The 52,015-nt window shown below is 47.7% G+C and overlaps 1 protein-coding gene across 2 annotated transcripts; it reads left to right on the forward strand.

The window, feature by feature from the left end:
* Nucleotides 1-1,695: 1,695 nt before the first annotated feature.
* Nucleotides 1,696-46,071, forward strand: Slc6a2 (solute carrier family 6 member 2). Of its 2 annotated transcripts, XM_069992320.1 has the most exons (15): nt 1,696-1,797; nt 2,283-2,608; nt 13,892-14,023; nt 16,253-16,490; nt 24,054-24,192; nt 30,995-31,129; nt 33,215-33,318; nt 34,074-34,198; nt 35,675-35,787; nt 36,847-36,975; nt 37,437-37,536; nt 38,635-38,735; nt 39,235-39,402; nt 41,197-41,268; nt 42,026-46,071. In XM_069992320.1, the coding sequence occupies exons 2-15, from the start codon at nt 2,335-2,337 to the stop codon at nt 42,047-42,049; spliced, it is 1,854 nt and encodes a 617-aa protein (XP_069848421.1). In that variant the 5' UTR covers nt 1,696-1,797; nt 2,283-2,334; the 3' UTR covers nt 42,050-46,071. The 2 variants fall into 2 exon arrangements, with proteins under 2 accessions (XP_069848421.1, XP_069848422.1); XM_069992321.1 differs by lacking the exon at nt 39,235-39,402.
* Nucleotides 46,072-52,015: the final 5,944 nt, after the last annotated feature.

Raw genomic sequence — 52,015 nt, forward strand, 5'->3', positions numbered from 1 at the left:
ATCTTCGATGGATGGGGACTACAGTTTCTAGCTCCTGTCCCAGGACCTTTGCTCTACTCGTTCCCTGATCTCCGGCCTCCTGTCATCAGTCCCCAGAGGTCAGGACAGACATACCACCCTCTAGGCTTCCTTCTTCTCTTCTCTGAATCTTGCCTGGAGGACATTTGAAATATTGGCCCCACTGGTTAAAAAATACCTAAACAATTCATTCATTAATTCCACATACTAATTGGTGCCTGGTATGTTTTCAGGGGACGAGGAGGCTGCAGTGTGTGGGCAGACCAGGTCTCTCCTCTCATGAAGCTTGTTGAAGAGTTGAAAATTTTTGATTGTACACATGGTTCAATGGAGTGGTGTGACAGTGAAATGTTTAGGTTTTGACTTTAGATTCAGGTCTCTGGCCTAAACCCTGAATAACCCAGGCAGAGGAAACAGCAAATGTAAAGGTTCTGGTGTAGGTTTGAGGCTGAAATGTTGAAAACATGGTAAGATCAGTGTTGCTAGGCTTTAGTCAAATTCCTATGAATCCCACTTAGGCATCCTCAGCTTTCTGAAGTCTCCTGGGACTCCTACCACACCCCTTACTTGTCGACTTAGTGTCTATGGAACTTGCATAATCCTGTGGTCACCATCAGATAATCTGACACTGTAGCAGACCTCACACCCTGGTGTGGGGCTCCCTGATGGGTGGTGGTGACTGTCCATCTCCTTGCCTAGCCAGCTGTGTGGAAGCATGCACTAGGCCATCAGCCTCTGTCTGGCAGACAAAAATCCAATCCCTGCCTAAGTGAGGGAATGACTATCTGGTCCAAGTGGCTCAAGTTTTCACATGTCATCTCTGCTATTCAAACTACAATCACACTGGCATTCCCTTCCCGTGATTTACACCCCCCAGCAGCACGCATCACCTTCCCATCCACCATCCCTGTTTCTTACGTTTCCTGTTTCCTGTCTTCCCAGATGGAATGTAAACTCCATGTATGGCATTGGGAATTGTTGAATGTTTTGTGCACTAATGGAAGGAGTAAAAGGGTGAATGATTGCATGAGCAAAATATATGACTACCTATCTTTGGCCTCTCACATCAAGGGTTCACAAATGTCCTTCTAGTCTGCTGCTGACAAGAGAGGTACATTAAAATACTGAGCTGTGACCTTTCCTCCTGCAGATCCAGCCAGACAAAACCATCTCATTGCCTCTGGGCCACCATGGCACCGTTTGCTGCCCTGGCAGGAGTAGAGAGCACACATTTGTTGATGGAGAACCTCTGACCAGGTGGTTTAAGTGGGCAGAGGTGGTCAACAACTCTGGTACCACAGAGGTGGGGGTTGTTACTCCCCACAGTCTTGTCCGGGGACTCAGATTCCAGTTCTGGTAGTCTGTTGCTGTCATTCCCTGGTCAGAGGTCAGAGCGCCTGATGTCCTTGGGAAGAAAAGAGAAGAATTTGAACTCAAGCCTCCAGGCTCCCTCAGCCCCGCAGCCCCCGCCCTGCCCATCCCTGGCCACACTGTCAGTCTCCATTAGCGCTAACAGGCTCCAGACAGAGCGGGCTGGGCGCTGGGTTAATGCAATCGGCGCGTTACCTGGGGCGCAGGCTACATTACCAGCCCGCCCCCCACCCCCCCCCCCACGAAGTGGCCAGAATCAGCCAGCCCGTGTCCAGCCGGCCGCCCTGCGTTTCCAGAGCTCCTCTGCCTGCGCCTAAGTGCCACACGGCGGAGCCCTGTCCCGCGCCCCGAGGCTGGCAGAGCGCAGGAACCGCGCCCCGCTCCTGGGATCCCCTTGCTGCCTGACACGTGAGTGCGCCCTGCGCGCGGGACCCGGCTGGGGCGCTGGAGGTCCCCGACTGCGCTTCCCCAACTAAAGCCCATGAAGGCTGCTGGGGTTGATGGAAGTGGCCAGGACCCCATCTGGGAAGAAGGCGACAAACTGTCCCCAGGCCTTGTCCTGTTCCCTGGGAAACTTCAGTCTCCATGTACCCAAATTGCGCTGTTTAGGGGTGGGGAGATGGGCAGCGGGTGGGCTTCCACCGAGACACCTCAAAGAACCCCAGGAGGTCTCCACTGCCGAGTTCCGTCCCAGTCCCGCGCAGCACAATGTCATGCCAATTACCCCCGCCCCACCCCCAACAAAACGCGGCGTTCCCTTTTCCGGAAACCCAAAGTCCCCTTTGGCGTGCGGATCCTAATGGCCCTGGTGCGCGGTGCCCCCAGCTGGGGCCTGGGTTGGGGCGGGGAGGGCGGATCTCCGGTGATCGCCTCTTTTCCCTTCTTATAAGTAGAGCTCCGGCGTGTTCCCCAGTACCACCGAAGTTCTTCTGTTCAGCCGCACCCATGCTTCTGGCACGGATGAATCCGCAGGTGCAGCCCGAGAACAGCGGGGCGGACTCGGACCCCGAGCAGCCCCTACGGGCGTGCAAAACGGCCGAGCTGCTGCTGGTGAAGCAGCGCAACGGCGTCCAGTGCCTCCTGGCGTCCCAGGGCGGTGACGCGCAGCCCCGAGAGACCTGGGGCAAGAAGATCGACTTCCTGCTGTCGGTGGTGGGCTTCGCGGTGGACCTGGCCAATGTGTGGCGCTTCCCTTACCTCTGCTACAAGAATGGTGGCGGTGAGCACGTTGGTGGGGGGACGAGGGGAGTGTGCTGAGCCTTTGGAAGAGGGAGGGCTACCTGTTCCCCAAAGGTGGCTAGGAGCAGGAATAGAAATACACTCGGGAGGAGAAGGAGACGACTCCTGGGCAAGTCTGGGGAGCAGAAAGAGACGTTGCCATGCTCACTGAGAATGGAGGATTGTAATCCCCGGCAGAAGAGGGAAATCAAGGCAGGACCTTGGACAGTGATAGGCATATGAGTAGGCATAAAGACAAAATCTAGAGCACCTGGTTGGGTGAGCAACTTCCATCCTTTGCTGGTCTGCAGGAAGGAAGGTAGAGATACAGAGGGCTCTTGAACGTTTGGGATGTGACAGACAGATGCAAGGTGACCCTACATCCAGTACTCTGGGTTATGGGGCAGGGACCCAGGAAGGAACAGAGGACTTAGATTTCCTAAGGCCAGCTACCCAGGCCCCCTGCCTCTTGAGGACAGAGATTCTGGATCAGTGACATAGAGAAGCCGTTGCTGGAGAGAACTCCCCTGTCCTGTGGGGGGTTGTTTGCCGCAGTGGTCAGTGCCTATAGCCTTTCTGGGATCTGGTTCTAAGTGCCAAGATCTGGTCTGGGCCTTGAGGTAGGAGGCCTCAACCACTGGCCGGAGACTTCCAGATGCACAGATCCTGAATGACAGGGTAGAATGGGCAAGAGAGGCCAGGAGAGGACAGGGAGCCACCCAGCTCTCTTTCCTTCTTCCTACTGGGCAGCCAGATTACCCACCTGGCCTAGAAGGAGAGGCTCCAGATAACATAGAGCCTCTGGGAAGAAGCCCATCAGGAGTCAGGATGCAGCACTCCAAGGTCTTAGCTTCTTCTTCAGAGGCTTTGCTACTGGGATGCCCAAACCATCCCAGTTCTATCACCCTTGTTGGGATGAGTTTAGGGATATCGGCCCAGCTCTGGAAACCTCTATATCTACTGGGATACCCTGCCATGCACTGGCTCTGGCTTGGGACTTGAGGGAGGTCAGTGGAAAGCAGGGTGACAGTTTAGAGTGGGGTGAGGAAAGCTCAGGACCTTCTCTGGCTGGAGTTCACAGCTCTGTTTCATATAGACATTTGAATGATGCTCCAGGTTTACATAGGGTGGTCATCATACAAAGCAGGTGGTGCTGAGCTCTTCCATATACAGAGGCTGCCAGGGAAGGAAGCATTTTTCTTTGTCACTAAGAAAGTTAGCCAAGTTGGAGCTGACAGAGGAGGCTTTGGGGTCCATGGTCTCCTCTAGGCACCTTGTGAGACAAGTCTGTCACTGTCAGATGCTCCAAGACAGCTAGGATAGCAGACCCGGGCTTCAAGAGAGACTGTGTAAAAACTCTTCACCTGGGGTCCTTGCTACCTTGTGGGCCCATCACTATGTCTAGCTCTAGGATGGTGGTGGGCAGAGAGAGGAAGGGGAGGAAGGGGAAGAAGTATAATCCAGAGGTGAACTATTTCCACATTAGGAAGCTGCACCTTTGCAAGTGATTCTGGGGAGGGTTGAGCAACCTGGCACGGAAGCCCAAGAAGGGCGAAGAATGTATTTTCCAGCAGGCAAGGAGATGATGCACAGAAGACAGATTGGGAGACTTAGCACATACCATCCAACATCCACCATGTCCTCAGTGACCGTCTGAGGAACTGCTTGTCCTTAGACACTGTCCCTAGAGAGTGAGAGCTCTATCATTAATCCCTAATATCTATCCAGATCCTCTCAGTGTAAGGCATAGTGCTTGGCTCAGTGGGGTCACCTACCTGTGTGAATTACCACTTCCACCTGCCAGGAGCTCTAATTACCCCCCAAGTCCTCATTGTCATGCTGTTACCAGTCCTTTCCATTGTTCTATGCGTTTGGTTGAATCTAAAAGCATCCCAATATGGCCAATTTGACATGTGTTCTAGAGCTACCACTGGCCCTGTTCACTTGGCCATTGCCACCCATGCTCGCAGCGTATCTGCGATGTGCAATAATCTGGGTACCTAGGGACGAATTGAGCACATCTGTCACCAGTTCCAACTTTTAGGTGAAGTTGGCTAGAAGGGCTCTTTCCTAGGTATAGTAGTTGAGTTGGTGACCCTTCCCAAGCTTTTTTAGTAATTTATCTTTTGTGCGTCTGTCTTCTAAACACATGGAGGACAGAGACTGAATCCTTGAATGTCTAATGCCCAAGAGAAGGCCTGAGATTTAAGGATGTGGTAGAAGTACTCCACAGACTTGTACCCAACAGGTACCATTCATCACATGGCCCCAGCTCTCAGTGGTTAGCTGCTATCTCTAGGTACCCACACAGGACTACAGTGGAACTCAGGAGATGAAGCCTCTGCTGAGGGCGGGGCTGGTAACAGAGCTTAGTCTTGGCTTGAAAGTCCTGGTTCAGCCTTCTGACTGTGTGAATCTGGGCAACCCTCCCAGCCTCAGTTTTTTCATGTTAAGTGTAAATAATGGGGTTCAGCTTAAGAGGGTGGGGGGGGCTTGATATAGTGATGCCCATGGAGAACTTGGCCCTAGAATCGGGCTTTGTGAAGGGGGCTGCCATCATTTATGGACATCATTGGAGTGGGAAGGAGAGGTAACAAGGACTGGAAAGGCTTAGGGAGGGTCGGCTTAGGGAAGACTCAGGAGTGGTGGGCTGTGGCTGTTTGTTGCTCCGTGGCTCTGGATAGGAAGAGTTGTAGCATGCACCTGGGGCAGGTGTGTGTGTGTGTGTGTGTGTGTGTGTGTGTGTGTGTGTGTGTGTGTGTGTGTGTGTGTGTGTGTGTGTGTGTGTGTAATTATCTCAGGAGAGGAGTGCTGGCTGGCTGGCTGAAAGGCAAATCAGGAGAGATAAGGATGGAGAGGCAAGTTGGGGCTGGGCTATGGAGGTCTTGAATGCTAGGCTAAGGGGAGGAGATGTTATACCAGTGAATTTCCATTTCTGATTAGGATGTTCATAGTTGGCGTGGGCTAATACTGAAGTCTGTTCCCATCCCTCGCCCCTACCCCACCCCCATCTAGGAGTTATGAAGAAGCCTCTTCTCTAATTTCCCCCTCACACCTCTAGGAGATGTTAGTTTGCTCCTTTTCTCCTCCCCTTCCCCAGCCCTTCCACGCCCCCCCCCCCCCCCGCCAGTAATCTCTTCTGAGATCTCCTGACTGATCCTTCTAGCTCAACTCCCATCCAGTTATTTTGAATTCAGCTCCACAGGTGGGTGAGCAGACAAGCAGGTGGATATTTCTGCGATTGTGGAAACAGTCCAAAGACTCCAGTTCAAATCCCAGATCTACCACACACTCTGTGACCTTAGATATCACCCAGCCCTTGACACAAAGAGATGTGAACTTGGATGACCCCCAAGATTCTGATGCCCTGGTGTTTTGTTGTTGTTGTTGTTGTTGTTTTAACAGTCATGGGTCTACGTGCATTCCTAGTGCCAGTATTAACACAGAAACTCCCAAAGTCTGTCTGTTTGCACTGGCCCAGACTGGTGGTTTGAAATGATGAGGGTGCCAGCAGTGTAGGCCCTTGGCTAATATTTTCTGAATGAATTACTGAGAAATAGCAGCCTGTCTTAACATCTTCCCAGCACCAGCTGCTGAGATGATGGTAGGCTGTGGGTGGCTTTGGGAGGGGAAAGCTCCTCAGAAACATAAAAGCTTTCTTCAGAACCTTCTGGAACATTTAGTCTCAAGGAAGAGTCAGCAGTACCAGGCCACACAGCTGTTTTCCAAGTTCTAGATTTTTCCCTCTGAACCCATAACCTTGGTCTTTGTTGATCTCTTGGAAGGAGCAGGCAGCTAGATTGGGTGCTCACATCTGGCTCCTGCCAGGCAAGAGGCTGCTATGAATTACCATTCACATATGGTTGAGTCCATCTGGTACACGCCATGCTGTCTGCTTTAAACAATTACTTGTGGTGACTCTATGAGTTTTTTGTTTTGTTCTGTTTTGTCAATCTTGGAGCTTAAACTCTGGGCCTGGGCACTGTCCCTGTGCTCTTCAGCTCAAGGCAAGTGCTCTACCACTTGAGCCACAGAGTCACTTCTGGTTTTCTGGTGTTTTATTATTGGAAATTATAGTCTCACAGACTTTAATGCTTGGGCTGACTTTGAACCACGATGCTCAGATCTCAGCCTCCTGAGTAACTAGGATTACAGGCATGAGCCACCTATGCCCAGATCTATGGATTTTAGGCTTGGACAGACCTGGGCTTTAATGTTTGCTACAAATGTAACCTTGGACAGGTCACATGCCATGCTGACCTGAGCCTCATGTTCTTTGTGGTTTAAAAAAAGGGGGGGATATTTAAAATGTGTCACATGAAGCTATCATTTTGTTATTGTTCAATGCTATCGACTACATGTTGGACTCAGGTGTCCTGAAATTTAGCCTGAGAAGAGACTGATGAAGGAAATCAGGCTGGAACAAAGTCCCACTTTGACCTGCACAGCCAGAGCCCAGTACAATGAACTAGAAGTCAGAGGTTGGACTTTATTGGCCATCTTTTTTTTTAATTTCACATTTTATTAGTAGACAGATGGGCAAACAAAGAGAGACAAAAACCACTAAAGGGGAAGTCAATAGAAAATGCATCAGATAAATCTTTTCTCATAAGTTAAACTAAAGAAAAAACATCTACAATTTCATCTACGAAAACTATTAAAGTCAGGTGTATCTTGCTGGTTTCAGAATAGTTGAAAATTGCACCTGAATCTTTTTAGTTGTAAATGTAAACCTTTTTTAAAAAATCAGGATAAGAGGGTGGAGAGTTAATTTTCAGCAGAGAACTATATGCTGTCCCCTTCCAATCTTTTACTAGATACATACTCAAACGTAAAGAAACCAGCAAGTAAAGAAGCAAATATCTGACAGCCTTTATCTTACTACAGATCTCTCACTGGATGGTGAGGATTAGCATTCCTGAATGGGGTCCCAGACAAGTTGTGGCTCTTAGCCTCCAGCTGCCAACTTCCCTTCCCCCTTCAAATAAGTTCAGGGTTGCAGGTACCCATGAGCCTTTGGAAACTTACTTGGTTAGAATGTTTAGGAATCTCAAAACTAGTATGATGTGGCGGCTGGTATAGACTGCTTGGGTTTCCCTACTCAGTGTCTTCTTGTCTAGTCTGTACAGGGCTGTGTGTACCTGAAGCTTGTGGAGCTATGTGGATTGTTCTACTCAGATATGCACGGTATCAGCCAGGCAGCTGGTGTGATACTCCAGTTGTCAGGTTTGAACACCCTTTGCAGGAATCAGGCACTCACCTGGCAACTGGATCTGGGGCCACCAGCATGAGTTGGGTTGTTATTCTGAGCTGGCTAAAAGGACCAGAGAAGCTGTTCCCAACCAGATGAGAGATTTCATAGGGGAGAAATGTTACATCCTGCCCTGTGATCCTAAACCCCAAGGGCCTAAGTAACAATTAAGCCACAGGACAAGTGGAAAAAGGCCCTGGGGCTTTCATTAGCTGCATCTCCCAAGTGACTCACTGCCAAGATATGTTTCTTTCACCCAAAATCACTTACTCTGTATTCCTCTGCCAGGAATACAGAGCAAAAGACAATCCCTGCCTTTGGGAGCTCCCAGTTTATTACAGATATATCCTAAAAGTTAATGTCCTTTTAGCTTCTATAATTGAAGTTATTCTATTCCAAGTGAGGGAAATAAGGTCCTACTTTGAATGCGCTTCTGAGAATCCCAAACAGAGCTGGAAAGATGGGAAGCCAGAATCTTCAAGGACCTTTCAAGTCACAGCTTTATTAGTAAAAAATCAAATACATATGTGACAGCAGAGGAAGCATTACTACATAATGAGAACCTGCCCCCCTTCTTCTAAAAAATGAGCTGAGTTTAATCTACCCAGGAAGTGGGTGTTTTCCCCCCTGTGCCTCTGGGCTACCCTCAGGTCTCACAGAGAAGGCAAGGAAGACTTCAGGGGTATGAGTAAGTAATTTCTCCTGGGGGCCCCAGAGCCAGTTTTCATCATTCTGTGTAGAGTTTCCTACTGTAGTACCAGGAAATTGTGCAATACAAATGTCTATGTAGATGCTCCTGGCTGATCGGTGAAGTCCAAAGAAAGAAGCAAAGGGTTGTAATACCCCACTCCTATGAGCTGAGATTGAAGGGACCCCAAGATAGTAGGCAGGGTCCTCAGGGATCAGCAAAGGTCTCAAGGAGAAGGCACATCTCATGGAGGATGAGGTTGGAGTTGGCCCTATTCAGCTCAGCTGTCCTACCTCAGTAATATCACATGATGGAGCCAACCTTGAATACCCTGGGTTTGGTTTATTGTGAGAATAGAGCATTTCCTTTCAGAAAGGAACAATGGAAGCTAACTTTTTGATCGTCAAAGACTCCAAGGGGGACCCTACATCAGGTGCTAAAGGCACACAAATATTGCTTTAGGAAAGCCCCTCATTTGTTTAATTCTCTATAGACTGAAGGACCGAAAAGAGGACAGAAGAAAGACAGTAGGTAGAGACAACAGATGGGACAATTTAGGAAAGAGAGTAAGCAGCATGGGCCAGCAGAAGAGTCTGGAAGGCCAGGCCAATTTATTCAAGTCTCAGTCAACTCCACTGGCTTGCCTAAAACTGGGATGGTCCCTCAGTCTTGTCTGAAGTACTGTGACTTTTAGTTTCAGTGTGATCGGCCACTAGATGCCAGTTGCCATAAAGGACTGTGGCCTTGTGGGAGGCCACTGACTCTTGGGCAGAGATGATTACCAAAGCTGGCAACTGAAGCTTAGCTCTGTAGGTACTGGAGGAGTAGGTCCTTCATCCTGGGGAGGTGTGTAGGAGGGATGGGGGAATAAGAGTGAGATTCTCAGTAGCTGTAGGAAACCACCTTTTGGGAATGGAGTTAACCGTGGCTTGGGGTAGCCTTTGTTTTGTTTGGGGCCAGCATACACATTTGGACCCAGGATGGAGAAGCTAGGAGTCCCAACTGTCTTCAGTGGGCAAAGACACTTCTTAGCAGCCCTTGGGTTTAATGGTTGGACACCATTCCCATTTATAGAGCACCTACCAAGGGCCCAGCACTCCACTCCTGTTATCCTGAATTATCCCAGCTACCAATGATACAGGTATTACTGTCTTCATGTGTGAAGGAGGTGCATTTATGCAAAAACTCATGGCTGTGAGTAGCAGGACTGGGGGTCAGATTTATCCTTAGCTCCAGGAAGGCCAGAGACAGGAAGGCCTGCTGGCCCAGAATTCTGCCTCCCACTCACACCATGCTCTAGGTACCCAGACTCCGGATTTCCGTGGTCAGTCAGCTGATGCTCCCTTCCTATGTACAAGAGCCTCCTGCTTGATTCCTTCTTGCATAATGTTCCATGCCAGTGGCCTCTCATGCTGCTAACGAAGCCAGGGGCAGGAGAATTGATATAGAGGTCAAGGCCTGTCAGACTCCCTCTGGGCCATCAAATAGCAGCCTAGAGCTCCAAGAGCTGATCATTCAAAACTTGGTCAGACAAGGAAGAAAGAACATGTTTTCACTAACAGTTGTGGCTTGACTTGGCATTTTGAGCTATGCCCACACGAGGACCATAGATCTCTCCATATGCCCTTGCCCAACCCTGTAAGTGTTGGGCAAGCCCACTGAGAGCAGTCATGGCTCTGAGAAATATTTTACTCTCTCTTACATTCACTTTCATACACTATACCTCAGGTGTTAGAGGAGGGGCGGGGCAAGCCTGGGTATTTTAGGCATTGACTCAGGTTTTCTTGGGCTCTGGTGAAAGCCATTAGGCCGTGAGTGTTAGCTCAGAGCTAGCTCTGTATAATTTCACTCCTTAGATCTATTGGCATGTGACCAGAATTCACATCTTGAGGGATCCTGTCCTTAATAGGCCTGTCTCAGGGTACTTCCTCTTCTTCCTGTGGTCTTTCCATGACCATAGTCCCACCAGCCCTGGGCTACCCCACTAGTCCCTGAATGCTTGCCTGCCCCTTCCCTTTTCCTAAGGTCATTCCCTACTTGCCCAGGTGACCACTTTGGTGACTTTAGTGACCACTGAGACTTCCTTTCTGAGAAGTTGGCATTTGCACAAAGACTTCTAAAACCTCCCATGTGGTGAGGAGTTTAAGGGTGAGATGTCTGGCTGTATAAGGTACATGGAAAAGACAAATGCTTTTGTATTCTCACAAAATTCATTCATTCATTCATTCATTCATTCAAGGCCATTTGCCAGAATCTCTTAAAGAAGTATCTCCTTTCCTCCTGTGGCCTTTAAGGCTCTCAGGTCCAGTGTAAGCCTGCATGTGGAAGATGAAACATAACAGGGCCACCAGAATAAGGCATTTGGCAGTTGGGAGCCTTGCAGGGCAGTGACATCCAGGAGGTTTGCATTCAGCCTTAGCTTCTAAGAAGATGCTGCAGGGCTATTTCGGAAGAGGTGGTCTCAGATGGCCTCCACCACCTCCAGCTCCTTCATGACAGCTCAGCCGTCCTCTGTTTCTGCAGAGCCTGCACTGTGGTGGAAGAGTTGCTAGTGGAAAACCTTAAAACTAAGGTCTGGGTCAGGACTCTTGGTTTTATCCTTTCCCCATTCCCAGGCAGTGGCTTCTGTCTTTAGGCATGCAGAATCCTATTATTATTATTGTTGTTGTTATTGTTATTATTATTATTATTTTGGTGCCAGTCTTGGGGCTTGGGCTCAGGGCCTGGGCACTGTTCCAAGAAGTTTTTGCTCAAGGCTAGCCCTCTATTACTTGAGTCACAGCTCCACTTGTGGCTTTTTGGTGGTTAATTGGAGATAAGAGTTTCATGGACTTTCCTGCCTGGGTTGGCTTTGAACTGTGATTCTCCCATCTTAAGCTTCCTGAGTAGTTAGAGTTATAGGCGTGAGCCACCAGTGCCCAGCAGAATCTCTTGATACCTTACTTCCTGTTACTGACCCTAAGATCAACTCCAGGCTCTGTGGGAAGAAAAAGGTGTCCATGAAGCAGAGATTTAGGTTTAAAGCCAAGCTGTACACCAGCTGGATGAACAAGCATCTGGTCTTTCCAAGCCTCAGTTTCCTAACCTGTAAAATAGGATTGGTGGTCATTGTCTCTCAGGAGTTATTCCAAAGGGATACTTCTGTAAAAATCTACATGTGACTTGGCCTATACTAAGAACTTGTGATTGTTTGTTGATTTCACCTGACCCACTGCCCACCTCCATCAGCTCCATCACCAACATCCCCGTCACACATGTGGAAGGATGCAGATTTGTCTTCTATGTGATATGGTGGGGGAGAGGGAGAGATCAAGCAGGAAATGAGAGCCTGACTTGTGGCATTTACAGAATTCCAGCCTGGAGCAGGGTTTGGAGTACCCCTCTGACCAACATACCAGGTGGCTCAGCTAGTTCCAAAGCCCCAGTAAAAGGTGCCTCACCACACAGTATCCAGAGTCATTTTTCATGTTGGCTGGAATACTCTGGAATCTTTGGGTATTTGGCTACTGGTCTGGGGTTCTGGAGCCATGTAGATTTAGACTCAAACTCCACATCCAGGACTTTCTAGATGGATGAACCGGGGCAGATCACTTAGTTTTCTCCTCCTCCAAGTGAGCGTTACAGGTATTGCTTCTGCAAGCTTCCAGGAAGTATAAGTGAGTTCCCAGATGTCCAGTGCCTAAGGCTCTGTCTGGTACCTAGGGGTGCATCTCAGTCATTTCCTCTACTCCTCACCATTGGCACCATCGCAAGAAGGACCTGGGTCTTGCAGCATTGTAGATTTGTCCTTGAAAGCCATGGGCTTCCTAAGGAGAAATGTAGAAACTAAGTCCCCTGGTGAGTTTAACCCTGGGGACTATGTGCCTTCTCCTCTCTCTTTTTTTCCTATATGGAGCCTCAGTTTCCACCTCTGTAAGTTGGAGATAGAAGAGATCTTGACTCTGTAGACTCTTTAGGATGATCACATGAGACATTGTCTAAAAAGTGCTTGGACCACAGTAGAGGCTCAGCAAGTGTGAGATGCTGGCATCTGTCGTTACAATCGCTAGTGTTGCCATCTTTACCTATTTCCCTGTTTCCCTACTTCCCCAGTGTGGGTGGGTCAGAGTGTTTGGTTTCCAAGGCGACAGCATCTCAGCTAAAAGTCAGTGGCGGGGAGGAGTTTGGTTCAGCTTGGGCTGAGTCAGCAAAAGGAGTTGATCTTTGCTGTGGTTACTACACTTGGCAGCCTGGGCTAAGGTGGCATGCACTCCATGACTCACCTCATCGAAACAGAGCCCATTAACCTCACCCTAGCTGCCAGCACACAGAGAGAACTAGCTGTGCCATTCCGATCGGGTCTAATTCACCAGGGTTCTCCCAGGGACTCATGCTGCTGCCCAGTGCCTCGCCGCCCCCTTGAGGTTCTGCCACGCTGTGGTTGGATATCTTTCATGGTCAGAGGGGCAGAGCTCTTGTTCCTTTGCCCCAAAGAATGTCTTCAGTTGTCTGTAACTGGGTGAGCCACACAGATCGAAAGACCTGAATGTGAATCCTGCTTCTGTCATTTATCAACAGTGTCTGAGGAACAGTTGACTCTCTTCTTTTCCCAGCAGTGTCCTTCCCCCCCCCCCCTTATCCAGGGGACAAAATGACCATGACTGAAAAATATGCTTGTGGCTATTATGAGACCCCAGAGAGCGTGTTCAGGAAAGTCACGTGAAACCAACAATGAGGAACATTAGGAAAGCCAGTCATATGTGACTGTGGGCATGCTCTCTCCCCTTCTGGTCTTAATCTTCTTGCCTTACACAAGAAAAGATTTTTGCCCAGTGTCAGTGGCTCATGCCTGTAATCCTACCTACTCAGGAGGTTCAAGGCCAGCAAGAAAGTCCATGAGACTCTCATATCCATTTAAGCACCAAAAAGTTGGAAGCAAAGCTGTGGTTCAAGTGGTTGAGCACTAGCCTTGAGAATAACAGTTTAGAAACAATACCCAGATCCTGAGTTCAAGCCCCAGACTGGCACAAATTTTTTTTTTTTAAAGAGGAGAGTTTCTGCATTTGAATCATCTGCACCTAGGATCCTACTTGGAGAGAAGTCAGCCAGAGACAAGCTTATTAGCTTTGCTTTACTTTAACCAGGTCTTACTAATTTGGCTGTAGAACCTCATTACTATGACTATGATTGTGCTACTCCCAGAATTCCTGCTGTCACCTGGGTTAAGTATACTGGGTAACTCCATGTACCTACCACAAAACACTCTTTGGGCAAAGGCCAGTTGAGCAGATGGATGGGAATCCCTGCAGCTCTTGTGGACATGGGTCTAAGACTTTAAGGATCACATACCTGCCTGTGTTGTTCAGGAGCCTTCCTGATCCCATACACGCTGTTCCTCATCATCGCTGGGATGCCGCTGTTCTACATGGAGCTGGCTCTGGGGCAGTACAACCGGGAAGGGGCAGCCACAGTGTGGAAGATCTGCCCCATCTTCAAAGGTAAGAAAGCAAGGGAGCTGGCAGGGAGTTGAAGGGGTTTCTCAAAGCCATTCTTGATGTCCCTGGAGAATCAGATGTGAAAGTGAGGTCTGGAGTAGACCAACTCTTCGGTTCACAAGTACTGACAAGTTCAAGAAGGCCCACTACCCTAAGTTACACAGAAAGCATTTGGAGTGTCACTCACTCTAAACCTAGGTTCCCACTCAAGGTATAACAGGAATCAGAGAGAGTCTATTTTCAAGTATGGGAAATATTCAGAGATGTCAGAAGTATCCAGCACAAGTAGCTCTGTTCTCTCTCCTCTTGTTCTCTTGGCAGACATGACAAATTGATATGAGACCTTTTCAAGCTCAGATAGAAATCTGCTTCACAGTTCTTGCATACAACAGCCACAATAAAGCAATTGCAATTTGAATGTAAGATAAGCCCACCTGCACTTTCTCTTGGAACACATTTGCGAGAACTAGCCATGACAACTGCTATTCTTTGGTCCCTATACAGCTAGAAGAAAGGTACAGAGTAAGAAACAGTATCACCTAAGCCCTAGGTAGAGAGCTATGCCAATGAGGACAAATAAAATTGCATGAGGCTCTTTTCAGCTGGCAGTACTGTAACAAGAATAGGCTGGAGCAAGAATCTTGCAAGACATGTACATTCGTATCTTTTCTGTTTAATTGCCAGAATCTAACGTAAGCTCATTTTACTATCCAAGTCATTTATTGGCTTATTTACAGAAAAGTCCAGTGGCCTGATCAAATACAGCTTGATCTAGGTGCTCGAATGATGTTGTCTGGAATTTCTACTATGTGTCTTAAGTCTCTTTTCTTCTGTGGAGACATTACTTCCAGGTGAATTCTTCTACATTGCTAGCAAAGATGGCCATCAGAAAATTCTAGGATGAAATCCTACCAAGCTCATCAAAACAAACCAACAGACAAATAAACAAACTATATACATATGTACATATGCATACATATATGTATATATACACACATATACAAACGTACATTTACATATATTCATGGCTTTATTAAAAGTCTCAGACTTCATTAAAGTCTCATTGGACTTAAGTCTTTTATGACTATGTTAGCCAGTCATTGTGGCCCTGAGAAAACAGCACTGTAATTGGCCAGGCCTTCATTATATGTCAAGAAAGCAGAGCAATGCCTTCACCCTTAGCCTCATGGGCTAAGAATTACTTAAGGATAATTTCTTTGTTTTTACTTTTTTTTTTTTTTTTGTCGGTCGTAGGGCTTGAACTCTGGGCCTGGGCGCTGTCCCTCAGCTCTTCAGCTCAAAGCGAGCGCTCTACCACTTGAGCTACAGTGCCACTTCCACTTAAGGATAATTTCTTAAGCAGATTTTTTAAAACAATAAATCATCTAGGCAAAAGAAGTAACTTTGAAGGATCTGCTACAATTCAATTTCTGCTGGCAGAAACAGGTGGTTGAAATAGGACCCAAAACATACACTAGGCTGAGTTAGGGAGTCCCCCAGAAGCAGATATGAGACAAAGTCTTAAGTTTTGGGGGAAAGTGGCCCTAGGAGCATCAGTTAAAGAGGAGGTGGCAGCCCATAAAGAGTGCGTCATTGGACCAGGAAGGATAGAGAATGTGAAATGCATCTCAGTGTCCTCCTGCTGAGGGGTCAGGATGCTCACACTGCAACTCTCAGGGTGGCATTAAGGGCCTGGTGCTTTCCAGCCTGGTTGCTAATCTGGCAGAGGGGATGACAGGGGTAAGAGAGAGCCCTTGTTCAAGGATGGTTAGTGCCCATAGAATATGAATGAAAGCTAGGTGCTGGAGCCTCCTGCTTATAATCCTATCTCTTTAGAAGGCTGAGATCTAAAGATCAAAGTTTAAAAGCCAGCCAGGGAAGGAAAGTCTGTGAGACTGTTATCTCTAATTAACCATCAGAAAACCAGAAGTAGAACTGTGGCTCAGGTGGTAGAGCATCAGCCTTGAGAGAAAACACTAAGAGACAGCACCTGGGCCCTGAGTCCAAGCCCCAGTACCAACATGCACACGCGCACACATGTGCACACATGTGCACACACACACACACACACACACACACACACACACACAAACAAGAATTTAAGTGTGGCTCTCACAATCTGCTACCAAGGAAGAGAGCTGAGAAGGTGGGGGAGTAGAGTTAGAACCATCCACCCAGGGGAAGTGTCTCTAGAGTTGGGCCTGGGAAAATCTGACCCCATGTTTCCACCAGGAGTGGGCTATGCTGTGATCCTCATCGCTCTCTATGTTGGCTTCTACTACAATGTCATCATCGCCTGGTCTCTCTACTACCTCTTCGCTTCCTTCACCTTGAACCTGCCCTGGACTGAATGTGGTCATGCTTGGAACAGCCCTAACTGCACCGACCCCAAGCTCCTCAATGCCTCCGTGCTGGGCAACCACACCAAGTACTCCAAGTATAAGTTCACCCCGGCAGCAGAGTTTTATGAGTAAGTCACAGAAGCCTTATTGTGGGCACAGTGAGGCCTGGGCAGGTCTGATTCAAGCACTTACCAAACCATGAAAGAGGGGGAGCTTACGCTAGTTGGCGATTGTAATGTAGAGGCCTGCTGCTGAGCTAGAGGCTGATACAGCAGCACCTGGAGGTTCTGGAATGGGTCTGGAGAGCGGAGACAACACACTAGTAAATAAACAGGAAGCAAGAAGGTGTTAGAGCACCTGTGAGAAATAAGGGGCACTTCCGGGATGGCAGCTGCCCTTAAGGGGCTAAAACCATGTATGTGGAAGAAACTAACCATGAGATGAGACACAACATTTTTTTGGGGGGGGGAGAGGTGGGGGTGTCAGTCATGGTGCTTGAACTCTGGGTTGGGCACTGTCCCTCAGCTCTTCAGCTCAAGGCTAGCGCTCTACCACTTGAGCCACAGCGCCACTTCCTGAGATGAGAAGGAACTTTAGCTTAACAGAGGAAGCCAGGAGCAGGAAGGAAGGCTTCACTGTGGAGGTGATCTAGGACCTGATTTCCCAGCCAAGGGAACATCTGGAGTCTCAGCCAGTAGAAAGTAGAGCTGCAGTTGGAACACAGGATCAAGCCTGGACCTAAAGATGGCCCTAACCCACATGCCATGTTGGACTCCAGACTTTACAAATGGATGTCATTAATCAGACATGGTGTCATAATCATGACTCGTTGTTCTCCAAGTGAAATTGGGCCCCAGCCATTGTGTAAGTGTTTCTTTTAATCCTGAACATCACAGTCTAAAATGGTCCTTATTCTGTGAATGAGGGAATAGGCACAAAAAAAGTTGCCTGTCCCAAGTTAATCCAGTTTAGAATAGAGTTTGAACCCAGCCAGTCTGGCTCCAAAGCCTAGCAAAATCACCATAGGAGCTTTAAACCCCACTTATGCCTGGATCCTGGGCATAGAGATTCAGATCTCACTGGTTTGGGTGCAGCCAGGGTAGGCAGACTTTTAAGGAATCATTTCTTCCACAATTCTAGCATTTAGTTAACACTGAGGACCCCTAACTTAGTCATTGCAGTCCCGTCTCAACAACATGCCTGCAGTAGTCTGGGCGACAGCTCCCTGTCACCCATCATGGAAACTTGACAACCTCCTTTAACCTTCTTCTGTAGAGCATGGCCTCAGAAGATCCCTGAAATGTTGGACTGCTCATGGGTTGAGGTTTCAGGCCCTCCTGTTTTAGGAACATGGTTTGAACAAGGAGTTTGGTCAGGGATGAGGGGCAGAGGCACTGCCAATTCAAATCATTGCTTGTATGCCTTTCCCTTTATCCACTCCTGGAGGAAAAAAGCATGATTTTTCTTGAGCTCCAGCAACTCCTGTTCTCACATACATAACATATATATATATATATATATATATATATATAATGTAATAATATATATTATATATATTGGGGGGTCATGGGGCTTGAACTCTGGGCCTGGGTGCTGTCCCTCAACTCTTCAGCTCAAATCAAGCACTCTACCACTTGAGCCACAACACTACTTCCTGTTTTCCAGTGGTTTATTGGAAATAAGAGTCTCACAGACTTTCCTTCCTGGGCTGGCTTTGAACCACAATCCTCAGATCTCAGCATCTTGAGTAGCTAGAATTACAGGCATGAGCCACCAGTGCCCAACTGTATAAATTAAAGTAGAAAAGTATAGACTTGTCATCTCTAGTCTAGTTAGTATCTGATTCCTCCTCTGATGGTCAGCAAGTCTACCCTAGCAGAGGTACCCGGCTGCACCAGGCAAGACGACTTTAGAGATGCCGGCTACTTTTAGTTGGGACTTAGATTTCTTTCAGGCTCAGTTGTGAGCAGGATGTGGTGGATAACAATGTCATTCTCATGTATAACTCCCAAAATGGACTTGGGGGACCTAGAGTGAGAAGCAGAAGGAGGAGTTCATTGCAGTTGAGTTCTACCCTGCAGATATCTCTCTTCTCTCTTGATTCACTTCTCCACCCTGACCTCTGTGAGCCTTCATAGCATCCTGCACCAGATCCTGAACAGGTCTTCATAGCCAGTCCCTTTCACAAAGCCGGGGGGGGGGAGTGATTCCCATTTTACAGATTAGCAAGTAGAGGCTCAATTTTAAGTACATAGCAGAAGTGGTATCTGAGCACCAGCCATCTAACCCAAGGCCCCCAGCCCCACCCACAAGTCTTTCTCTTGTCTTTCTTTTCTGTCAAAAGAGTCTCAGGAGGTAGGGGCAGGGGGTTTATTTGGGATAGTAGTACAGGGGTCGCTGCAAGTAGATAGTAAGCCTTCTCATGCATTTCTTTCTCACCTTGGTCCTGCCCATGTGCTTTGTATAGGGTTCACATAGACAGCCTCTGGGTTTTCTGAGGTCCATGGCCATTTTAGTTAAATGTTCTGCTTTAAAACAACTCCACTTGGTCTGGGAAGCCAACAAATGGGACTTCCAGTGCCAGCTCCTGCCGAAGTTAGACAATTTTTCCTTTTCTCCCAAGCCTCCTGGCCAGTTTGGTTAGCATATTGTATTCATTTAGGCTGATGGGTTGAACACATCATTCATGGGAACATAATTGCTGTTCTCCCCAGGCTCCAGGCCTGAAGCCTAGCAGCCCCATGGCTAAAAGAAAGGCGGAGCTCTGACTTTATTCTGGGGAATGCATGCAGGTGATAGGAACTTTCTACCCCATGCTGGCCCATGATGAGGAAGAGATTTCCCCCTCCAAACCTCTGGGCTTTAAGCATCAAGAAAGAAAATGAAGCTTTTTGGCACATAGACTTTGGAACGTCTGGACAGTACCCTCACTGATGAGTCACACTCAGCGAGCTGCTCCAAAATGCTAAGGAAACCATTACTTTTACCAGCTCCCACAGCCTGGGCCTGCTGGCCAGAGGAGCCTGGATTCTCATGCTTTTTCATGAGATTGAGCTCTGGAGGTTGGTTCTTTTCACTAATGAAATCTCTAGATAAGCCCAGAGCCAGTGACATATGCCTGTCATCCAAGCTACTCAAGAGGCTGAGCTCTGAGGATCACAGTTCAAAGCTACCCCCGGCAGGAAAATCCAGGAGACTCTGATTTCCAATTAACTACCAGAAAGCCAGAAGTGATGCTTGTGGCTCAAAGTGGTAGAGTGTTAGCCTTGAGCGAAAAAAGCAATTTGGTGGTCATGAGATTTGAACTCAAAGCCTTGCACTTACTGTCTAGGTTCTCTACCACTTAAGTAGTACCTCTCTTTCTGCTTTAGTTTATTTTTTTTCAAAATGGGCCTCATGTTTTATTTAAATCTAAGACCAGCCTTGGACTGCGATCCTGTTACTTCCAAATCCTGAGTAGCTGGGCTTATAAGTATGCATCACCACACTTGGCTTTTAGAGACATGTTTACAAGGCTCAGGATAAGCATAGATGGTTTAGTGACTTTTATTCATGAGTTCGTAGTTAAATTAGTCAAAAAGCAATTAAAACCATTCAACACTAAGCCCATGAAAGCATGGAAAGAAGCAGGATTAAATGTGAAGGGACCAGGACATTCTTTACCTTTTAATGTGTTCAGTTGTATTTTTCCCTTTCCTTTCTTCCTAGCCCTTCTATCTCCTCTCCTTTTCTCTCCTCTGCTCTCCTCTTTCTCTTCTTCTTACTCCTCTTTTTTCCTTTTCTCTGTCTGTCTGTCTGTCTGTCTGTCTGTCTGTCTGTCTGTCTGTCTGTCTGTCTGTCTGTCTGTCTGGGTCTAGTTAGGGGATTCTTTCTGAGTTTAGACTGGCAGAATGAGAAGGTTTGCTAGGATGACAAGTTGGGTGGGGACATGCGTTCTAGGCTTTGGGAACAGAAGGTCTCTAGGCCAGAGCCAGGAGAGCATCCAACAACAGCAGAAAAGTGTTTTGCTGTTGCCAGAACAAAAGGCAGGGTGTGGAGAGGCAGGGATGGCCTTGCCAGGGGGTGCATTATGGGAGATTCTGAAAAGCTTACTTTGGTACCCTCTAGACCAGGATTTCACAATCCTGGCACTTTTGGTTTGGTATTGAACAATTCTTTCTTGAGAAATAGAAGTGGGTGGTCTTTATCCTGTTAACTTTTGATATCTAGCTTCTACCTAGAAGATACCAAGAGCATCCTTACTCTCACCAAGTATAACCAAAAAGATCTTATAGCATCAGGGGACGAAGTTTTCCCAGTAAGAGTCACTGTTTTAGGTAATAAAGGACCTCTTAGGACCTGGGCAAGGGATGCCAATGTTTAAATAATACTTTGGCACTGACAGGAATGTCAAGGGAGCTGGCAAGAGGCAGAAAGACCAGGGTTGGAGGAGACGAAGGAATATTTGCAATAGTTCTGTAGGAATGGAATATAAATCTGGCTTGGGAGGGGAGAACAGATGAAGAGACAGGGGATGGCCACATTTGGGGGGGGGTTGTCACTTAATTAGTTAAGAGTGAGACTCCAATAGAAGTAGATCTTTTTATGGTATAAAAGATTTTTAAAACATTTTGCTTTGACATTATTCATTTGGGGTAAATTTAATACGCAGAATCATGACACTGTTTTTGTTTGGGGCATCAAAATACTTTCATTCTCCTTACCACTTTAGAGATGGAGGTGGAAAAAGAGACTAGGGAAGAGGGGAAAGGTGAGGAAGGGAAGAAGAGGGGAGAGAGAGAAAAACATTCAGACAAAGTAGATAATCAAATGCCTGCCTATGGTAGATATGTGCCATTTTTGTTATTAATGTGGTCTCTTTTGGATTAATGCATCACACCATGGAAGGATGATATAAATCGTTGTTTGCCTGTAACACTGTAGTATGAATTTATCCATCAGCCTCGCTCTGACTGAGTCCAGGATGAAAGCAAATACCTGTAGAAGGAAAAAAGAGAGAAATTTGATTTCCATATGGGAAATATGCAGTTGCTTAGACCAGAATGAAAGAACGGGAGGAGAGAGTTGGGAAGTCATGGTAGTAAGGGGAGTGACTAAGAGAAGTGAGGAGTGAGTGAGCACTGGAGATGGGGCTTTGCTTCCCAACTCAACATGAGGTGGCCCTGGGATGCTGAGCCTTGGAGAGGTCCAGGCCTGATTAATCCACCCCCATTCCTGGGATAGCCTTGTTCATTCATCCCCTATAACTGAGCATTTAGGGATCCAACCAACCAGGGATAGCAAGGACTTAGAAAAAAATAGCCTGTGTACTGAACATGTATAAACATTCCTTTCTTGTCATTTTGTATTAGGTATTATAAACAATCCAGGGATGGTTTCAGATATGTGCAAGGATTTGTGTAGCAGATGTGCAGATACAATTTCATTATATATAAGGGATTTGAGAGAACGCAGGTTTGGGTCTTTATGGGTGGTGGCTGGCACCCATACCGCATGGTGCTGAGGGACAACTGTTTACAGTCAAGCTGGCTGTCCCAGGGGCAGACTCTGCTGGCAAATGAACCAAGAGCCACAGGAACTGAAAGGGCTAAAGATTTTTGTTTATTTATTTTTTTGTTGGTCGTGGGACTTGAACTCTGGACCTGAGCCCTGTCCCTGAGCTCTTCAGCTCAAGGCTAGTGCTCTACCACTTTGAGCCACAGTACCACTTCTGGTTTCCTGGTGATTAATTGGAAATAAGAGTCTCATGGACTTTCCTGCCTGGGCTGGCTTTGAACCGCAATCCTCAGATCTCAGCCTTCTGGATTACAGAAGTTAGGATTACAGGTGTGAGCCACCGGCACCTGGCTTTGTTTATTTTTTAGCAAGGGTGATCAGGGAGCCCTCCTAGAGGAGGTGAGATTGGAACTAGGTCTCCAAGAGTGGCAGCCAACTGCAGCCTCAGGGACTGCGGCCCTGAGCCATCCTGACACTTTGCACACTTTACTGTGATTTCAAGTTCTCCGCTACTTCGCTACTTCCTGAGTTCAACGAACTGTGCCGGCAGTTTCTTGGGTGTGTCTGAGGGCCATATGGGCAGCTGGAAGCAGATTTTCACTGAGGAACAAATGATGTGGTTGCACAGCACAGGCCACACCATTGTGTCCCAGCTCTGCTCACTTTGAGGCGTGGAATTGTTGAAGTTACCGTAAGGGGGACCCTTCTCTCTCCTGAAGCTTCTTCTACTATTTTACCTCTTGGTCTTCCTTGATCTCTCTCCTAGCAGATTCAAATTAGGTTCTAATTAGCAAGTGATCCTTTGCTTTGCAATTCTGTTTTCTGTACCTTCACTGTATCATTGTCTGAGGAACCTCCATATTCTCAAATCTCCAGAATGCTTGTTCTGTATGTTTCTTTTATTTGATTAAAAAAAAGAATCACACATATTTTTTGATGGATGGTGTTACAGAGATGTAAATATTGTCAAGGGTCCATTGAATGAAGGTCGGCCACTGAGCCCAGCTGTGTGACTGGCAGGAATCGAAGCAAGACAGGTGTCTCAGTCAGTGCCCCTCTGCCAGCCCAGCATACACCTCTGTTGACTCCTAGCCTCTTGGATCAACCACACCTGTTATGTGGAACTTTATGAGAGTACTCTTTCAGTTGGACTTCTTTTTGTTGTTGTTGTTGATCCTAGGGCTTCAACTCTGGTCCTGCTGTCCCTGAGCTCTTCAGCTCAAGGCAAGTGCTCTACCACTTGAGCACAATGCCACTTCTGGTCTTCTGGTAGTTAATTGTAGAAAAGAGTCTCACAGACTTTCCTGCCCAGTCTGACTTTGAACCATGATCCTCAGATCTCAGCCTCCTGAGTAGTTAGGATTACAGGCATGAGCCACTGGCGCCCAGCTGGACTTCTTTATTAAAACATCATATGTGGGAAATTCAGCCATGTGGAGGTCCATGCTGCATAATTAATACTCCACTTTACATAACATTATATATAATATATAATATATATAACATTATATATTATATATAACATTATTTATTCATTTATCATTGAGGATAGTTTGTAGTTTGAGGTCATTGTGAACAATGTTGCTCTGAACATTCTAGAATACATCTACTGGCGAACATACCCACCAGTTTCTTTGTGGTAAATACCTAGGGAGAGATTTGCTGGGGCACAGAATACCTGTCCCTTCCGCCTCTCTAGCTTTGGCAGATATTCTCTGATAGGAAGAAATGTTGATTCCTGTGTCTCAGTCTCAAGTCCAGCAGCGGGGGCATTTGGGGTGAGATAATTCTCCAATGATAGTCGGAAACAGTTATGGGTATCATGCCAGTAGCACTCCATTCCTTTAAGTCACATTAATGAACATCATCTTAGACATAGCCAAATATGCCATGGGGATGGGGATTAACACCTCCTGCTAGTAGGAATGCTGGCTAGCATTGAGCTCTAGAGAGGAGAGGCCCTTCCTGTCTAATCATTGTCTCCCCAGGCCAGCCTGCAGTAGGTCTTATTTCTTAGAGCCATCCTGGGTGCTGGCCGTAGCTGACCAGAGCTCATCCACATGCTTCACGGCAGTGGCTGGTGCTCTAGAGTTTGGAAGAGTAGCTGAGTCCTGTCTCCAGCGAGTTCTCAGGACTAGACTGTGGTTGTGCCCTCGCTCATCCTGACACCATGTTTCCTGGTCTCCTCCATGCAGGCGTGGCGTCCTGCACCTCCACGAGAGCAGCGGAATTCATGACATTGGCCTGCCCCAGTGGCAACTCCTGCTCTGTCTGATGGTTGTCATTATCGTCCTATATTTCAGCCTCTGGAAAGGAGTGAAGACATCAGGAAAGGTAGTGGATATTTTATTTCTCTCTCAGTTGGGAGGTTGGTCTTGGGAAGAAGTCTATGTTTTTAGCTATGACCACATGGTTGATGGAAAGGTAAGGTGGGACTAGGAGAAGCAAGCCTGAGTTGCATCTTCAGCTCTGCCACTGATGTGAAAACATGCCCTTCCCTCCCTAAGCCAGACTTTCCTCAACAGCGAGGTATAGAGGTACCAGTGCATCAAGGCGCCTCATACGTCCATTCCAATGCTTTCCTAATAGCCTAGAGACTGGACCACTTAAAGGCCTTGGGACAAAACCTAAGGATATTAAGATGCCTTTGATCTTGAATTTGGACCTAACATTTCATGCAAATGAGCCATCCTACTCTGGGTGATTTATTATCAAATCAATAAATTTCCCCCATCTGAATTTTTAAGTAAAAGAAAATGCCCAGCAAGATATCCACATGTGTATTGTGGCTTCCTATTTCTTCTGGCACAATGCTGAGAGCCCCAAGGGTACAGAGGTGCTTTGGAGAGAAGGATAGAAAGTTAGAAGCCCAGCAAGGACTGTTCCTCTGGGATCTGCATGCCAATTCTTAGCCTGAAGAACAGCAAGGGAAGGACAAACCTACTTGGGTACTTACTATAGAGACTAGAACTTGACTACATAACAAGGAAGATGTAGCTAGGAAATGTTTTCCACTATTCTTGCTAGCTCTTATTATTTGACAGACCACTCCAAAATAAACTGACAAAAACCATTTCACTGTTTTTTTGTGATTCTAGGAGTTGACTGGGCTCAGCTTCATGGTTCTTCTGCTCTGGGTTCTATTGCCTTGGTCACATATCTGGGACCTGGACTGGGCTGGAACTTTCTAGATAGTGTGTACACATTGCAAGTAGTTGGTATTGGCTAGAAGCTCTGTTGGAACTGTCAGAGCATGTTGGCTTGTCTCCACATAGCTTCTTTGTGTTGCTTAGGAATCTCACAGTATGGCTGCTGAGTTCCCAGAGCATATTCCAAGTAGACAGGTCCTGATCTGAAATAGCTCTTCTAGTCTCTGCTTGAATCATACTTTCTATTGCCCCAAAGGCCAAAACAAGTCTTGTGGTGAAGCCCAGTGCTCTTGTGGGAGGGGACCAGACTTGAGTTCGTGGGGTGGGTGTCACAGGGCAACAATCTACTGTGATCAGATAGGTGTGAGTTTGGGAGAAGCTTCACTGACTTGGGGAGCGAGGCTGCTTCGGGCTTCTTTCTGGAACCTAGAGTTCTTAGTCATGCCTTTGAGAGCAAAGATGGGGTACCAGCTAGTGGGGATAAAATCTCTTTGTTCTTTTTTTTTGGGGGGGGGTCCGGTCGTGGGCCTGAACTCTGGGCCTGGACGCTGTCCCTCAGCTCAAGGCTAGCGCTCTACCACTTGAGCCACAACACCACTTCTGGCTTTCTTCTTTTTTGCTTATGTGGTGCTGAGGAATCGAACCCAGGGCCTCATGCATGCAAGGCAAGCACTGTACCACTGAGCTACCTTCCCAGCCCTGGGGATAAAATCTCTTAAGAATTGGAGGTGGATTTTCCTGTCATCGTGTTGGGGATACAGTCTTTTCTAAGGAAAAGCTCCAACAAACTGTAGAGCAGGGCTAGAAGGAATGCGGATGCAGAGAAAAGCCAATCTAGGTCAGTTCTATCTTGGTGTTTGGATGTCACAAATCTTCAGCAAATATTTGTTGAAGGACTGAAGGATGGGTGGGTAAATAAGTGTGAGGAACATCATTTTGTGTTCTTTGAAAATCAGTTTATTCTATGAACTTATTAATGAACACCTACTATGTGCTAGGTTTGATGCTAGTACGGTGATGCAAGCAGAGAGAAGATAGATTCTTTCCTTAAATGCTTTGAATCTACATATATTACTAAAAGGTTATGGGCCAGCCAATGTCACCACTATCTTGGGTATCTATCCAAAGACACATCTGCACATCCCCTTTAAATAAACATCAATGGTCACCAACTATACATGCTATTATATATCTTGCTTTATATTTTAAGTTTAATTTTACTTTGGTAGATAATTTCCCATTTGATAGTCAAGTTACATATATATTATATAATTATCATATATAATTACACACATACAATTACACATATAATTATTATGTATCATTATTCATATAAAATTATTTTATTATATATAATTATGTTATTATATAATTATACACATCTATAATTATATATAATTTTTACATATAAACTATTTAATTATATATGTATATATAAATTATATATATGGTGTAAATTGTTGCGGTGACTCGAAATTGAACCCAGGACCTTGCATGTGCTAGTTAAGCTCTACAGCACCTGAGTCACATCTTCAAGGTTAATTGGGTTTTGAACTGTCATTAAATCAGCTTAGTTGATTCCCACAAGTTGCTTTGTCATGAAATAGGCTAGATAGTAAGAACCTATGTACATGGTAAAGAGGAAGTGCTTGTGTTCTGTTTCTAGTATGGCCACTGGTATGTTTATGTGTAGTTAGACTTGAGATGGAAGATATTCTTGTCCTTGGCTTATGATCAGAAGTGTAGAATGCTGCATTCGTGGAGGAAGTAAAGGGCCATGGGGACTGGAGAGGTTCTGCAAAAATTGTGGGGACAGGGCTGGGAAGGTGGCTCAGTGGTAGAGCACTTGCCTTGCATGCATGAGGCCCTGGGTTCGATTCCTCTGCAACACATAAGCAAAAAGAAAAAAAGCCGGAAATGGTGCTATGGCTCAAATGGTAGAGCGCTAGCCTTGAGTTGAAGAGCTAACGGATAGCACCCAGGCCCAGAGTTCAGGCCCCATGACCGGACCCCCCCAAAAAAAAATATTGTGGGGACAGTAGCATTTGTGCTGCTTTGTAAGGAGAGGCATAGGGGCAAAGATGTTCTAGTGGAAGGAACTTAGTAAAGAAAGCTACTGAGGCATGGAAGCCTCAGGCTGGCCTTGTTTAGTGCTCTGTCCACCTCTTTTGACCACTAAGAACAGGGCTCTTCTGGCCTCTGCAGAGGCCCAAAGGGGAAATCACAGCTCCCCCATTCAAACTGCAGAAGATGGATGCTCTGCTGGCCTGGGTGTGGGACCACCACAGACTTCTAACATTGCAATCCAAGATTAAATTCCCTACAGCCATTGCCAAAGGGGAAGATAGATTCCATCTCATTTAGTTTAGAACTTGGCCAGAGCAGAACCTAAGAGATTTGCAGAAAGACTGGGGTTACAGAGAGGTCAGGGGTGCCGAGCTGAGCATGCTCAGATGCTGTGGCCAAATGTACCTTCTGAGGAGACAGAGTTTCATGGGGGATGAGACAGAAGTACCACACTACAGAAGTCCCCCACGTGGAAGCATGGAGAGTTAAGAATGTGAGTCCCCCTTGTATGCTTCAGTTGAAGCCACAGTCCACATTTTACGCAAGTCCCCCAGCTGAGTGGCAGAGGCCCCAGGCAGTCCACGGGGGAGGGCATTTCCAGAATAAGCGTCACTTAGGACATTCTTGTACCCCGTCTCTAATTGCTTTTATAAACTGGCTCATGAGAAAATCAAGGGTGTTGCTCATTTCTTCATCTGGAACGGGACATTGAGCCTTTCTTAGCAGGCTTCCACAGCCACAGAGCTGGCCCAAAATGCATTACAAATGTGTACCCTTCCCCTCCTGGCAAATGAAGCCTGTGCTTGGGAAGATGCTGGCCCTGGGGATGGCGGAGGCATGGAACAGGCTGAGCCAAGGGAAGTAGTTACCCCGGACCACACACTTAGTGACAACTGAGTTGCCGATTGAGCACCTCAGGGTACAGGGTGAAGCCTCAGCCATGTTCTCCATGCAGGAGCCCCACCCCGCTTCTCTTGGGTCCCCATCTACTCTGTGCTTCTTCTGAACTAGACTTTCAAACACCCCTTCCCCTTCGCATCCATCAGGACAGCAGAGCTGGCACCAGTTAACCACTCCTCTTTGCTCATTCCACTGCAGGCCTTTGAGGTATTCGGGAACGGGAATATATGGAACATCTGGATTCTGGCAGAGGCTGGAGAGATAGAAAGCCAGACCAATTCAAGGGAAACCTGATTGCTAGAATATGTAAATAGCAAAGTGTTTATGTTACTTTCCTATTCAAGTCATAATAGTAGCCAAGTCTTCCCACTACCTTCCCACTGGGCTTGCTTCTGTGACTTGGTTGGACCCAGTTCTAATTAACAACATCATTTACACATCAAGCATACATGTGCTTCAGTGTTTTCTTAAGTAACTCCAGTGCATACTATACGCCATAAAAACACTGCTTTGTAAACAATAACAATGACAGCATCTTCATTATTAGCAAAACTACCTACAAATCCAGTTTGGAAGATTTCAGATTCTTAAGTCTATAAAGGTTATGTACACCAGTTTGGAAGATTTCAGATTCTTAAGTCTATAAAGGTTATGTACAGTTCCACAGTGATACAGCATGGACATTTTAATTTTAATTGTTAGAAATTCAAGCTTCTCCAATTCTGATGCCTAGGAGGATCATCTGAAAGGCACATCAAAAGTCAGATCTCTACCTGGGTACCAGTGGCTCATACCTGTAATCTCTGTAATCTGAGCTACTCAGGAAGCTGAGATCTCAGGAGGTAAGGTTCTGTGACAGTAGAGTAAGAATTCCTATTTCTGACAAGGCCCCAGTTATGGTGATGCTATTGGTCCACAGATCTCATCTTGATCTAGGTTATCCTTTGTCCAAAGCCTGGCTTCAGGATAAGGCGAACGCATCTTCAATGACAGAGATCTTACCATCCTTCTAGGTAGTGTGGTCCCATTATCCTCTGAAAGCTCTTCCTTTTATAGAGCCATGATCTTCCTTATTCTCAAAATCAGCCGTTTGGATTTGGTTCCCTGAAACCATACAAATTATTCACAGAAACATCAGGAGGATAAAAGCAGAAGTTGAATGTGACCTTTCTCAAGAACTGAGACCAATGATGACCGCTTATTGTTTTCATTTTTCGTTTTTTTGTTTTTTACTGGTTGTGGGGCTTCAATCTGGGCCTGGGCACTGTCCCTCAGCTCTTCAGCTCAAGGCTAGCGCTCATGAGCCACAGTGCTACTTCTGTTTTTCTGGTGGTTAATGGTAGATAAGAGTCTCCTGGACTTTCCTATCCTAGCTGGCTTTAAACCTCAATCCTCAGATCTCAGCCTCCTAAGGAGCTAGGATTACAAGCGTGAGTCACCAGCACGTGGCTGATTATTGACTTCTTTATCTCTTGCTTTAAGGTGGACCACGTCTAGCTTCTTGTGGACAGAGATGCAGCGAAGGTTGAAATTCAGAAGCTGGGGGGCTTGGGATTGAGATGACAGAGGTCAAAGTTCCCTTCTCTTTGCCCAGTGTGCATGCAGGGCATCCATGAGTACAACTCAGCTGTTTGCCCAGAGATCTGACAGTCTCTTTTTCAACACAAGATTTCAGGCAGCTAAGTACTCATCTACCACCAATTCTGAGAACTGGACTCAGATAGTTGAGCTCTGAGCACATGTACATGGGCGAAACATGCTTTGCTTTCTGGGTGATTGACTGTGGTCATAGTCTGCCCCGTCATGTCCCAATGTGTACCTTGAGGAAATCAAATCCATGTTGGAATTTCACATGTGGCAAATGCAGGGCCATCTCCAGGCCTCAAGATCCCTTGAAGTCAGAACACAGGATACAGTTGCTTCCATGGGAGGAGCCCAGCTGCACCCAGCTGCTGGGCTGGGCAGTGAGGCTGGGTTGCAGCTGCTGATGACGTGAGCTGTAGGGACCATAGTAATTAGGACCCGTCACAAGGATGTGTGAGGGCTCCTGCTTGAGCCTGTTGCCAAGGACGTAGACCCATTTGCCCTCATTTGGGAGAACAAATCAGAGATAGACAGGAGGCCACCCAGATGCAAGAGACCCAGTTTCCAGGGCATGTTTCTCTACTTCTTGGTTACTGGCAAGTTCTCCATCCAGGCCCTGCCCTGAAAGAAAACAGAGGTGCCAAAATCCCATATCCACAGACATTCACAGAACAAAGGAGCAATGGAAGAACAACGGGATAGCATAAAATAAGGAAACCTCTGATTCCCTCTGAACCCAGATCTGCCCATCACCAATATGTGGACCCATTCACCTATTGGCTCATTTATCCATTCATTCACTTGTTCATCTTTCATTCATTCCTCGACTAACTTAACCATGCATTAATCTTCTATCACCCATCCACCTGCCTGTGTATCCATCCACACAACCATCACACACACACACACACACACACACACACACACACACACACACACACACACACACACACACACACACACACACACACACACACACACACACACACACACACCCTATCTGTTCATCAGTCAAACCATCTACCCAACTATGGACATTAGCCATCCAGTCAGCCACCCATCCATCCTCACCCACCCATCCATCTGAATTCCACATGAAGCATGGGGTATGAGGAGGTAGCTTTGCTAAGGAGGAGGCATGAAAAACAAACTTTTGCCCTTGGCTATTGAAGCTTTTCTCTCCGTCCTACTCCCAAAGGTCCTGGTCACTGGGTTCTAAGCATCTCCAGGGCACACCTCTATGTCTTTACTATTCTGTCCCTGGAGTTTGGCTCAAGTCTGGCCTGGAAATGGAGCTCATGGCTTGTGTGTGTGTGGAGTAAGGCAGCTGGGAGGGAGGTATGGCTGACTGGGAAAGGACCCTGTCCCCCATTTCCTAACACTTCCCAAGGTCACAAGTAGACGGAGGCTCTCATGGCCTGTTTGTCCACTGCCAGGTCGTATGGATCACAGCCACGCTGCCTTACTTCGTGCTGTTTGTGCTCCTGATCCATGGGGTCACGCTGCCTGGAGCCTCTGATGGCATCAATGCCTACCTACACATCGACTTCCACCGCCTAAAAGAGGCCACGGTCAGTGCCTTGAACTGGGGGGTGGTGGGAGGGAGAGGAGGGGGTTCAGGGGTAAGGGGTGATAGGAAAAATCTGTTTCCAGCTCTACACTTCCTTCTCTGAGCAGCAGCGTCTCCATGGGATGAATGCAGATTTGCCTCTGATGAGTCCATCTGTGGATGATGTGGGCTTCTGTGGTTCTATTTCATGTCCTTCATATGCTATTCTGTACAAGGAGAGCAATACCCTGGGAAAGGGACAATGCCTTGCACTTATTTCTGTCTCGAGCCCATGGTGCCTGCATCCACCCCAGCCAGCCACCCCCATAGACTCCAACACAGATCCTTGCCACCATCCTGTTGTGTTGACAGATGAAGCAGCTTCTGCCACCAGGGAGACCTGGTCCTGCCACCTCTGTCCCCCAGCCACCTTCTCTGGCTCACAGACCTGTCCTCAGGCCCAGTTGGCATTGGAGGAGAGATGATTTGGTAATGGAGTCCAATGGATGAGGAGGGGAGCAGAGACCATCCTAGAAGGACCTCATACCTTAAGCATCTCCTTACAATCTCCCCTCACTGAGAAAACATTAACATTTTTTTCTTATGTACCTCAAGGGCTTCTTTACATTTTATTAGAACCCACAATAATCCAACAGGAACAATAACAGAGGATTAGGAGAGATACATCCCAGTGTGCCCCCCCCCACCCTCCACATGGTTCAATGTCCCAACACACTGCCTCATCCACAGGGCAATTTCCAAGAGAAAATTTATTTCCTTAATGATTGTCAGAAAGACAACAGAGCTGGGTGCTTGTGGCTCACACCCGAAAGCCTATACTTAAGACCCTGAGATAGGAGAATCGTAGCTCAAAGCTAGCACACACAGAATGCCCCTAAGACCAGCAAAAAGCCAGAAATGATGTTGTGGTTCCTCGAGTGGTAGAGAGCCAGCTTTAAGGAAAAAACAAAACAAAACAAAAGCAAGAACATGAGGACTTGAGTTCAAGCATTAGTACTGACACTGACACAAAAACAAAGAATAAGAAAGGAAAAAAGAAAAAGAGAGGGGCTGGGAAGGTGGCTCAGTGGTAGAGCACTTGCCTTGCATGCATGAGGCCCTGGGTTCGATTCCCCAGCACCACATAGGAAAAAAAAAGAAAAAGAGAGAGGAAGGAAGGAAGGAAGGAAGGAAGGAAGGAAGGAAGGAAGGAAGGAAGGAAGGAAGAAGGGAGGGAGGGAGGGAGGGAGGGAGGGAGGGAGGAAGGAAGAAAAGCAGGAAGAAGACAGGAAGGCAGGAAACAGGAAGGCAAACAGACAATCATGAGACATGGCTCAACCTTGTAACTTGAAACGCATCACAGACTTCTATTTGTTGTGCAACTCTGCAGCTGTTGGAATTCATTCTGACTTGTAGAGACTAACCCTTCATGTGCTCTCAAGGGACAGATGTACCTTCCCTCATCAGGCTGCCCTTCTCATTATGTCCTCTGTTTCCAAAACAGAGAAACTCAGAATAAGACAAATGAGGGGATCACAGAAATCTCCCCACTCAAATCTGAATTGTATCTCTCAGTCTGGATATAATTATCTCCACTGTACAGATGAAGAAACTGAGGTATTACAGAGATCAGATTGAGCAAAGCCTGGGGTCGGGAAGACTGAAGAGGGCTTTAGGGCTGTAGGCCTGCAGCAATGAGCTTTCATCAACCGAAAGATGGAATTTGGAAGCTGCACTGCCTTCCAAGGCCACCACTGGGCACCACAACAGAAGTCCACTAGGGACCTCTGTTCCTGTCTGATCATCTTACCTCCTTACCTCCTGTAGTGGTCAGAGCCCTCTGCTCTTCCCCCATCAGCATTCTAGCCTAGAACTGCTAGTTTATTAACTGTCTTTGAATATCAGAACATTAAAATGACCCAATCGGCAACTCTGCGGTGTACGGTCTTTCAGGATGAGGCTGGGAGATGCCAGGGAGACCCCAGTCTGTCTCTGAGGGACGGTGGGGTAGCCATGACTGTCTGTCTTTGCTTTCCTGATCTCAAGCAGCGAGAGAGTTGCATTCTGAAGGAAGCAGTAGGTGATGGCTTTTGTCTGCCGGTTTCAGGTATGGATTGATGCTGCCACTCAGATATTTTTTTCCTTGGGGGCTGGATTTGGAGTCTTGATTGCATTTGCCAGTTACAACAAATTTGACAACAACTGTTACAGGTAAGATCCTTCTCAGGGCCTGGAAAGCTCTGAGTCCCGGGAGCTGGTCTTCCAGGGAATGGATGAGAGGTCTGTCTGGTCCTTGGACAGGAAGCAGCAGACCCAGCCCTGTGAGCACTTCAGAGGTGGGCATCGAAAGCTTAAGGCAGAATCCCAGTGACTTTGTTTTGAGAAAGGATAGGATGAATGGCCTCCATCAGGGCAGACTTTAGGGAGATAAGGACATGGAGCCACTCCTTGCTCGAGTACCAAAGCAGGAGCCTGGAAGCAAATTGGACGTGAATGTGGGAGAATGGATGGGACTTGAATGAACAGTATCTGTGGTGAGGAATGGCATGAACAAAGCAGGGAAATGGTATGTTTATGAGCTTGCAGGCTGCCTGGCTTTGTTTGTTCCAAGAATACACATTAAAGATCATAAAAAATAAGCCTAGGTACAAGGATGGGTCTCATGAATGTCAGGTGTGAGGAGGGGGAGCCACGTAAAGTTTGTTGAAGGAGGCTGATGATTCAATTCACCAAAAAGGGTTTGATGTCAGAGTATGGCACCAAACTATCCTATCCATAAGTTGTTCAACTATCTCCTTCACCAGTAGATACCGACCCAGTGCTGGTGGCTGCTGGGTCCATGTAAACCATGGACAGCGTTAGAGGCTGGGGTCAGACTGTAGATCCTGTAGAGTGTCAGTGGTCCATGGGTAGAGGCAAGGGTATCAGTCAAATGGGCTTCAACTAGCATCACTTCTCTCCCTCAGAGACGCCCTGCTGACTAGCACCATCAACTGTGTCACCAGCTTCATCTCTGGGTTCGCCATCTTCTCCATCCTTGGTTACATGGCTCACGAGCACAATGTCAACATTGAAGATGTTGCCACTGAAGGTGGGTGTCTGGCCACAACCAAAGAGAAAGGGCTGAGAAATCCACACTGTACAGCTGTTTCTTGACTATAGGACTATAAGGGTTAAACATGAAGATTTCTACAGTGCTCATCTGATGGACTGTCCCTTGAGGAAGTTAGTGAGTGTTGCAGACAACTCCAGGCCCTAGTGTGGCATTGAATCTTCCCCAGTCAGGTTAGGAGAAGGGACTTTGGCGTGCCTACTCTAAACCAGCCCTGGTATTAAGTAAGCACTTAACGTAAGTCTCAGTTCATGTTATGTTGCTATAGAAAAATATCTGACACTGAGTGATTTATAGATTAAAGAGGTTTGAGGACCCCAGAGCATAGGAATCAAATCTGTTTGAATTCAGGTGAGTACCATGCTCAGCTCAAGAAAGAGAAGTAGAATATCAAACAGTTCTGTATGCATAAGATCAAGTGTGCTTTATAACAACCTACTCTCCTAGAGTCAATCCAATCCCCAGAGGAAGAGCTCATTCTTTCCAGAAAAGAATTAATCTCTCTAACCACCTAATAACCTCTTCAAGGACCTAATATCTCTCATCATTGCTGCACTGGGAACCAAGCTTCAATAGGAGTTCCAGTGAGGAATCACAGCAGTATATCTCCATTTAGTTTTCCCAAGGTTATAAGACAAGTGTGAACAGACTGACTTCAAAGGTGAGAAATTAAGACATCAACTCAATACGTGGTCTAAGGTCACCCAGCCAGTGAGCAATGATGCCATAATTCATTCCCCATCAGTCTGACAATGGAACCTGTATGCGTCTCTACTGCTTCCTTTATTCTTATGGCCACTAAGAAGCTGAGCTCTGGGAGGGACTGTCTCTCATGAACTCCAAGGCCCATGAGCTTCTGAGAACCAGAGGTGATCTCCCTTGGGGTTTAGGAGGTGGGGTCTACAAGCACATAACACACAGCTATACAAACAAGGTATTGCTCTCTGCTTGGCTGTTTGTGGTTAGCCTTTTTGCACAGGTTATATAAGTCAGCTTTCTGTTGCTTTCACAAAATGCTCAAGGTTTATCAACTTATGAAGAGTGAGTGGATTTTTTTTCCTTGACTCACAGTTTTGGAGGTTCTAGTTTATGAACAATCAGCCTGGTTGCTCTGGGCCAGAGTCTCAATGTGCCATTCAAGGGTGATCCTCCAAAGACCTGAAGACATCCCACTAGTCCCTACACCTCTTAAAGCTCTACCACTTCCCCATTGCACTAAGCTAGGCACCAGGTCTTTGAGATGGGGCCTTTGGGGGACATTAAAGACCCAAACAACAGCACAAGTATTCACTGGCTTCTCCTGTCATCCCAGAGCTTTGGTATGTGCAGCCCAAACATGACTAACCAAGTATCCTGATTAGGGCTGGAGCTATTTGTGCCCTAAAATGCTCCCCTACCACCTGCATCTCTGATCAATAGTCTCAGCCATTGATAAGGCCTTGATGTTTCTTACAGGAGCTGGCCTGGTGTTCATCCTGTACCCAGAAGCCATTTCCACTCTGTCAGGATCCACATTCTGGGCTATCGTGTTTTTCATCATGCTCCTGGCTCTGGGACTTGACAGCTCAGTGAGTGATCCTGTTCTGACAACCCCCTCCCACTTCCCATGAGGACCAAAGTCACCATCATTGGGACCTCTGACCATTAGTTATTTCCAAAGACCCTATTTACATGCAAAGAGTCCTCCAGGAAGACAAGACCTTGGTCAAACCCAAGACCCTATTTACATGCAAAGAGTCCTCCAAGAAGACAAGACCTTGGTTAAAACCAAGAACCAACGGGAGCCCCCTTCACACTGTGGGAAATCAGACAAGGGCTTCAGATCAGCCAGCCCAACATTTTCCTCCCATAGAGAGAGAAAGGGAATTCAGAGAAGGCATGGATAGAATCTTGTCTCAGGAAGTATTTCCTACTTGATGTATTTCATCGACAACTAGCTAAAACATCTTAGATCCAGTTAGGTTCTCAGATCCTTTCATGTACCCCTATGCAGGACTAGATTTCCTGACAACTTTAATGTCTGTGTCCACTGTGGCATCTCATAGCTGGAGGTTTACCAGGAAGTCTTGGGTCATTGCTGCCTTCCAGATGGTGGCTCTTCCAAGAGCAGTGTGTGGATTCTTTCTGAGGCCACTTCCAACCCCTAGGGAGGAAGCCTGATATCGACTACCAATGTGTACCAAGAGGGGAGGAACTTTGCAGGTTCAGGCTTTAGGGCTTGAGGAGACAGCTTGGCGTGGTGATTAGAAAGGCAGCCAAAAGTGCTTGTAGGAAACTGCTTGTGACATTCCCATTCCTACCTAGAAGCTTTTTCTTTGGTAGATGTTTCCAGAAGGCCCTATTTTTGTGTCAGTGAGTCGCCTGAGCATTAGTTTGGGTCTCTAATCAGATCCTCAGTTATTTTTTTCTCAGACTCTAGCAGTAGCCACCGCAGCCATAGCAAGTTACCTGCTGCTGATCTGGGCAGACAGGAGTTCCCTCTTCATTCTCCCATCTGGTTTCTGAGTTCTGTTGAGATCAGGAGAGAAATGGGCAGAGAAGACAGCGGAGGTCTGAAGTACTGGGGGTGGAGACTGACCCTCAGGAAGCTCCTCATTCCTGTTTCCCACTCTCCTGATTTCCTCTAGATGGGAGGCATGGAGGCTGTGATCACCGGCCTGGCCGATGACTTCCAGGTCCTCAAGCGACACCGGAAACTCTTTACATTGGGTGTCACCGTTGGCACCTTCCTTCTGGCCCTGTTTTGCATAACCAAGGTGAGCAAGGCCTGGGCCTGGGGTCACCTGGAGCTTCTGGGGCTGATTTTCAGTAAAGTCTGACATTCCCAGCCTTGGAGTGGGGATGGACGGGATTCTCAGCTGGACTGAGCCCTTGAAAACACCCAGCAGGTCTCTATCACCCTAACTCAGTGTCTGGTTCCTTAGAGCTGAGCCCTCCATGGTCTCTTCCCACCTCTGAGTCCTCAGATTCTCCACCTTCTAACTGCAAAAGCCCCATTGAAACTTGCCTCATTCTTCACTGGCTGTAATACCTACCATTAGAGCCAGTGGCCCCTGGAAGTCACTGCTTAGATAGCAGAGACATAAGGTCATATACACAGCACCACAGTCCTGTCACCTGTGTCCCCAGTTGGGGCTCTGAGCAGATAAACTGGAGGTCAGGGATGTTTGATGGATACCATCATTGGCGGCTCAGGCCTGCTCTTTCTATGTCCCAGGGTGGAATCTATGTGCTGACTCTCCTGGACACCTTTGCAGCTGGCACATCCATCCTCTTCGCTGTGCTCATGGAAGCCATTGGAGTTTCCTGGTTTTATGGTACGTGAGTGTCACACAGTCCCCTGTGCTCCTGGCAGCCTTTCACCTGAATGTCCACAAGGGCTTGCTGTTTCCCCGGCAGCCACACAGCTCACTGGAGTTGGGCAGGTCACTTATTGAGAACAAGTCTCTCTGATACTCTGCTCGGCTTTGGACAAAGCCGCTGTCAGCATAAGGAGGATTATGGATTTCATTATGGATTTCACTCGAGTGCAGGGAACCCAGATTTAGCAAACAAAAGTCCACCATGCCCAGTTAAACTTGAGTTGTTCAGTGAACACTGAATCCTTTCTTTTTCTTTTTTCTTGTTAGTAGAAGTATATTCCAAATATCGAACAGGACCTACTTATTCTAATTTTTTATAGTTTTTTAATCTGACGTTCAAACTGAACTTGTATTTTAGCTGGAAATCTTATTCTGAACCAAGCTGAGAAAGTATTTTTATTGCCTCTCAGATATTGTTGTTGTGGAGCCTCTACACCCCATAATATGATACGGAAGTGGCAGTCTTATTTTTTTCTGGAAGAGATTTCAGACTCAGGTGTAGGACTATGTAGACACCAGTGTTGATATATTGTGAAGAAGACAGAGCAAGCACCAGAGAAACTGATTGTGTAGCCTGGCATAAGTCCTTTCATCTCTGTGAGCCTCGGCTTTTTTAATTTTTTATTTGTCAGTCATGGGGCTTGAACTCAGGGCCTGGGCACTGTCCCTAAGCTTTTTTGTTCAAGGCTAGTGCTCTACTAATTTGAGCCACGGTGCCACTTCCAGTTTTCTACCCAGGATGGCTTCAAACCATGATCTCTGCCTCCTGAGTAGCTAGAATTACAGGCATGAGCTACTGGCACCTGGCTGATTTTATTTTTTTCCCCATGTACAAATTGGAGTGGCACAGGAGAGGTAGCACTCTCCTGGGTGTCCTCTCTGGTTGGCATCAGTGTCCGACCCCAGGTCTCCAAAGTCCAGGGCAGTCAGCATCCTGCGGCCCCTTCCTGTGGTCCCTTCCTGCTGTCCAGTGGGACCAGACATGGTGGGATGGCATGAGGGGCCAGGCCTGCTCTGCAGGACCACTCTGACCAGGCTGGCCTGTGTGTGCAGGTGTGGACAGATTCAGCAATGACATCCAGCAGATGATGGGGTTTAAACCAGGCCTCTACTGGAGACTGTGCTGGAAGTTTGTCAGCCCTGCCTTGCTCCTGGTACGTACTATGTGGTTGGGAGTCCCGATGGGCTGAGGGAGAGTTGGGGGACCGTGTGTAGTATATCTTTTTGCTTCTTAAGGGAAGGGTCCTGGTAGCTGAGAGCCCTGGTCATGGGGGCCCTGGGAGGAATCCTCTGGAGGCTCACCCTATGCACCTCCCTTTCGTGGGGTCTCCAGTGAGGTCAGGTCCCTGAGGGGGGCACTGTTGAGCTGGCTTCAAATCATCTGGCTCTTCCATCTCTTCTCTTCCTGCCCCTGTTGCTTTTGCCTCCTGTGTTTATCACTTGTTTCTTGAATGTTTTCTGTTTTGTTCTGTCTCCTTTCTCTTTCTGTCTTATAATCCACCCCACCCTACACTCCATTTCTTGGCTGGGCATCTCCCATCTCATTTATTTCTTCCTCCTCTCTCCTTGTCTCTCCTCTTTCTCTCTTCCTTTCTGTCCCTCTCCTCCCCCATCCTCCTTCTCTCTCTCCCCCTCCATCTTGCTTCCTCCCAGTTTGTGGTGGTGGTGAGCATCATCAACTTCAAGCCACTCACCTACGACGAGTATGTCTTCCCACCCTGGGCCAACTGGGTCGGGTGGGGCATCGCGCTGTCCTCCATGGTACTGGTGCCCATCTACGCAGTCTGCAAGTTCTTCAGCATACGGGGATCCTTCTGGGAGGTGAGCTGCGGAGCGGGCATGGGAGGCAGGCTGGGACGCAGCATTGCTGCGTTAGCTAGAAAAACATGAAAGTCAGGGAGACTCATCCATTGGCCAAGATCCTTGTCCTCTGAGTCTCAACGTGTACATCTGTGACCTGGGGTAATACTGTGTACCTTGAAAGGAAAAACAAAAAGAGATGCACAGCACAGTGCAGCCTGGTAGGAGGCGCTCAGCACTGTTACCCTGGCGTTCTCATGCTGTTCCTACTGCTGTCTGTGTGGCCCAAGTAGCTCAGCCCCAGAGCCCTGAGATTGAGTAGACAGACCACCTACCTGGGCTCACTCCTGAGCTCCCTCTCATGCTGGCCAGGACTGCAGATGTCCTGTCTCTACTAGTCCAAACCACCCTGATCCAGGCACCCCAGCCTGACCTGATTCTTGATCAAAATCATCATCACCTCAGCCTATACTAGAGCTTTTCAAAAGGTATTTTCTTCTTTTACATTTACAAATTATACACAAGAATACACACAAATAAATATGCAAACATATATACATGTACACATGCCCATGTACATGTATACATATACACAGAAACATATGTATATAAACACATATCTGTTGTCTATACTCATGAGGAGACATACACAATACACTTGTATGTATGTAAAACGACATGTCTACATATATACACATGCATACATATATGCATATATACACATGTATATACACATCATATATCTTTGGGAAATATATATATATATTATACTATTATACCATTTCTAAAATTATACCATTTGGTTGGCAAAAACTCTTTCTTTTTTTATTGTTGTTGGTTGTGGTACTTCAACTCTGGGCCTGCCTGGGAGCTGTCTCTGAGCTCTTCAGCTCAAGGTGAGTGCTGTACCACTTGAGCCACAGCACCACATCTGGTTTTCTGGTGGTTAATTGGACTTTCCTGCCCAGGTTGGCTTTGAACTACTATCCTCAGATATCAGTCTCCTGAGTAGCTAGGATTACAAGTGTGAGCCACCGGTGCCTGGCACACTCTTTCTTTTATAAGCAAATGATGGTATATCTTTCTTGTGTCTTTACTTGGTAAAATAATTATTTTAGTTCTTTATATGAGTTCTTGGTGGGTTTTTCCTGAGCATCTATCATGTGCCACAGAGTACTATCAACTCTGCCCATATGGACCATGTGTCTCAGGAGGAGACGGACATGTAGAACTAGAATGTGGGGAAGTGAGCCTTGCAGGGACTTAGGCAGAGGCTCCCAGCAGCACTATGTCTGTGGCCTTCTGTTCCTTGTGTGCCAGGTCCATGAAGTCCCAAAGTCAGGGACAGGGAGCCATGCTCATGGTGCACTCTGGGTAGGCGCCATGCTTCACACTGTGAGGGTGGGGAAGCTGCCCACAGCCTTGCTGGTCAGCCGTGGAGTCCCTGCCTGCAGCCACACCACAGAAGGGCCTTCTGATCCCCAGATCAGCTGTCCCCTTCCACTTCAGCACTTACTCCAATCTCAGCAACACCTGGATGTGTTTGCTCATTGGCCAGTGCCTTACAACACCAGGCCAGCTCCCTGAGCTCTACACTGTGGGTCTCCTTCAGCTCTGGGTCTGAGGACCTGACCCAGCATAGTAAACATTTGTGGGACAAATGAGCCAAGTGAACTGAATGGCTCCCTAAACAAGAGTGAGGTGTCTTTTAGAGCTCCCAGGTGGCTCTAAGTAGGAGTGGCCAAATGGAAGGTGTCCCCATGGGGCCACTTTGTCCTTGCGCCACAGTGAGGTCTCTCTCCTCCATCCCCACAGAGACTGGCCTATGGCATCACCCCGGAGAACGAGCACCACCTGGTGGCCCAGAGGGACATCAGGCAGTTCCAGGTAAATGTGTCCTGGATCCTGGGGCTGGGCTTGGGGTGGGGCCTGCCCTCTCTGCTTCTTTGTGGTCCAATGACTGCACTGTCAGAAAGGGGCTGCAGTCCAGGGGTCTGTGGTGTTGGGATGGAGGAGGAGGGGTCTTCTGCCTCTCACCAGCCCCCCTCTGGTCCCTCCACTCCATTTCCTAAAATGCTCTTTCTGCCTTTATGCATTGCGACAGTCCTAGGCTGAAAATATCTTTTCCATTAGTAAAATGTCACTGGGCCAAGTCCAACCCATTTTCCTTAAAAAAAAATGTCAAAGCTTGATGGATTCTGGTGGTTCACACTTGTAATCCTAGCTACTCAGGAGGCTGAGATCTGAGGATGGTGGTTCAAGGCCAGCCTGGGCAGGAAAGTCTGTGAGACTCTACTCTCCAATAAACTTCCCCCCAAAAAAAGCCAGAAGCGGAGGTATGGCTCAAGTGGTAGAGTGCTAATCTTGAGCACAAAAGCTAAAGCTTAGGGACAGTGACCAGGCTTGGAGTTCAAACCCCAGGATGGACACAAAACAAGCAAACAAGTAAATGAAGTCTAGGCTTAGGAGTGAGTAGGGGAGTGTGTCTATCAGAAAGTGTCCTTTGTAGTGTGTGGGCCTGCTGGGTGATAAATGGAGAACCAGCCACCTTCTTCTGGGAGGACTGAGGGCAAGGGGCCATTTCTTTTTCTCTCCATCCCTGCTGCCTCTGGCCCCCATCTCAAGGACCTATTGTTCTCTGCAGCTGCAGCACTGGCTAGCCATCTGAACTGGGCCCAGAGGAGGAAGAGGAGAAGGAGGAGAAGGAGAGGAGGAGGAACCCACTATGTCATCGTCCAGGTTAAAAGCATCTGCTTCGCTCCTGCCCGGACACAGTGGTGGGATTTCCATCCTGGAAGCCACCCTTTCCCATCCTCCCTTCCTTTTTCCAGTAACCAATGATTTCGTGACTCTGGTTTTGTTCCGTCTTCTGTTCGTCTGGCCTGGGGGCTGTGAGCGTGGAGGACCAGGAGGCCTTGAGGGAGAGGAGGAGAGGACACGACCATCAGCCCTGTGATGGAGGTTATCTCAGCATTGGAGCCTGCCCAGGCTGAGGACTCTGGTTCCAGCAGAATTTTCTATACCACATTGTCCTGTACTTTGGGTCACAGAAGAAATCCTCAGGTCCCCAAATCTGAGAGGGGATGGGCTTTTGGTCAGACCCCCCCACCCATGCTCCAACAAAACCCCAGCTGTGTTGTACTGTTCGTAAGTTCTCCCTCTCTTAGCTAACCAGTCAGCACCGCATGCCCTCTGTCTGTGAGTTTGGATTTAGCTGTCCCTAAAAATGAAGTCTTCGGGAGACTGTGAGCAGAAACTCTCCTGGTCAGTTTTCTGGTTAGTATATTTGTTTTGTATGTTCCAGAACATTCCCCTGGCTTGGGCTGTAAAGATCATCATGAGCAGTGGATGACAGGGGAATAATGCTGGTGAGCCACAGTGAAGAGCTTCTACAAAGGCACTGGGGAGATCAGGCAGGTGGTAGAGTCTGGTGTACCAGCCATGTCTGCCCAGGCCACATGATTGTCTTCCATCTGTCAGGTGCATGGATGGCTCCTGAGGTCTTCCTGGGACTTGAGGCAGGGAGCCAATAAAGTCCTGCCGGCTGGGGGCTGCTGGGTGTCCAAGTGCAGCCCTATAGTCCATCTTGATTCCTTGTTATTCATGGATACCCACAGTCTCCCCAGAGAGTCCCAGCACACACAGTGGTCCTGAGCACCGGGCACTGGGACCTTGTCCTATTTCATGGACTTGACATGGCACCCCCAGGGTAAAGTGAGGCCAAGCATGTTCTCACCCCATCCCAAGGGTCAGGGGGAGAATGTGAGGGGAAAGGCTGGTGAGTCTAAGGAATGTGTGGGTTCACTTCTGAGCCAAACTCGCACACCAGTGTGCTCTGGAAGCAGCTCGCTTCAGTTCCATGAGAAGTGATTTTTAGGTTGCTAAGTGGAGGTTTCTGTTGATATTTGAATCGCTGGAAATCTAGACATTCCATCTGTGTCTTTCTGACAGTGTTTTCATATGGGAGGGGAAAGGAAGGAAGGAAGGAAGGAAGGAAGGAAGGAAGGAAGGAAGGAAGGAAGGAAGGAAGGAAGGAAGGAAAGAAGGAAGGGGAAGGAAGGAAGGAAGGGGAAGAGAAGGGAAGGGAAGGAAAGGGAAGGGAAGGGAAGCGAGGAAAAAATCAAAGAAGGAAAGAAGGAAGGATCCACTCACAAGGAGGGAAGGAGGCATGGGGGGAGGTGCTGTGAGCAGAATGGTGGCAGCTGGGGCAGGAGCCCCCTGCTGAATCGGGATCCTTGCACTACTCTACAGAAAAAGGGGGAAACAGAAAGCTCTTGATCTTCCCATATCACATGGCTAGCTCAGAGCCCAAGACAGCCAACAGGCAGGTGAAAGGTAAGATCGCCTGGCACAGAGGAACGACGGTCAGGTCAGGTCTGGGCTCCAGTAGCAGCTTTAGTCTCCCAAGAGTAAGCGGTAATTCCCACTTCCCAGGTGCGCTCCTGCTCCTCCTCCTGCTCCTCCTCCTGTTCCTCCTGCTCCTCCTCCTCCTCCTGCTCCTCCTCCTCTTCCTCCTGCTCCTCCTCCTCCTCCTCCTCCTGCTCCTCCTGCTCCTCCTGCTCCTCCTGCTCCTCCTTTTCTTCCTCCTTCTTCTCCTCCTCCTCTTCTCCTGTTCCTCCTTCTCCCCTTCCTCTTCTCCCTCTTCTTCCCGTCCTCCTCCTGTCCTTTTCTCCTTCCTCCTCTCTTCCTCCCCCTCCTCCTCTTCTTCCTCCCTCTCCTTGTCCTCCTCTTCCTCCTTTTGGTCCTCTCTTCCCTTTCATGCACATTGCCTCCTAGCCGCCTGTGGTCACAGGACCAGCTCTTCCTCCCCCCTGCCCTGAGTGATGGATGGGGTCTGATCCTCCATCCTCATCCCCCCCCCTCATTTTTGAGCCCTCAGAAACGCCCCTTGCACAGGGAAGTCACCCACCCAGACCAAACACTTGAAAAGAAGAAGAGCATTGCTCCACGGAAGAGCAGCTGGGGGAAAGGAAGGGAGGAAGGGCAGCAGGCACCGGCACCCAGCAGCTGCTAGAGAGCTGAGCATTGAACTTCCATCCTTGCATTCATGAAATCATCTCTGTCTGACCTGAGGACGGTGCTGGGAGGTGAGTGCGGGATCCGAGGGAGCCTCTGCCCTCTACCGTCCAGGACTGAGTCTGACGTGTGGTGCTGGCTGAAAGGCCCCACACCAGCTCCATGGTGCTGCCTCACGATGAAGCCGGCTCCCGAGGCTGGTGTATGGCGGCTCTGGCTTCTAACCCCGGCCCCCTCAGTCGTGTGGGGGTCACTCAGAAAGCCCTTGGAAGGTCTCATGACTGCGGGACGGCCTCCCGGGCCCACCTGGCCACCCATGCCGAACAGAGAGGGATTCTGTGCTTTCCCTGAGTTATAGTAATGCTTGCTTGCTTTTTGTGACCTTTAAAAAATTTTTTTTAATAGCAGAGGTCACCCAAGACCGGGGTGCTCCCATGTACTGTATACGACACTGGACACTTTCGATATTTTACCAAGTTTTAAGAGGGTTGTTGTTTCCTGTGAAATGCCAGCCATCTGTTTTGAGACCATGGCGTGGACATCTACTCAATGCCTGGTTACTTAGCATCTCCCTGTTAGTCTTCATTCTAATGCGATGCAAATAAGATCAGGCAAGTCTTTATTCTAATGAGATGCAAACAACATCAGAAAGGTATTCTAATGAGATGCAAATAAGAGTCAGAGGAGAGGAGCCATGCCTTCTTGCCAAATATCCCGCTGAATAAAAGTCTCCAGATTGCCTTCATGCTCAGACGGAAGGCACAACTGTCCAGGTAGGAGCCAGTCCCCTGCCCTACTGTCTTCCCACTTTGGAGATGGAAGATTGAAAACTTGTCACCAAAGAAGTCCTTTCATAGTAAAACAAACCAAAACAATCCCCTTGGACTCCCTTTATATGTTTGTTTATTTACTTTGAAAGATGAACAGACAGGGTGTGTGGCATGATGGAAGCAACACAGTGCTGGTTGCACAGCCCTGGCTCGGCAGCTGACGAGCTGGCTAACTTGGGACTGGGGGCCATTGGTGGCTCCATCCCTTCCAGTTCCACAAGGCTCTTTGTCCGTAAAATTAGGAATTGGATCAAGTAATCAAAGTCCCCCTTCCAGATTAAAAAAAATGATAACCAGTACATGTCAGCGTGACAAAAGTAATGTGGTGGTACATTCCCCCTGAGGAAAACACATTTACCCTACTGTGTGACTTTCCAGAATAATCCTCTAGCCAATGAAGGGTTGAGCTTAGGAATATCAGATTTCTGGGCTCTAGGAATTTGATTTTTCTAGACCCCTTGCCTGCAGTCCCTCTTTCTCAGAGAGTTCTACAGCCAGTGTCTTGCAGCATTTGGTCTTGGAAAGAAAGAGCAAGTCGAGCCAGTCTTGTGTTTTGAGGGATAGGAAGGCAGTGTTCAGCCATTTCTTGTCAGCCTTGAGTCCAGGGCTCAGCCCAGAAGCAGCATGGCCCTGGCCAGGCCTGTGTAGGCGCTGGCCCTCGTCCGCCCCCCGTCTCTTGGCTTCGGTTTCTCTAAGACTGCTCCAGTGGCGTCCTCTCTGAGCCACAGACGGCTCCAGTGTCATGTCGGTCTCTGTGTCTGGGTTGGACTGAGTTAAAAGGTTGTCTTCTTCGTGGAAAACAAAATAAGTGTACAGAATAATAAAAAGATGTTTCTGTGCCGTGTATCCGTGTGTGGAGTTCTAAGTGCTTTCTGCCATCATGTAAGTCGTGTGGGTTTGCCCATGGCCATCCTCCAATAAGTAAAGAACTTTGGTCGTAGTAGCCTGCCTCTCACACAAATGTGTGAGCGTCGGCAGTGTCGGGTTAGAACTCAGGGACTTGCATTCACTTTGCTCACACGTTGGCTCAGCCGGTTCTCGGTCCTCTACCACACCTCCAGCCCAATTTTCTGCTGTTTAATTGGAGATGAGTTTTCATGAGCTTCACTGTACAGGCTGGCTGTGAACCATGATCCTCCAGATCTCAGCCTTCCCAGTAGCTAAGATTACAGGCATGAACTAATGATAACTGGTTCTATGTTAGTCTTTTTAGAACCTATGAAAGGGATCCCAGGAGGCTTTGGGAAATTTAAAATCTGAAATTTTAGCTCTGAGATTGACATACATCTTTCTCTCCTTTCTCTTTCTCTCTCTGTCTTTCTGTGTCTATGTCTATCTGTCTGTATGTCTGTCTGTCTGTCTCTCTCTCTGAAATGCTGAGGATGAGCCATGGCTTAGAGCATTCTGGGCACGTGCTCTGCCACTAAGCCACACAACTCCACTTAGCCTAACACATTTGTACTTAAATAAAAACCAGGTTCCAAGAGAACAGGTTTAGTTACCTCATTTTGTTTCAGTTTCCTTTCTATTTCTAGGTTTAGCTTGGGGGGAATCAGAGCTCCCGGTTGGATGGATTGGATGAGTGATTGAGCTCCTTCCTATATGAATTTTTCCAGGAAGCCGGTACATTCTCACGTGGGCCCGTGGAGCTGAGCATTGTCATTTTAAGGGAAGAAAATGGTGAAGTCACATAAACTTCTCCTTCCTTCCAGTCAGAAAATAGATAAAGACCCCAATCTAGAGGAGGCATTGTTAAGTGACAATTCAGACTTGTGGCCCCCAGGGCTGAGCAGATCAAGGGCAGGAAGTCCATGATGACAGTTTTCAGCGCAAGTGTGTGTGGTAGAGGGACTCAGCATCCATGCAGGGAAGAGAGAGGCTGTAGAACATTTCTTTTTGGAGTTTGTGGGGGGATTTTGGGGAGGGGGAGTGGGTGCGAAGTTACTCATAATCCCAGCCTATGGAATGACATAAAGAGAGGTAGATATGTTCCTGCCGAGGATTGTGGGGGTGAGACATGATTTAGCCCATCAAACTAGAGCTGGGCCAACATCCAGAAAGGGATTGTCACTCGGACCATTTCCTGTCAACAAAGCATCAGGGTTCAGGGCTGCCTCAAATGGGCAGAGGTGTTTCCCACATTCCTCCTCTGTCTGCTGATGGGATTACAGGCAAGGTGGGATAGGAAGAGGGCAGAGATTGGGTCATGGAGAGCAAGGCAGCTGCTCAGGGTGACCCAGGTTAGGACCCCATGCCCTAGGCTGATAAATGTGGTGAGGCTAGAGAAACTTAATCTGTCACCTATCCCCCCATAGAGCTGGCACTGGTGGCTCATGCCTGTAATCCTAGCTACTTAGGAAGCTGAGATCCAGAAGATCACAATTAGAAATTGGCATAAGAGGGGAAAAAAACAATCCATTTCTAAAATAACCAGCAAAAAGCTAGACTGGAAACCTGGCTCATGCAGTAAAGTGCTACCCCAGTAAGCAAGTTGAGTGAGCAGGACACACCAAGTCCAAATCCTGGAATTGACAAAAGAAAATAAAAATAATTTTTAAGGAAAGAAAAACCTTACCATGGACACTTATTGGGCTTTTGGGCCCAAATTTGGAACTCTCAGAAATACTATGGGTTCAGGATCAGACAAATTCTCACAGAGACACCAGACCTGTAGGGAAGGGAGCAAGGCTACACAATGAATCCATCTAGCAGAAGCTTCGTGCAGGGCCCTGGGAAGTTTTCTTGTCACATTAGTAATTAGTCCAGAATAGGGAGACCCAGATAAGTCTGTGTGGACCAGCAGCATTGAGGGGCAAGGCTATGGGAAGGGTTTAGATCCCTGGCACCCACTTGAGATGTTGCTCTGATTAATTAATCATGCTGGACAACTCCCCATGAGTGCTTGGCTTTCTATCTGTTAAGTGAGAAGACCGACTCTAAAGGCCACTCTCGCGTTGCCTCTTTGAGACACTGAGCTTGTGTATTAAACTAGCCTGAGATTTGACTTGGGTTTGAATTCCAGCTCCTTCCTTGAGTTTTGGGATTGGAACGGAAATGCAGCCTTCATTTGAAAGCACAGTTTAGAGGGTGGGGGATACATTCTGGGCACACAAGCATGGACTCGCAGAGCAAAGACCACGGGAGCATCAGCACCGTGGTCGAGGCCATCAGACGCTGGTTTTCCTCCCCCTTGGAAATGGCCTCATTCACCTGCAGATGCCTGATTCTTGTGGCAGGAAGGAAGAGAAAGGACAAAGGTCAGAGGCCACTTGCACCTGTCTCTTTGGACCCTGGAGAAGAGAGGGTATCTGAATACATTTCATTAGCTGGATCCTGGAAGCATGATAAGAGATTATAGACTGGGAAGAGCTGTGAGCTGGGTACTTTGCAGCCTTTCAAGAATGAGAAGGAGAAAGGTAAAATATTGACCACTGCCTCACACTTTGTGGGCTGCCATTACCTGCTCAGAACCAGAGGGAGCCTGTGGGAAGCACTGTGGCCCCGTGGGCCCTGTGGGCCATCAAAGTGCTAGGCTTCAGGCCCCACGCTTAGGAGTTCTGCGTGTTGTGTCTGGCCACTCACCCCTATATGCCAGATAAAGAAATGAGTCCTAATGAAGGCCAGAGAAAGGAGACTTAACTCACACAGCACAGGCAACACCACAGGAAGAGGCAACGTAAGGACTTCAGAGCATCTGGGGGATCTCAAGGTGAACTGTGGATTTAAATCGAGGAAGATTTAGGGTAGGAGGTGAAGGGTGTAGAGTTAAATAGCCTCAGTCAGTGTGGCCTGGTGGATTATTATCTCGATTCTAGTTCTGCCAAGAGTTCCAGGGAAATCATTGATACTGTTATTGCTTGGCAGGAGCCATCTGATTCACAGGAAATAATTCCTTCTGCCCCCACATTCACCGTGTAGAGGATGGTGCTTATTTGGAAGGGGATCTGCCCTTTGAGACGCTGCTGATCTTTTCCCTTGGGGATAGTGTCAGCTATCCTAATGATGTTTGCTGACCATCAGGCCTGTCTTTCCCAGATTCCAAGGTGCAGAAGAGAGAAGGCAGCTCAGAGCAAAGGCAGATAACAAACTCTAGAGATAAATGGCAAGCTTTTCTCCTGCAAATTAGCTAATTTGTAGACCCAGGTAATATGCCTATGCTTTTTAGCAAACGCAGTTTATAAGTACCTGTCATAAGGACAGACACTCCCTGCCCCCCCCCCGCCGTGTACCATTCACAGAGGCGCCTCTGAGCTGGTGGGTGGATATGCTGCCAAATAGGACCATTCTTCCTACTCCAGCTCCTGCTCCCCTGTCCCCTCTCCTCTCCTGGCCTGGCAGATCAGCTGGGCAGCAGAGGGAGCGGTTGAGAGAGGCTATGGCCATGTGGCCACCAGGTGGCGCTAGCACAAGCTGCTGAATTAAGCCAAGGCTGAAGGAAGCCCAGAGGTCTAAGAATCATTATTCTACACATCTTTCTCAAAGCTTATTTGAATGGTTCCGAGCCAGGATAGTGAAAAGCTCTTCTTCTTTTATTGGGGGGGGGGGTCCGGTCGTGGGACCTGAACTCTGGGCCTGGGTGCTGTCCCTCAGCTCAAGGCTAGCTCTCTTACCACTTGAGCCACAATGCCACTTCTGGCTTTTTTCTTTTTGTTTATGTGGTGCTGAGGAATCGAACCCAGGGCCTCAGGCATGCAAGGCAAGCGCTCTACCACTGAGCCACCTTCCCAGCCCCATGAAAAGCTCTTCTTGATGCAAAGGTCACTTGGTTTTCTACTGTTGTATCTTGGAAGGATCATTTCACTCATTCATTCATTCATTCACACATACACTCACTTGTTAATGAGAATCCCAGTCTCCATATGTACTAGACAGTTGCAAAGGGCACTATCCTGGAGAAACTCTCAGTCTCAGGGGGAGACAGACGAGGTTCACATAAGGAAACATTTATTAGTCTCCGAGTAGCTCATTTGAAGCCTGTTGTTCCCATTGCCTTCAAAGTAAGTCTACGTCTCATCCCACATCCCTTCTCCAGGCATCCCCACCCTAGCTGCAGTGCCCAACACACCCGTCCACGTGAACCTCATCTCTGGGTCTCTCCCTGTCTCTCCGAAGCTGGCTCATTCTTATCTGTGTCTCAAGATGTCACTCATTCCTTATGACACAGAGGGATAGACTGTGACATAATATAGACATATATTTTAATTTCTGCCCTTCTCCACTCTTTTTCTGGCATACAGATTCTACATCCTCTGGAATCTCTGAGGGAATATGCTAATGAGATTTCTCATATGCTAATGAGATGACTGATGTGTTAGACTATTGGATAGTCTTGGAGTAGGGGCGTGTGGCCAAAGGAATCAACCCTGTGATTTGATGGTTAGGACTTTCAGCCTCACTCCTGGATCTCCAGGGAGCAGAAAGGGCTTGGATGCCAAGTTAGTCAGCAATGGATAGTGATTTAACCAATCATACCTGTAAAAATCCTAAGAGACTGAACTTAGAGTTTCAAGGTTCATGAACACATGGAGGCTGGAAGGCTAGTTCTTCCCAGAGAGGTCTTGGAAGTCCTTCATCCCTCCCTCCTGCTTTCCTCCCATTTTGTTCCCTTGGATATCCATCTATGTCCTTTGAAATGTCCTTAGGAAAACTTGGAGTCATAAGTGTCTCCCTAGCGCTGTGATCCACTCCAACAAATGATCAAATTCTAGGAGGGAGCCAGCTGCCGTTGGTTTATAACTGACCAGAGTGCAGTTCATTGCGTGACAGTTCTTGAGTGTCCTGGGACCAACCCAGGCTGCTCCTTCCTTCCTTCTTTCCTTCCTTCCTTCCTTTCTTCCTTCCTCCTTCCCTCCTTCCTTCCTTCCTCCCTCCCTTCCTTCCTTCCTTCCTTCCTTCCTTTTCTCCTTTCTTCCTTCCCTCCTTCCTTCCTTCCTTCCTTCTCTCCCTCCTTCCTTCCTTCCCTCCTTCCTTCCTTCCTTCCCTCCTTCCTTCCTTCCTTCCTTCCCTCCTTCCTTCCTTCCTCCTTATTTTTCTTTCTTTTTCTTTTTTTTCTTATGCTTGTCCAGAGCCTTTGAACTCAGGGCCTAAGTGCTGTCCCTGAGCATTTTTGCTCAAGGCTAGTACTCTACCACTTGAGCTACAACTTCACTTCAGATTTTTGTTGGTTAAAGGTAAGAGTTTCACAGACTTTCCTGCCCAGGCTGGCTTTGAACTGTGATCCTCAGATCTTAGCCTTCTGAGTAGATAAGATTACCACTGGCCCCTGGCCTCTCTTCTTTTTAATTGTAGCTGCTAATCATTGGACATGCTTGTACAATGTGCTGGAATGCAATACGTGGAGAAGTGGGGGAGGGGTGCACTGGATAAAGCATTGTGACCCAGTCCTCACCCAGAAGAAGATGGCTTTCTGTTTAAGCCCAGCCTTCCATGATTTTCCAGTGTATATGAGACCAGGTCATTTTAGATTCCATGTCCAAACTCTAGTTTGACATGTCAGGTCTGGTTTGACATGCTGAAGGGCAGAGAAAGGAGATTTATTACATGGCAGCCATGAGAAGACAGCTCCTCAGTAAGTCTTTCAGCCATCATCCGCAGCACAGGCATTGGCTGCAGGATAGACTGGAGGAAGGGTGGAAAGGTGTGCAGTTACAACAGTCCCAAGTCCCAGGGAGCCTCCTTGGCTGGTCTTTGCTTTGGAAGAAGTTCTGGGGAAGCTGTATCACTGCTTGAGGAGAACAGGGACTTGTCAGTTCATTGCTGCTTCCTAGTGGTTGGTCTGTCCCCAGCCT

Source organism: Dipodomys merriami, unplaced genomic scaffold (assembly GCF_024711535.1).
Source record: "Dipodomys merriami isolate MVZ:Mamm:240054 unplaced genomic scaffold, mDipMer1.0.p SCAF_41, whole genome shotgun sequence".
NCBI lineage: Eukaryota > Metazoa > Chordata > Mammalia > Rodentia > Heteromyidae > Dipodomys > Dipodomys merriami.

Bases quoted from the DNA above. Each gene is read 5' to 3' on its own strand.
- Slc6a2 (XM_069992320.1), top strand. From the start codon at position 2,335: ATGCTTCTGGCACGGATGAATCCGCAGGTGCAGCCCGAGAACAGCGGG. The intron at 31,130-33,214 runs GTCAGTGCCTTG...TGCCGGTTTCAG, and splicing joins ACCGCCTAAAAGAGGCCACG to GTATGGATTGATGCTGCCAC. The intron at 39,403-41,196 runs GTGAGCTGCGGA...CCATCCCCACAG, and splicing joins TACGGGGATCCTTCTGGGAG to AGACTGGCCTATGGCATCAC.